At 37.5% G+C, this 52244-nt stretch overlaps 3 protein-coding genes across 10 annotated transcripts in view; 1 reads left to right on the top strand and 2 right to left on the bottom strand.

Annotated features, from left to right (window-relative positions):
• LOC144974672 (GRAM domain-containing protein 4-like) overlaps positions 1-152 on the bottom strand; it is a 39225-nt gene extending 39073 nt beyond the window's left edge. For 2 of the 8 annotated variants that reach the window (XM_078917771.1, XM_078917768.1), the window contains exon 1: positions 1-121. This exon is cut by the window's left edge and continues 201 nt beyond it. The gene's annotated coding sequence lies outside the window, so the exon portion shown is untranslated. The other 6 variants (XM_078917773.1, XM_078917774.1, XM_078917767.1 and 3 more) reach the window with 6 other exon arrangements.
• Positions 153-23119: 22967 nt separating this feature from the next.
• Positions 23120-36955, bottom strand: LOC144974671 (uncharacterized). The gene is made up of 2 exons (XM_078917765.1): positions 36785-36955; positions 23120-28955 (listed from the first exon to the last, which is right to left on the bottom strand). Exon 2 carries the CDS (start codon positions 28912-28914, stop codon positions 23272-23274), a length of 5643 nt encoding a protein of 1880 aa, XP_078773891.1. The 5' UTR covers positions 28915-28955; positions 36785-36955; the 3' UTR covers positions 23120-23271.
• Positions 36956-43260: 6305 nt separating this feature from the next.
• On the top strand, positions 43261-51932 carry LOC144974670 (uncharacterized). Its single transcript, XM_078917764.1, has 2 exons — positions 43261-43368; positions 47039-51932. Exon 2 carries the CDS (start codon positions 47607-47609, stop codon positions 51615-51617), a length of 4011 nt encoding a protein of 1336 aa, XP_078773890.1. The 5' UTR covers positions 43261-43368; positions 47039-47606; the 3' UTR covers positions 51618-51932.
• The last annotated feature ends 312 nt before the right edge of the window (positions 51933-52244 follow it).

Raw genomic sequence — 52244 nt, 5'->3', positions numbered from 1 at the left:
ATAGAGAAGATTTTACAAAACAAATACCAATGTTACTCAACCTATTTAATTCGAATAGCAGTATGTACTCGGTATATGACGAACCATTTCGCCTTTACGAGAATCACGACGTCAATATCTTGTTTACAAAATTATTGTTTTTTTTAAAGGTCAAAGTTTCATTTCCGGGTCGTAAAGAGAGAGAGAGAGAGAGAGAGAGAGAGAGAGAGAGAGAGAGAGAGAGAGAGATTTCGTACAACCTGTCAAACACACGCTTGTAAGTAAATAATTTTGTTCAAGAAGTCCTCGAGGGATTACTGCATTATCAGTAGACCCCATGTTTTTACAAGTAGGGTCAACAGTCCGGAGAGAGTGAGAGAGTGAGGAGGGGGGGGGGGGGGGGGGGGGGGGGGAGGAAAAAAATGTCCTTCAGAATTATAATAAATGACTGCATTTACCCAATAATTGCTGTCACTCTGTTAGAGCTTACAAAGGAGCATAATATTTCCTGCCAACCACTGTTTTGTTTATTCATCTTAAATACGCCACGACCACATTATCTCATTCATCTGTAGTGTTTCATTCATCCTGTTTTGTTTATAAAGGGTTAACCCGAAACGTTCATTTGATCTGTTTTTGTAATTAAATTGAAGCTTACATTCAATTTCGCATTATTATTATTATTTATCTCTGGTAGAGCGCAAGATTGTCGCAAAGTACTTTCCGTCAAATCTAACAAAACTTTCTACCCAATCACTGTCGGGTCAAGTAAAATAGCTACAAATTAGGCAGTCTTGATACCAACCTTTTGATATTCCTCGATCTAAAGTTGATAATCATCTTTACTCATTTTTTTTCTAATAAAAATAAAATACTGTAATTTAAATTTCCTTTATTTATCCCTGAGGAGAAAATTGTCTTTAGGGTCTATTCCAAGGGAAGACTGGAATAACCCAGCCGTAAGTGCACAGTGCTAGGGTGAGATGACTTGATCAAGGCCGTACTACAGCGCGGCGGCTGGTTATCGAACTCGGGGCTTTTCTGATACGAAGCAATGACCATACCGCTGGGCCACGCTGCGGAACAACTTACAAACTGATGGGCAATATTGAGATCTAATTGATGCACTACAGATTACCAGGAAATTAGCATTTTGTTTGTTTGTTTGCTTGTTCTGTTTCTTTAATTCGATATGCATGTCGACTGTAATGCTAAATGAGTCAGTGGGTTATTTGAAGAGGAAGAAGAAGGGGGGGGGGGGGGAGGAGGAGGAGGAGGAAGTTCAAGTTCAACGTCGTTGCCTATCTGCAAAACTGTAAATGGTAAATAACCCATTACTGCAGATATCTCTCTCTCTCTCTCTCACACACACACACAACACACTCTCTCTCTCTTTCTCTCTCTCTCACACACACACACAATACACACTCACTCACACACAAACACACACACCGGGTGAGTGGGGGGGGGGGGGGGGGGAGGCAGGAGAAAGAAAAATTCGCTCAAACGACATTTTATAACGTTATATAAAAAATCGGTGTGTATGTGTGTGTATGTGTGTGTGTGTGTGTGTGTGTGTATGTGAGTGTGTGTATTGTGTGTGAATAATTTAACGATGCCAATCTATTAATAAACCAAAGATTTCTGTTATACGTGACATCTACTTATGTGCACGCCATTGTTATACTTATAGGCTCATTGTTGTACACTCAAACCAACGCAAAAATGTCTCCATAATAACAATGTTTGTTTTTTTTAAAAGCCCATAATTGCATTCGGTTATCAGACCTGCAGATATGAATATGACATGACGGTTATATGGCATCGATGAAGTCGTTCATGTGTGTCTCGGTGATAACAATGGAAATTTGTGAATAAGAAGGAGAATCTATCGGTCCAACTCCAACCAAAATTAAACAATATCATAGTTATGTAATACATTATAATACTATACATTGTATTTGTTGAGCACAACATATCACGAGGAAGTACTGAGGGCGTTTAACAGGTGCATCAACTCAGTAATATAATATACTTCTATTGTAAATAATTAACGAATTGTTCTTTCTCAAAAATAATTTTAAAGGCTCACTATATTAATCTTAAAGCTCTCTACAAAAGGCTAGAAAGTATTTGTTTTACTTTACAAATCACACTACAATTACAATACGTTGTCATTGCAACCTTGTGGTTTTGCAGTTTTTAATAAATTGCAAGACATAGAAGTGGATTCAATAGTCTGATGTAATGTCGCCCAGCAACGGCGGCCATCTAGGTTCTAAACAAAGAAAATCTGTACTTTTTATTCTTCATGCTGGCTAGAATTTTTCATTTGTCTTGTGATCAGAATAAGTAAAAGTCAAAAATATGATCAGATTTATAATGTTTTGTTTTTTTTCCTCTGGATACGCTTTTATGCTCGTAGAAATATTTCATAAGGGCGTCCGCCATTGTCCCGATAGTTTAGAGCCAGTTACTAATTTACCATGCGTCATTTCGAGGGAAGTGACGTTAATTATTGAAGAGTAATACTTTCTGATCAACATTGCTTATTGTAATATTATCTTTCTACGACCAGATGACTTCTGTAAACATTACATGAAGATAGATAGGTGGTTGAGAGAGAAATATTGGTAAGGGAAAGAGAGGCTGAGATAGAGAGAGAGAGAGGAGGAGGAGGAGGAGGAGGAGGAGGAGGAGGTTGAGTAGTAGCAGTAGTAGTAGTAGTACAGTGCACTCTGGATACGGCGACGTTGCCTAAGTCGATTTTTACCCAAGTCGATTTTTTTTCTTGGACCCTCCCCCTTCTTCCTATATAACATTAGCAAAAAAAAAAAAAACTCCATATAAGTCGATGTCGCTTAAGTCGATGTTCTTATCACTCATGACTACAATAAAATCACAAATAAACAAATATTTCTATTGGTTAAAAAAGCTACCAGTAAGAATTTTCAGTGGTTGAGAATATCCGCGAACGATTTGCGCACATCGATGTGATGTAGGTACTTTGCCTGACGTCCATGTTCAATGTACATGAGCAGTATTGAATAACTTTAATTTCTCCATCTCAAATTTTACATTGTCGCAACTTCAAGTTCAAGATTTTTTTTTGGTTCTAATCCCAGGCCATCCTATGTAATGGTCCTCTTAATTAGTATCAATTTTATCAAGAATTCAAGTCAAGTCTACAACTACAATGGCAAACCTATCGCGGAAAAGGAAGATTCGATGCATTTGGAAAGTCTGGCATGCGACAAAAACATCGCATAGGAAATTGGCATACCAGCTATTTCTGTCTCGACAATTTACAAGAAGCTTGACCTTGACATAGAGGCTCCTACCCTTCCGCTTTTCGCAGAATAATTTAACTTACGGAATATCTTTTGTGAAAAAAAAGTGAGCTATGGCTTATTTCGTCAGCATCTCCTATGGTCAATCAACACACATTTTGTGTGTCTGATTAGTCCCTTCAAAGTGTGTGCTGCTGATGTTGGATAATATTATATGTTTGGGAGGGGGGTTGACGGAAGTATTATTATTATTATGGTGACTTCAATTTGTGAGGTCAATGAACTTGATAATATTATATTATGTTGGCTTCAATTTCAATCGGTAATAATATTATTGAGTACGGTCAGCTTCTTTCCCTATTTAATTTTAGCCCTGTGTACGTGTGCGTGCGTGCGCGCGTGTGTGTGTGTGTGTGTCTATTACATTTTCTGTTGCAAAACATGTCATAGTCAATAACAGTAAGTTGATTCCGCTTTTTTATCTCAAATTCCGATTTTTTATGTATTCTGATTCCTCTTTGGAGCTATTGGGTGTAGGAGCCTCTGATGACCACTACAGAGACCGCGCGATATGAAGGGACATACTTATTCTAGATTAGTTTGCTTTGTTCACGTGCGTTTTTGCTCATTTGGTTACACTCCGGTTAAGTTGATTTTCGGATAAGTCGATTTTTTTCTCGGTTCCCCTGGGCATCGTCTTATATGGAGTCCACTGTAGTAGTAGTAGTAGTAGTAGTAGTAGTAGTAGTAGTAGTAGTAGTAGTAGAGAGAGAGAGAGAGAGAAGAGAGAGAGAGAGAGAGAGAAAGAGAGAGAGAGAGAGAGAGAGAGAGAGAGAGAGAGAGAGAGAGAGATTGCAAGAGTGAGTTATGAATTGATTTTTTCCCCGATCCCCTACCCAACCTCCACTCATCCATGTCACCACACCTATTGTGTCACTTTTGACACTTGGTGACAGCCTGTCTATGTTAACGTCATAAAAACGCAAGTGTCACCAAAATCCATGCAACTGAGCACAGGTGCTAAAAATAAACACACGACATGATGGTGATTTTTCCATGGGTCTTCAGTCTTCCGCGTAGCACATCGCTGGCACATGGATTAGCCACCCGAACGCTATTTTCATACAAAAATATTTGGCACTGCAAAAATAGCGGAAAATCCCAAAGAAAATCCCAGAATCCCGCTGATCCGCGGGAGATTACCATCACTGGTGTCTATAACATGGCGTAACTATAGTCACTATAGTTACGCCATGGTGTGTAATGAGAATATAAACGGACAGGCAAGGTCGTTTAATAAATGAATTTAATTAAAAGAGTTGTCACGCATGACATAATTTAAATGCGTTGTTATGTGTAATGTATGCAGCGCATTTGTTATACTGTACTTTTAAGCAAAACCGTAGTACGGTAATGATTTTATTAAACAATTCAAATATGGGTTTTCGTAGCTGAATGGCCTGGATTCGATTTATCGCGTTCCATTATTAGACAGCAACATTTACAACAAAGGAGTGAATTATGTGGCACATTGCTGGCTGAGCCAAGAAAAGATATGGCACTGTTCCAATCTTATATTCATTACATTTTTCAAAGCAATATTATTTATTTTTAGGGAAGAAGAAACCCTATAATGGACGGCACTGTGTAATAATTGACAACAACTTATCAATAATGTGAATCCTTTGACTGGAAACATGTCGGAGCAATTTCATGGATCAACGACATTATGTGGAAGGACGACGAGTTCCTTTTCTCATAATCTTTACTATCAATTGCCGGGGGGAAGGGGGGGGGGTGGTCGAATGATCAAGGCATTGTGTTGTGACCCGGAAGATGCCGGGTTCGAGTCCTGCTTGAGGCACTTTCGTGAGTTGTTTTGTTTTTTTTTTTCATTGGGCAAGATTGTTAACCCCTAATTTAAGATTTTAAAAAATTAATTAAAAAGAGTTTTACGACGCTTGCATTGCAACACATTTAGATCATTCCAGCGCCAGAAAAATTGAAGAAAATGGGAAAATACAATTTAAAAAAGTAATAGATTTACAATTGAAAGCACGCCTGAAAACGTAAGACAAAGGGGGAATGGTTAAAATAGAGAAAATATGGAAATTCCAAGAGCACGCCGTCAGTGTACATGAGTGCTTCCTGTTGACATCAGACATCTTGTTTGATGGATTATCTATAATATTCCACTATGGAATGCCTAGGTGACGGCATCTCATGATGCTGCGCGGAAGGGCGTGATAAAATTTTTAAAATTAAAATTAGAAAATTAAGAATACTCACACACGGTCAATGACGCTTGTCTTTACAAAATTTGCCAGATTTACTGAATGGCTCAAGGGAAACAACTCAGTAAAATAAAATACATCTGTAGTACATGGATGAGTAGCATCCCCTGATACTCATCCGAGTTTTATCTAATATAATATATTCATTTATTATTTTTTTAATACCTAGCAACAAGCCCGCTTCATCTTCGATGTAAATCTATTCACTGAAATGTATAACATCTCGGCAATACACCTCTTGAACCTATATAAACGCTTTAAAGAAACATACAAAATGGTCTAAGGAAATCAATAAGCCTTGCAAAAAACAAATGAACAGAAACATTTGTGCACAATATATTGTAAACAGAGAAAATGGGAAAATGTATACAATGGTGTTGTTTCGAGGTCATTAAAATGAAGAGGTTTCGCTGGTCTTTCAATCTTGAACACCCAACATAAAACTGACCTTGGCTGAAGCGATGTGTCGGCAGGTAGGGCTAGAGTCCAGCAACTTTGAGTGCATGTCCTTAAGCGTTGTTAATATTCATTCACGGTAGAGCCACGCTCTCACCTGCCAGGCGGAGTTGTCGTACCAATAAGGTCGCAGGTTCAAACCCCACCACCGCCGCGAAAAAAATTTTATTCTCTATTGTCTTCTGGCACTTTTCTACTCACTTCATCTCTTGTTGTTACCAACATAAGTGCCTGCTCCACTCACTTTTCTGAATTAAAAATTCACCCCATATACCGGAGCATACTCAATGTCTCAATCGTTTCTATGTTATATGTTTGTGTTGAGAATATTGGCTATTAAGCTTAACTGCTGGTCAAGTAACTTCGCGATGGTTGGTTGGCGAGCGAGCCCGCGATCTCCAGAAGTGGGTGAGAGAGAGTTCTAGAAATGACCTGAGTTTGATACGAATATTTTTGTGTTCGTGGATAGCTCACACGGTAGAGCCACGCTCTCACCTGCCAGGCGGAGTTGTCGTACCAATAAGGTCGCAGGTTCAAACCCCACCACCGCCGCGAAAAAAATGTTATTCTCTATTGTCTTCTGGCACTTTTCTACTCACTTCATCTCTTGTTGTTAATATTCATTGCAACTTGCAAAGCAGGTCTTCACGTGGAATTGTAGGTATTTAAACTGATGGAAAATGTTGCTGGGAATGATTGGGATTATGGGGAATGAAGATGTCACTCACAGTCACTGCAGCAATTCTATTAAAGATTGACAACCTCCAATAGATACGGGAATATTCTTTTCACAATCATTCTCGTCCCGCTATAGAGGTTGCGTTGACTCACTCACTCACTCACTCACTCAATCCCATGACCGGATGGTCGTCCGGGGGGTGGAGGGCTTGCGTGAAGCAGAAGTTACAGTCTTCCTCCATGCTGCCTGTTGCTAGCCCTATGTAGCAGCTCCGGAACCGACATCTCTGTCCATTCTTTTATAATGTCCAGCCACATTTTCCTTTGGCACCCTCTTCTGCGCTGTTCTTCGACTGTGCCCTGTAGGACTGTCCTGCTCAAGTTATCGTGTCGAGTATGGTGTCCAAACCAAGACAGTTTTCTGCGCTTCACGGTCACCAAAACTAGAAGAGGTTCTTGTGGGCTTGCCCGAGCTTCTATTTCTTCCAGGACGTCTTGATTGACTCGGGTTGCGTAAAAGCATTATTGGGGTGCCAATAACTTCAAGCTTCAAACAATGGGATGGTAATCTAGGAGGGTTGAAAGAAGTCTGACTGGATGGTTAATGACATCGGTTGACCCCACAACTGTATCCACGGATTTATACCGTTTATTAGTAGCAGCAGAAAAATAAAGCTGGAGTAACTTTGTACTGGTGAAGTTGTCATCATTTTGTGGTGCCAACAGGATTCAATAGTCTGATGTCACGTCGCCCAGCAACGAGCAGCTTGGTTCTACACAAAGAAAATCGGTACTTTTTATTCTCCATGCTGGCGAGAACTTTTTCACGTGTCATGCGATCAGAATGTATAAAAGTCAAAACATGATCAGATTTATAATGTTTTTCTCCTCTGGACACACATTAAATGCTCGTTGGAGAAGTATTTCATAAGGTCGTCCACCGTTGTTCCGATAGTTAAGAACCAGTTGCTACGTTATGACTGTTGAAGACTATTGCCCTCTCATCATGTCCAGCTGGCATCGTTAAATCGGGTACTCAAATCAGGGAACACCACTTCTGTTAAAGTTAAATCCTTTGTCTGTCATCTGCATTTTTTGCCAAATTGGGACCTAAAATTTGCCAAAATTTGCCCAAAAAAACCCCAAAATTTGCCAAGAAAATTGCCAAAAAGACCAAAATTTGCCGAGGAGAACTAAGCGTTTCAGTAAAAATTAACACGCGATACAGTACAGAAAAAAAAAATATATATATATATAAGACAATTTATTACATTTAAGGAGGCTACATTGATTAATTTACACAATGGAAGTGTGTTTTCAGTCCACCAGTAGACTGAATACACAGCTGTGTTTTCAGTCCACCGGAAGAGATTTTACGGCACGGGCTGTTTGACCTAGCGCGAGAAATCGAGGTGGCCGGCTGCTTAGCACAGCGTAACTGTAACCCAGATGGGGTGAGTTAGGGATTCGAGCTCTTTTCTAGGCATATTTTCTTTCTTCCTTCCTTAATTTTTTTTGTTTTTTTGTTTGTTTTTTTTGTGCTTCCTTAACAAAAAAATTCTTAATTTTCAACTTCAACACGTTGACACCATTCCTGGTGACTCGAGAAGTTTGATTGACTTTTAACATTTTTTATTTATTTACTTTTCTCACTTTTAAGTTTGTTATTCTAATTTAGGACACAGTGAGACATCAACATTTATTGCCTTGTGCATTTCTTGTACGTGGCAATATGAGTCCGGAGAAAAACGAAACAAAAACAACAACAACAACAACAAAAAAGGAAAGAGAACAAAATTTTATAGCCATAGGGTCTTGAATATGTTTAAGGGAGCGGAGCATCAGAAAGAGAGAGAGGGAGAGAGAGAGAGAGAGAGAGAGAGAGAGAGAGAGAGAGAGATAGATAGATAGAGAGAGAGAGAGAGAGAGAGAGAGAGAGAGAGAGAGAGAGAGAGAGAGAGAGAGAGAGAGTAAGGACTGCTTTGTAGCTACTTGCACCCGCACGATTTTTAAAAAAAAAAAAATTTTTGGCTCCTATTTTTATTTATAAGTTAAGGTTACGGGCTTGGGACACTTTTGGTTTATGCAATATCGGCGTGAGCCGCAGGGAAACATTCTTTCAAGGACTTTGTTTTTGAAGGTTTGATGGCACTTATAATAGTTATAAAACATTGAGGTGATTTTAGGGATAGTAGAAAGGAAGTTATATTAGCACACGAGAAAAAATTAATAAGACAAACGGAAATGGTTCAAAAAGGGAACAGATGTAGATTCCAATAGCGGACCATCGGTGTACTTAGTTTGAGATCACCCAAAAGTCTCACCAGACACAAGCACATGATACAACTGAAACAGATAGACTCGATTACAAATCATTATACACACAACAACAACAAAAAATACAACACTACATAAATTACAAAACAAAGAGGTGACTTCCAAGGAGAGAAACCCCATAATCTCCAAAAACTAACTACACAAATAACTGCTTTCCTCTCAGCCAAGGTCTCCGATCAGGGCCAGAACAAAACCAAGTAATTTTATTCCAAGACAGGAGCAAATGCGTATAGGCGGGGGGGGGGGGGGGGAATGGGAAAAATGGCAAGTGATCTCCCTGTTCATGATTTGGGGGGGGGGGGGGTGTCAATTACCACTTGGGGACAAATTCGCCATTTAAAAGGCCTACGTAGATAGCATATCATACACTCAAATGGGTGCAAATGCAAATTATTATAAAAGCTAACATATGTACCGTTTCGTTCAAGATCCCAGGCCCGGGCTAAACAAAATGGTCCCGAAGAACTGTACACATAGAGGTGACAGTAAATGACATGGAATCCAAATGGTCTAGTATAGACGGAAAAAGTGATAGTTTAGTCAGGATGTTGACCGACGAAGAGTCCACTGAGAGGGGGTGTGATTATGACGTTTTGCGGTCGTTTTAATGAAAGAGAAAAATGTACACAAAACATAGAAAATGCCTGCAATCTTGGGTCCCAGGCACCTAAGAATAAAGCCTAAATATGTCACAGCAGCAGTCTACCCAATGTATGACCACCAAGTATCAACACACACAGACATTGAGACGGGGTTTCTCGCCAAAAGGAGATAAATACTAGATGGTTATTCATACTCATATTCTATCAAGACTCAGAGTCAAAGAGATAATTTACAAAAATAAAAAAATAAAAGTATCACCTCACAGACATGTCAAATGCTGGGCAAAGTCATTTAACTATCTCTCTCCTACTATATGATTCCATGCAGGGGGAGCCACATGGTCTCAATTCTGTTCCAGAACAAGAACATGGAAAGAATAAATGATAAAAGGGCGATGGGGAAGACAGCAAAGTAAAGGGCCAATCAACAACCACCCAAGACAGTCAGCTTTCCCCTACCCTAAGGGGAATTCCACCCACAGTACTCCAGGACGAGGACAAAATCTCACAGCAATGTCTATTGGAATTAATTATCCCCCTATATTCAAGTGGCTGTTCATGAATTCGAGAACAGAATACAAAGATGCAACGAGTGACATAAAATCAAAGTAACAATGAGGGAAAAGATTAAACAAATAGGTTGTATGTAGTTTGATTTCAGTCCAATATTTATTAAACGACCTTATTTCAAAAGGCAAGACATAATGTAGTGAAAAGTGCATGGTAATAAAAAAATACAACTATAATAATAATAATAATAATAATAATAATAATAATAATAATAATAATAATAATAATAATAATAATAATAATAATAATAATAATAATAATAATAATAATAATAATAATAATAATAATGTTCAAACAGTCCATTCCAATTGCACTCAGATATCAAGCCTGCAATTACCTGCTAACGCACCAAATGAAAATTTAAAGCAAAGGGAAACTAATTTGACAGAGAAAAGAAGTAGGTATAACATAGATCCAAGAGCAAAGCAATGTCCTAGCAGCTAGACTGAAAGCTCCCTATTGGCAAATCAACTTTGCTATTCCGTTAAATAAACTGTTCTAACAAAAAAAAAAAACCATGTAGTACATGAACAAAACAATATAAATAATAGTAAAGCTGCAGGAACTATCTTTCCTTGGCGATTGACGAACTGGTTCCACTGTGCAAACATTTGTAGTTGCCTATTTTGATCCTATGACCCTCCGGATAATGCCGCTCATCATTCTTTATGAATTTATTTGCGTAGGATACAGTGCTGCCACCCGTTGCTTTTACCCACGTTTCACTTTCACCTCTTCCTTTCCGTAGCTCGAGAACTTTCAGGAATTCATCTAATGTTTTAAACTTTCTTCCAACATACAAATCAAGCGAAGAACTCGAGGGTTCATGCGTCTGATAGACAATGAACAATAGACTAGCTCTACAAGACAAAGGACACGGAATGGTTTTGAAAGAAAGAATGTTGAAAGATGACAAAGTCAAGACTGGGGCGGGTGGGAGGGGGGAGGGGGGAGGTGATGAAGGCCTTAGGCCTTAGGCCTCAAGGTACGGGCGTGCTCAAGGCCAGTGATCAATGTGAAAAGTGACCAAATAGAACCTTAGATGGGCAAAAAATGCTAAAACTGATCTCTTTGGAAAACTCATCGGTTTTCATAATCACAAAAATTCTAACCGCCTAGGTAAAATTAAAAATAGATATATAAATCGTAATTTAAATTAATTGTAGAAACAATATTCTCTGTGTGGCCAATTTTGTTCAAATTGGCCAGGCCCATGGTCATCTGGCAGCAAGCTAAGAATCTCGTCAATAATTGATATATCGGTATCGAGAATTGAGATCTATTTCAGGAGCCGGATTTCGAACAACTCTCAATCAAGACTTCCCGAGAGTAAATAAAACGCTGTAACTGTAAATGATATTATTAAACCGTTGAATTGCCATAAATTATATGCCTGTCCATTTCTGATGATGCCTATAATAGGGTCAATATCAATGTCTTCATTATCGATTAAGGTATCAATTATATACGATATTTGGTCCTTTTTAAGATTTTTATTTCCGGTGGACTGAATACACGGCTGTGTTTTCAGTCCACTGGTGGACTGAAAACACAGTTCCTTACACAATAGCGTTGTTACAAAGATTTTAAAGGATCATCATCCGTAGAGAGTAGCTTCCCTTGGTTTGGGCCCCGGCAAAGCTGCAACAAGTTTCGCACTTTTTTTTTTTTCGTTATTTTGTTTTGGCTTTTTGTTTTCCCCAAAATTTTCAACGCGATTTGCCAATTTTCCCAAAATTTGCCACGATTTGCCAATTTTGGGAAATTTGCCAAAATTTGCGAATCGCCCTGATATTTTTGCGGCCGTAAAAAATGCAGATGACAGCTTTGTCTGAACTGGTCACGAAGGGCAAACACAAAAGGTTCATTCAAGGAGAGAACAGGTCGTATTGATATTATGCGTTTAGGTAAAATACTCACAACATCTACCTGCCATATGTAACGTATCAACACACAAAGCTATGTGTAACCTTAAACGTTTATAGTTTGATATGTTTTATTCAGAACTCATCACTCAATTGTCAGTTTAAGTTTAAAATCAATAACAAAGAGCCGAGTGACATCAAATTCGTTCTTTCTATACACCGTGTCTTCATATCACGGGGGAGTGGACAGACAGAAAGACACATTTTTGTAATCAGTGTTAGCCGGCTTTCGAGTTTCCTGCTTAAAATGGCAGTTATGCATTTTGGTAAAACACTCACATCTGCCCCTCTCTCCCCCCGATGAAAGGGACCAACACACAAAACAATGTGAAACCTTACACTGTTATAGTCTGATAAAGTTTATTCAGAACTAATCACTCCGCTGGCGGTCTGAAATAAAGAACAAAGCACTGAGTGGCATCGACTTCGTTTCTTCTATAGATAGTATGCGCTTGACTAAGAAGCTCACAACATTGCCACCCGGAAGTATAACGGATCAACACACAAAACTATGTGTAACCATGAACTATTATAGTCTGGTTAATACAGTTTAGTGAGAAGTACTCATAAACGCGGATGGCAAAAACTAATAATAAAGACCTGAGTGACGTCATCTTCGTTCTATCTATGTACAATGTATTGATAGGTGGTGGAGAACGTTGGCAGAGTGCTTGTTTGTTTGTTTTTAAGGAGTTTCACGGCTCTTTTGACATATTTAGGTATTTTAGCGCCAGTAAAAAGGAGGAAAATATGATAGTCAAAAAAAATATATTTTTACAGTCGAAAGCACATGAGAACAAATAAATAAGATAAAGGAGAATGGTTCAAATAGGAACAGAAGTGAAGTTGATTCCAAGAGCAAACCATCAATGGACCTAGTTTGAGATCATCTAAACGTCCCATCCGGACATAAGCACCGGATTCCACTAAGAGGAATCCGAATAAATACGTAAATTGTTTACAAACCATTACATCGATTGCGATTTTTAAAAATGGAAAAGTTTAGAAGCCCGTAGCTAACAGTCTAATAATGCCGCAATTCTGAAATTTTATGACTACCACCAACCTTTTTAAATTTATGTAAGTACTCAGACACAGAGTTTCAAGAAAATATGTTGAAAATTCGAATTCCACGATTATTAAATAAACACATCGCACTTTTGCCATACCGATGATTTGGAGCGTAATTCTCAAATTTCGATCGTTTGTTTGTTTTTAAGGGTTTTAATAATAATAATAATAATAATAATAATAATAATAATAATACTTTATTGCATCCCAAAAAGGAAATTTTTTGTACAGACGTGTTATAATTTACACATAAGATAAAAATACAATGGAAATAGGATGTATATATATAAAAAAGGAGCAGCTCTATAACCAGAGCTGCGCTTTATAATATGAATAATTTCAACACTGTAAAATAGTTAAAACTGTCACTATAAATTGAAAATTGAAAAGATTGCAAAACAAATAAATTAATAAATTAATATTTATATTTTTAAAAAGTAAAAATGAGAAATAATTATATAAAATGATTATTGCTTGTTGTTATAAAGCCTAATACTGGACGGCAGAAAAGATTTTCGGTGTCTCTCTGTTTTCGTTGAAATAGAGAAAGGGCGGCCACTTCTTTCTGACATAATAATTGATGGTCTTAGTGGATGATACTGGTCATTTAATATTTTAGTTATTTTATTTATACAAAATTTCTCGTATAAAAGATCTACATCGTCAACATCATTTATATAGCGTTTAATGGATTTTTTAATATTTGAATTTATTTTGTTCCTTTCCACTGCTAAGCAATTGCCTCCCCAAGCTGTTATACAAAATGACAAAACACTTTCGATTACTGCTCTATAAAATAATGTGCAGAGGGTTTTATCTATTCTAAACTGAGAGAGTTTCGATAAAAAAATATGTACGTCTGCACATCTTATGCCTAATTATTTTCAAGTGTTCATCCCACTTGAGCCTGTCATCAATCGTTACACCAAGGTATTTGTAGTGAGGAACTCGCTGGACGAATTGGTCCTTTAATTTTAACGGTTCTATCGGTTCCTTCACTCTCCTAAAGTCAATCACTAGCTCCTTTGTCTTGCTTATGTTAAGCTCTAGGTGGTGGGCATCACACCAAGACACAAATCTATCAATTTCTTGCCTATAAGCCACTTCGTTGCCATTTGTTATGAGGCCTTGAAGAGCGGTGTCATCTGCAAACTTTATTAAAGGTACACTCAGGTTTTGACTTCTACAGTCATTCGTGTATATTGTGAATAATACAGGGGACAATACACAACCTTGAGGAGCGCCAGTATTTGTAGTTATACAGGAAGATTTGTTTTGCCCTAATTGAACATATTGTGCTCTCTCTGTAAGAAATTCGAGCACCCAAGCAATTATATACTTGTTTAAATTCAGACTAGTCAAGTTTTGAACAACCAACTGAGGTTGCATTGTATTGAACGCTGAAGAAAAATCTGCAAAAAGCAATCTGCAATAGCTCCTAGCGTGATCTAGATGCCTGTAGATGTTGTTTGTAAACAGCAAAATGGCATCCTCTACGCCACGTCCTGGTTTGTAAGCAAATTGATGACTATCACTCAATGGCATAAACTGATTCCTAATTTTAACAAGAACAAGTTTTTCTAAAGATTTCATGACTATTGAAGTCAGTGCAACAGGTCTGAGATCGTTCATAGTTACGGCGCTTGAAACACATTAAGGTCATATCAGCGCCAGTAAAAAGGAAGAAAATGGGATAGTAAAAAGTTCTAGAATTGCAATTAAAGCATCCAAGAATAAGGCAGACAAAGGGGAATTGATTCAAATAGGTAACAAATGTAGATTCCAAGAGCACACTATCAGTGTACTTAGTTTGAGATCACCTAAATTCTCATCCAGCCACAAGCACATGTCCCCACTAGGAGGAATACACTCAAATGTTTACAAATCATATATAATACATAAACAAAAAATATTACAGTGCATAACAGAGATTTACAAGGAAAAAAATATCATCTCCCAAAACTATCTATACATTTGACTGTTTCCCTCTCAGTCTCAGCAAGTGCATCCGGCCAGGGCCAGGACAAAACAAAGTAATCTCATTTAAAGACAAAGACAGAAAGCAAGTTGGAAAACAGATATAGGGTGATAGAAAATACATAAGTACCTCCCTACCTACGATGGGAGGTCAGGAACCCCACCCAGTCCAATTTTGATGTGGATCGTCAATCCCCAATATTGCTCTATTACTTGTGCGTAACCTTTTTTTTTTTCCACGATCCAACAGATTTTCTACCTAATGTTATGAATACAGAATGTGTTCATTCAATCACATGCATTTTAAATTAACTCTTTTAACTATTTTTCCGTGTAAACCGTTGTGCGACCATTATAATTATAAACCATGTTGAACATCATTAACAAAATGCTGTTGTCCATTGGCTTTAACCTTAAGTCAGGACGCATTAGAGGCCATTCATCTTTATAAATAATAGGAATGTCGTTTTCTCATAAAAGAAAGAATTGTAGTGTTACTTGTGAGCGAAGTTGCCATATTTATCTTGTTGAAAAAGAAATGACCATCGGGATAAAGTGAAGCAAAATCTGGCTTAAGATTTTCTTCTAATATCACCTCCCAAAACTATAACAGGGTGGCCAACTTTTCAGAAACTGAATTAGGGAAAATTTTTGGTTACCGCACAATAATGTTAAGAGTGAAGTAATACACAGAGTAATACTAATACTAATTTAATACTTTACAAAGAATGAAAATGAAAACAGACATTAAGTTGACATACCTGTAAACCTTGGAAGTGAAAGGGGTAACTTTTGACATATGTATCCTCTATCCAAGCTTAGGAGGTGCATTCTGCCCTCTATTGAATTTGGTGCAGAAGTCACAGCCTCTATTCTATTAATAAATATGACTTGACAATTTAAAACTAAAAAACTACACACACATTGAGACCACAGCATCACTACAATACTTTTTACACTATGTACATGATAACAGGCTTTGTTTACTGCTATTGCTATTATTTGCCTTCTGAATGCAAGCTATCCATGGTGGATCTCTTGCATTTTTGCAAGAACTTGTCAGTCAATTGGACAGGTGGCATGCTTGATGAGTAGACCCTAACTTTATTAACTAAAAGACTGTTTAGAGTGGCATTGCTCAACTGAGATCTGCTTTCAGTTCTATTCTTCCTAACCAAACTAAATATCCTCTCTGATGCTGCATCAGCGTCTTTTTTTACGATGGTTTTTTTTTCGGGAAAAAAAACGCAGTTTCGGGACATCAGGAACGGTGGATCCATTTAGGGAATTTCCCGAAATAATCGGGAAGGTTGGCCACTCTGCTATAACTAGTTAAACTAGACGTCTATATCTACATTTAACTGTTTCCCTCCCCACCAAGGTCTCCGAGCCGGGCCAAAACAAAACCACGAACAAAACTAAGTTATCGCATTCTACGACAAAGACTTATCCGAACCAGCGACCACCTGAAGGAGGAGACAAAGGAAGTTGGAAAACAAGGGGATAGAAGACACAGAAAGTGCCTCCCTGTCCATATTATGGGAGGTTAGTAGACCTGACTCAGCAGAGTGAGTAGAGTTCACATCTTTGATGAGTTGATAGGAGAGAGTAGACAGAGTGAGTTACGTTCTTGTATGTATTAATAAAAAGAGAGAGAGAGAGAGAGAGAGAGAGAGAGAGAGAGAGAGAGAGAGAGAGAGAGAGAGAGAGTGGAATATGAAGATGTAGACCTCTACCAAGGCCGTCTATATAGCACTATATAGAAGGCCTTGCCTCTACACAATACAAACGGAAAGTGAAAAGGATGAAGATTCCAATGCCTCCTACAATATTCTTGAGTTAGTTGCACCAAAGAAAAAAAAAAGTAAAACACGCGGGAATAATATTTGAATTACAAACATCCGACAGAATGATTTATACAGCAAAGATCAAAAGTAACGTTGAATTGTTGGTTTCTGTCACTCTCTTCACATACACTATAAATCCAAACGTGTTATATAAATATCAATGGTCAACTGGAAGAGGAATAGTAGAGGATCCATAAAATCACAGATTTATCGAGGGGATTTGGAAGATGCCATTGCTGTGCAATGGAAAACTTTTGAAAACTGAAAATCGCAACTTGACATAAATGATTTTGTAATTAATATCTGGTGTAGTCCTCTTCAGAATCTAGCACGCACATTACTCGATGCTTCATGGACAGTTTCTGCAGTTATCTCGGTCCAAACTTAGCTACAACTACAATAAAAAAAATAGTTCGGAGTATCTATTCGCAATGGCGGTTGATGCTATTCGACCTTAAGGACGAATAGGGCTACCCAAAATAGTTCATCGTTGTCCCTTGGAATTGGACGTCACCGTTGTCCCTTGGAATTGGACGTCACCGTTGTCCCTTGGAATTGGACGTCACCGTTGTCCCTTGGAATTGGACGTCACCGTTGTCCCTTGGAGTTGGACGTCACCGTTGTCCCTTGGAATTGGACGTCACCGTTGTCCCTTGGAATTGGACGTCATCGATGTCCCTTGGAATTGGACGTCACCGTTGTCCCTTGGAATTGGACGTCACCGTTGTCCCTTGGAATTGGACGTCATCGTTGTCCCTTGGAATTGGGCGTCACCGTTGTCCCTTGGAATTGGACGTCACCGTTGTCCCTTGGAATTGGGCGGTATTTAAGTGTCCTTTTCATCAGAGACCGCATGTGTTCCACTGGATTCATATCTGGCGACAGGGCTAGTCACAATAACATTGTAATATTGTTGTATTTACGTTATGCTTGTCGATGAAACGAGGTGTGCCTTAATTTTTAGGCGTTATTATTTCTAACTTGGCATTCATAGCTTAAGCTCATCCATGGGGCAGAAGTGGTACCTTTGTTTTTGTTTTTAGAGGTTTTACGGCGTTTGCAACACATTAAGGTTATTTCAGCGCCAGTAAAAAGGAAGAAAGTGGGATAGTAAAAAGTTCTAGAATTACAATTAAAGCACCCAAGAAAAGGTAAGACAAAGGGGAATTGGTTCAAATAGGTAACAGATGACGATTCCAAGAGCACACTATCAAAGTACTTAGTAGTGCGGGGCGGTCCTTGGCAAGCTTAAGGACCACGGTCCTACGGTCCTTGGGGAAATGAAGACCGCAAGGACCGGTCTCTAGACCGGTCCGTTCATTCTTGAACCGTTAAAGACCGCTACACGATGAAAACCGTGGCCTACAGGAGTAAAACACACGGAGTAGTCACACTCATTTCAAATTGTAACCTAATTAGAGAAGAGGGGTGATGCCTTCTTTATTTGCTCACCGTACTTCATTGTTACTTCGATAATTTAATAAAATTTGAAATTTATCCCCATTAACGGAGATAATGGCATCGCCCAAGGCGTTGATCGAGTTGTTCGTGGCGTTGATACACACACGCAACTCCTACCCCCCCCCCCCCCCCCCACACACACACACACACATTAGAGGGCAGCGAGCATTGAAGAGTAAGAGAGAGACGTGAAGTTATAATAAGAGGGGGTGGATGAGGTGATAAGAGGGGTCGATGGTGACTTTTCGCCAGATCTAACAAACTCAGCTACCCATTCATTGCTGAGTAGACAGGGATTCAGAAAAAAAATCGACTGCACCCGGGATCGATCTCTGGCCCTTTGCGTATAAAGAGAGTGCTCTATCAACTGAGCTATCGGGGTCCCCAAATATTCTATTGGACCTTTTAAAAATACAGACGTTATAACTGGTTTTTTTGGACGGAAGAAACTAATGAAACTCATATTACTTGATTAGTTAAAACACCAAACGAAATTTTAATATTATTGTATTATTTTAAATGACAACAATGCGATAGAAAGGAGTGGCGACAAGAGATGGACAAAAGAAAACAAAAAATCAGACTTGCAACTTGCTAGGTTCGACACACACACACACACACCACACACACACACACACACACACACACACATCTTTAGTAGTCACATACATTTCAAACAATAACCCATTAGAGAAGAGGGTCATGCCTTCATCATAGATCATTGTCATTGCGATCATTATGGTGTAGTAAATTTTGAAATTTACCCCGTATAATGGAATCGTCCAAGGCGTGCGCCTCCTGTTCCCCCCATCTCACACACGAAAGGGCGGTTTGCGGAGTGGAGGGAGGTGGTCGTCTGCCTCTATGGTCGTCTGTGTCGTTTAGTGTATGGCAAAGGGGGGTGGGTGCGATTAATTAAGTGGGATGGGTGGTGATTGGTGGAAGATAGGCAAAGGACCGAGGCAACGAATCGCTGGGGAAGTAGTATGGCGCGAGACCGTTGAAAGGTGATAAGAAGTGAGGACCGCCGGCGGTCTTCCTCTTTGGGACTGGACCACGGTTCACAGCTAAAAGACCGTGGGACCGGTCCTCGGTCCGGTCCTCAGCGCGGCACTAGTAAGTACCTCCCTGCCCACGATGGGAGGTCGGGAACCCCACCCAGCATTCCTTTTCAACAATGATGAATAGAGAAAAGTGGTAAAGGCGAATGAGTGAGAATGCTATTGACACCCAGTCAATACTCACTGCAGTGAACCTCTGTTGTACATACTTATCCGAACCAGCGACCACCTGAGCTCTAGCCCTTCGGTCTTGTGCCATGACGTAGAAGTTAGACGTCTTTTGTAGTTGTTCCAGGTGACTATAAAGTGTGTTACTGATGCTTGGACTTGGTGAACCTCTGTTGTAAATAGAGCCCATTCCAAGCTTCCGAGTTTGTTTTTATTTAAATAAAGCGTATTTGTATTGGTATAAAGTTTGTTTATTTCAATTGAAGAGTTTATTTATATGTTTGTGTGTTCACATGTTTTAAATGGTCTATCCAGTGGTATGATCTGGTTTATGTCAGAATTTGGGAAAGGTTATTTTCACATATTTCCTCACCCCACTCAGGTGCCACCCCATTCAGTCTTAGTCTTATGAGTATTGACCCGTAGGCAGTGGAAGATTTTGTCAGTAATCTGGATTGATGTGCTTTTTGGTTGCACAGCTGTATGCTCCCCTTGGGAGTTGAGATGGATAATGAATGCAAGAGGCATGACGGAGATACCACTGTAGAGTGCTTTGAGCGCTGTAAAACAATATATTTTTGAAAAAATAAAAACATTAAAATTGTGACTCATAGCGGTGTACAGTTATTGTGACTTGACTCTGGACTGTGCACAATTTATTGGGACTTGACTATGTACAATTATTGCCACTCGACTCTGGATAGCTGCGTACAGTTTTGCGACTTTCTGAATAACCACAGCTATTATTATTATTATTATTATTATTTATTGAGTGGAATCCGCATCAAGTCAAAACCATGTTTGTTTGTTTGTTTTTAGGGGTTTTACGGCGCTTGCAACACAATCAGTGCCAGTAAAAAGAAAGAAATGGGATAGTAAAAAGTTCTAGAATTACAATTAAAGCACCCAAGAAAAAGTAAGACATAGGGGAACTGGGAACAAATAGGGATCAGATGTAGATTTCAAGAGCATACCACCAATGTGCTTAGTTTGAGATCACCTATAAGTCTCATCCGGACACAAGCACAAAATCCAACAAAGAAGAATACACTCAAATGCTTACATTATTATACATTGAAAATAACAAATATAATAATACATAACAGAGAGATGATTTACAAGGAAAAAAATATCTCCCAAAACAATAACTATGCATTTGACTGTTTCCCTCCCAGCCAGGACTCTGACGAGGGCCAGGCAAAAACCAAGTAATCTCATTCCAAGACAAAGACAGAAAGCATGTTGGAAAACGGATATAGGGGTATAGAAGACACAGAACGTACCTCCCTGCCCACTATGGGAGGTCAGAAACCCGCCCAGCAAGAAAAGTAAGACACAGGGGAATTGTACAAACAGGGAACAGATGTAGATTCCAAGGAAACGGGTGTAGATTCCAAGAGCATAATATTATCATTGTGCATGGTTGAGATCACCTGTAAGTCTCATCCAGTCACAAGCACAGATAGGATAGAAGTAGAAGACATAGTATGTGTCTCCCTGCCCATTATGGGAGATCAGGAACCCCACCCAGAATGTGGAAAGGGATTACATGTATTTCATTATGTTTAAGGGGCAGAAGATACAGCAGGAGTAACCCTCCCCCCCCCCCCCCCCCCCTCTCATCAATCCACAACAGGAGGTCAAAAGACCCCATTCAAACCATAACTTGTGTCAACAGCTTAGATACAGGTACAAGAGAGAACGCAGGTAGATGAAATGTTTCTCTGTAATAAATCTGAGATAAAAACCACAAAATCGTACAGATCTTTACCGCCAATAAAGATATATTTCTATAGCAACAATACATACATATAATATATAAATTACCACAAAGGCATGTCATTCTTCTCGATGCCATGATTGTGAGAAAAAAAATCTGGTTGTCCACCAACGCGTTGTATTCTCAAATTGTATATTTCGATTATTCTATTTTCATAATAAGATATTTCACAATATTTCTTATTCAAGAAAGCTATTTTATGACAAATTGAATGCATATCTTTGATGGGAAATTTAAAAAAACAAACATATTTTTAATTATCAAGAGATAAATACTCATATTACATGAATTAATAAATGCAATTTTTTTTAAACAAAATAAAAATCAAGAATTCTACAGAAAGAAGATGAACTTGGATATCAAAGATTGCAGAAACTCTTACAGTACAGGCTACTCAAACTAAATTAACAAAACATTTTTTTACAAATAAAATAATATTTCTGTTGGCCTAGTGAGCTGATCAGGCACCAAAAGAATAAAATAACATCATATTTCCACATCCCTCCATTAAAATGAAAGTGACAAAAAAAATGTTTTAATGCCCGACAGATCTCATTGCTAAGGGCATCCAATTCCTAAAGGAACATAGATAATCCATCAAACAAACGTTGAAGTCAACATGAATCACCAATGTTATCCAAGTGAGCAAATTGGGGGTTAATCATCTGACCAAAGGATAAAATTTAAAAAAAAAGAAAAAAAAAGAAAGCGAAAGTGCCCGAAACATGGCTTCAACCTGGGACTTTCTGGACCACAATGCAAAGCCTATTAATCACTCACCCCCTGAAAGTGAAAAGGGATGCCTTCCCCCCCCCCCCCCCCCCCCCCGCCCCTCCTTTTATTTTTTCAAAAAAATAAAATAAAAAAGGAATTAAGAGCCATTGTTCTTTACCTACAAAACTATTGATACCTGCACCTAATACTTCTTTCCCTCACCGAGAAGGGATTTAAAAAAAAAAAGTAAATAAATAAAAGGCAATATTTTAAGGTAAATTAAAATATACCTGTTAATCTTTGTTTTGGTTTATTTTTAAATACAGGCGCTGGGAAATGTTTAAAATCTTTGAAAAATATTCAGCAATACTGTACATAATGAAGCATTATAGAACATGGTAAAAGTCATAATGAAGTTACAGTTAATCATTTTAAACCAATAATGGTAAACAAAAATAAAAACAAATACAAAGCAAAAGCCTTATGAAAGGAAAGGGAAAATAAAAATCATCATGATATATTATCATGAAGAGACTCCGTTCATTAGTGTCTTCATTTCAGTTCTAACTGAACACTATCTTGCAAGGGCTACCAATAGCCTCACAAGCGAGGGACCAGTATCAATGCCTTGTGCAGGCAACCCCCCCCCCCCTGTCCACCCAGAAGTAATTGAGTAGCTGGGTTTGTCGGATCAGTAAAAGAGTACTTTGCAATCCTGCGTTAAGGGTAGCAAACAACGATAGTCCATTTACGCTACATTACCAGGCTAGGAAATTTAGTGTGTTCAAATTAATTATGCTTGCCCGCACTATAAGTATATATATATATATTTTTAAAAGCAAACAAGTAAAAAAAAAGCCCCCCAAAAAAACACTCTCTCACACACACACAAAACAAAAAAAAACAACCATAAGAAGCTGAACTTAAAACATATGTTCATATTCCAGCCTCTATTGTATTCCAACCTTTAAATTCAAAATGATGATGGCCACCAATAATTATCATTGTTAATCCTTTCTTTAGTCACTGTTCCGTGCATAAAGGTACATTTTGTATTTTGTTTAAAAAACCAGTGATGAATACCATGCCTTATTCTTCCTGTCCCTTTTGATAACTGTCAAATCGGCATGCATTCTTCTCATATGTTTGTATTGATTTCCAGCTGTATTGCATACCAATCCACACCTGGAACACTTGTACTGCATGCGTCCTCTTTCAAGGGGAATGTCAATTATGCGAACTGTACCATCATCAATTTCACTTTTAGTATTAGGGTCGGCAACGTTATAGTTTATATCTGAATTTCCTTCCCTCACACCTCTTCCATTATTTAAATCTCTTTTTCTGCCAGAACTGTCAAAGTCAGAAATAGAAGCATTTATCCTAGGCATATTAGGCACAGCAGGTCTTTTCTGAAGAACCAACGTAGCTGTATCATTAGCTGAAGTGTCATTGGTGGTGATAATTTCAACAGTTATAATTTCATTATTACTATTGTTGAGTTCTTCCATGTCAATATCCATCTCTGATACTGCTGTTACTAATTCATTCCTTCCGTCATTAGTCTGTGAAACATCTACAACTTTATCTATTGTGACTAAAGAAGTTATTTCGTCAGGTGTAACAGGTTTCAACGTGGTGACTCCATCACTTTGCACTTTACATGTAGCATTACTCTCATTCTCATTAGTTGTAGTAGTAGGCATCAAATAGTCCCAAAAGTTTTTCCCACGAATTTTTACACTGTTTTCCTCTTTCTTTAGTGCATCATCATCATCATCATCATAAGTTCTAGACACATAATGACCATGTCTTCTGCTTGATTTCCTTCCACGCTTCTTGGGAATAATTCTCATTTCTGGATGTTGTCTCCTCATATGTTTATACATATTACTAGAGTCTCGACAAATCACGGGACACCTGGAGCACTTGTATCTGTGTCCTCCTGTCGTTGCAGCAATGTCTACTATCCGTACTGTATTTGGCATGTCATCATCAATATCATCATTATTGATTAAATCACCCACCAGTATAGATTTACGACTCGGTTCCCTTTGAATAACTTTCATCCCAGGATGCATCCTCTTCATATGTTTATACATATTGCTTGCATTATTGCATTCCAGTTCACATTCAGAACACTTGTACTTACGACAACGCTCTCCGGGTAAAGAAATTTCAATTGCATGAACTAGATTACCATCATTCTCACCGTCTCCCTGAATATCATCCTCTTCATTAAAAAGTGGATTTGATGCACTGTCTATCTCACCAGTTTCGTCACTTACAAATGTCTCTTTCTTTATTCCTCTTTCAATGCCTATGCCAATGATGGGAGCAGGCTCTGTAGAATTTGTGAATCCCCTTTGGTGAATGTTTTCATTTTCCTCATGGAAAACATGATTTGCATCTTCAACACTTTTACTCACATCATTGGAAAACATTTCAATGGGTGTTGAGGTCATCTTTACAGTATAGACTCCTTCGCCTTCTACAAAAGCTTCGTCATCATTTGTATTGCATTCCCCAATGTCACCAACATTATCAAAATTACCGACAGAATAGTCCCATAAGCTTTTCATTTGCCGATTTTTGCCCTTGAGGTTGCCCGTGTTTTCATAGCCATCAACTTTCATTCGGGTTTCAGTGTCATTTTCTGTAAAAGTGTCTCTGGTCTCTTCCGAGCTTCTGAGAGAAACACTTTTCCTTCCACGCTTCCTATAAAGAATTCTCATTCCTTGATGCATTCGTCTGATATGTTTATTCAAATTACTTGTATTGTCGCTAGTGGCATCACACTTTGAACATTTAAATACGTGTCCCTTTTTGGTTGGAGAAATATCCAAGACCTCCACTGTGTCTTCTTCATCAACATAATCGGATTGCTCTGGGAGAGGATTACTTTTCCTTCCACGCTTCCTGGGAATTTTCCTCATACCATTATGCATTTCTCTTATATGTTTATTCAATTTGCCCATAACATTGCTAGTAGCATCACATTTTGAACATTTGTATGTATGTCCCTTCTCTGTTGGAGCAATATCCACAACCTCAACTGTGTCCGAGTTCTCATCGATATGCTTTGATTTCTCTTTAATAATTGTCAAACCAGGATGTTCCCTTCTAATGTGCCGATACACTGCACTAGTACATTTACCTTTCAATTCACATTCAGAGCATTTGTATTGACGCCTCCCTCCAGGCTCTGAAATATCTATTACATACACTTCATTATCAATACTCCCACTATCAGCTTGATGAATATCATCTTCATGCACTAAAGAATTTGGTCCAGTGTCTGTACCAATAGTTGCATCATTTACAGCAACCATTGATTGTTCATTGTCACTGCATGAAGTCAAAGAAGGTTCCATAAACCTTGCCAACTTTTCACGTGGACTATTTTTGCCTTTTGTATTCTTACTAATGTCACAGAAAGATCTTTTTCTGGGTGTTGGCAATATCTTAAATGTAGTGATACCTTTACGTTGTATTGTCTTCGCTTTAACCCTTGGTAATGTCTCTTCTCTATCATTGCTCTCACGTTCTCCCATATCATCATTATCATCACATATGATAGAATATTCAAATGACCTTTTCCGAGTCTTTTCTTGATGTCTTCTTTTATCCTCATCATCTACATCACTCAAAGAGGTTTCAAAATCATTCTCATCTGAAGCGTCTTCTCTTGACATTTCTAAGCACTCCCTTCCACCCTTCATTTTCAATACTTTCATGTCTTTATGCCTTATTCTCATGTGCTTATTGAGGCTGCTTATATCACGACAACTGATATCGCACTTGCTACATTTGAACCTTTTCTTTCCTTTTGTGGGAGAATTGTCTAATGCACAAACTATTTCTGAGCTCTTAACAACATCCCTGCCAACACGTTTCTTTTTCAAATCATTTTTGTGATTTTGTGTTCTTAAAATGACTGTCATATTGCTATGCATCACCTTCATATGTTTATTTAAATTGCATGTGTTGTTAAATACCATACCACAAGCAGAACATTTGTACACGCGGCCCCCTTCAGGAAGTGAGACATCAATTCTATAGACTGTGTTAGAACTATCTACACTTTCACAATTTTTATCATTCCTTGGCTGAGAGTGGTTTTCATTTTCATCATTAACATCTGAGCTCTCACTGACATCCAAATTGCTTAAAGGTTCGTCTGCTTCATGATCAGATTTAATTGAAGCAGATCTACGCGATGATTTCCTTTGAGTTATTGTTTGACCATTCGGCATTTGTACTGCATGTGTGAATTTCATACCTTTATGAACACTCTTCATATGTTCGTTGATAGCCCCCAATTTGGAATATGATATACAACATTTTGAACATTTATATTTGTGACTTCCTGTTCCACTGGGTACATCAATCACAGACAGTCCCTTGTCCCCCTTTTCACCACCACACCTACCATTCTTATCACCTTCATTATTTCTAAGTTTCCTCCCAGATTGATTTTTTAATTTAGCAGTTTGGGACTGATGTAGTTTAATTGTAGGTCTTCTTTGCTTACGTATTCTTTGAGCGATTGTCATTCCTTGGTGCATCTTCTTCATATGTTTTTTCATATTACTGAGATCTTTACTTTTATAATGACACTCTGAACATTTATGAGTACAAGATCCGTTACCAGTAGGTATATCTATAACATGTACTGTACCACCTGCATTTTCATTCATTTCATCACTCAAATCCACTCCAAGTTTTTCACTGTCTTCACCAGCATTATCATTCCACAGAATTGAGAAACCCTTGTGCAGCCTACGCATGTGTGCGTAAAGATTCTTAATATTGCCACTTGTAACATCACAGGCAGAACATTTGAACCTATGAAAACCGGCATTAGGAAGTTCTATCACTTTTACTGTTTTATCGTTGTCGTGCTCATTATCTTTATAAGATTCATTCATTGCACTCGTTTTGTCTCGCTTTAACAGAATCCTGAATCCCTTGTGCACTCTACGCATGTGGTCATAAAGGTTACCAGAGGTACTACTGGTTCTAAAACATGCTGAACATTTATATCGATGGGATCCTATCTTAGGAATGTCTATTACTCTGACAACTTTTTCTCTCTTGCTCTTTAACTCTTCAGATTGTATTCTATTTTCCTGAGAATTTGCTTTCCCGTTTTCACTCACATGATCCTTATTACCTGTATCCAAACTTAAATCACAACTGTCTTCAAGATCCTGACAATCTTCGTCTCTAACTTTTGACATGTGATAATTGCTTGGAAAACTTTCATTATCATTATTTCCATCATTATTATCAATGCCACGTGCACTTTTCCTTTTCAAGATTGGAGTCGTAGTAGTTGTGATTTCAGTTGTCTTTTCTCCATCGCAAAGTACTGCGGTATTGCTGTTAAGCTTTGGATTAACCAAAACTGTAATCCCATTATGTTTCTCCCTGTGTGCAGGATTACAGGTTGGTATTGTATCCAATCCGTCTTTATTTAAACTAACACCTGGACTACCTTGGACTGCATCATCATCATCACAATCATTATCACTACTATAAACTGCATCACTGTAAATAGATTTGCCATCTTTCCCAGACTTCCTGTTTGGATGATGGGAGTCTCTCTCATTAAAACTGATGTTTTTCAAAGACTTTTCTTTGACAGTGGTGCATGTTTCACTTACCAAAAATTGGTTTTCAGTCTCTTGAATACTACTACTAACAACAATATGACTAATGATACCTTGGCTTGTATTCTTAACAGCTTGATCAGGTATGGCATAATCCCACATATTTTTTCCTTTGTGACTTTTCAAATGGTTATCAAGGTCAATCTTATCATGGAATGATTTATAACACATGGAACATTGATGCAAGGGAGGGGAATTCTGTTCCAAATTAACAATATCCATATCTGACTCAGTCCTCTCCACATTTTTCATGTTTTTTCCAGAGGTCCTCTCCCGGACAAAGTTTGAGGTGGCTTCTTGACGAGACCTTCGACCTCGTTTTTGAGGTGACTGTTCACTCTTTTCTTTGCTTGCCATTGCTCTTCTTTTGATAATACTGAGATCTGGGTGTAAACTCTTCATGTGATAATAAAGGTTACCTGTGTTGTCATTCGAATAAGTACAAGCACTACACTTGTACAATTTCTGTCCTTTTTGAATATCTTCCACAGAAGAAAGAACAACAGTTACAATCCCATCATCATTCTTATCCAAATCAGCAGCATTATTTGAAGGGGTTTGTTGTTTTCTATTTGTTTGATGTGTTGAACTCAAAACTTCTGCCTTTTTCTGAACCTTTAATTTTTCATTATGATTATTATTTCTTTGATGACTGGAATGTTGAATCTTTATGTGCGCTTCAAGATCGTTGATATTGTCAAAAGTATAACTACAAAACTGACAAGAGAATTGTTGAATTGAGACAATTATTCTTGAACTTGTCTCCACTTCAAATTTTTCACAATCCTTCGCATGAATCTCCAGATTTTCATAATCCAAAAATGGTTGTCCACAATTGGTGCATAGGTATGACCTTTTACCAGGTGCTGGCTGCATTCTGGGATACTTGACAACATCCTGACCTTTTTCCTCTACCTCATACGAACTCTCCTGAATAAAATTTGTTGCACTTTTTCTGTGGGCCAGAAAGTCAATGACATTGCGTTCAACCACTGATCCCGATGCTTGATTACTCCCTTCGAAGTCCATGATGGTGTGAGATTTGTCTTTACAGCAAAAAGCTTGTACACCTGAAGGTGGAAAGATTTTTTAAAGTTAAAAGTTGATTATGTCAAAATCTTCATGAGCGAAGGTGGACATTAAAGTAAGATTCAGATTATCTACTAAGCTTACATGATCTTAAGAAAATACTTTTGCTTGAATATATAATAAAGACAAAAGAAAATGCTAAAGTCTTGTCAACCTATTACAAATCATTAAATTTCTTTTACTTACATCATGATAAAAATAATTTTCTTGTGAACGAGTCCTAAGTCTGTGGTTGTCCATTAATTTAGATAATAAGTCTGTGGGTAAAGATTTGGACTGAATCTGTAATTCAGAATGCTGTGATTTTTGATTCACTGTCCTCTTATCTATCTTCTTCTTAAGCTTTCTCCTACTTCCAATTTTGGATTAAATAGGTAGACAGCTGTATTTAGGAATAGAGTAGAATTGCCAAGTTTTTACGGTTAGTTCCCGCCGTTACTTATACAAAACAATTTTTTTTAAATTACAAGAGGGCAATAATGCACTTTATATAGTAACAAATACAAGATAGATCATCATGAAAAATTACCATATATCTACACATACATTTTGACTGTATCTCACCAGTTACTGTGGTGCGATTTTTGTAACCAAGTGTAAAAGTGGCTAATGGAACAATCTGACAACTCTTACTTCAGACAACCACAATCATAAAAGGAACAATACCTTTATCGGTATCACATAATCAACCTCAAACTTTGATGTAAACTAAGACAGATGCAATTTGTGGGTGGATTTAGGCTTATTAAAAGGAACTAATAAATAAAATTTTGGTGGTGTATATATTTGCATCAAAAATTCATTACAAAATATATACGAAACAAGGGAAAAATTTGTATCAAACAACCTTGTTTATTTGTTCACCAGCCAAAAAAGAGTTACTTCCTATATGACACAGTTATCAGCTGATCCGCTAACGAAATTTTGGGCTTTGTTGTCTATCTAGTGATAACCCACCTCTCTCAATCCTAACTAAAGATACTATAACCTTATGAACAATAATGTTTGCCATCACTAGCAGTATCGAAACTGATTGGAAACACAGTTAGCGATAATGGCCGTTTATGGCCAGAGTCATAAACGACAACTGATTCAACAAATTGGTTTTTAAGTGAGAAAATCGCACGATAAAAATGAAACTTATCTTAAATAGTAATATTTATTGGAAATTGCAGTAATTTAAAAAAATTAAGTAATATAATAAAAGTTAATCAAGATCAATAAATCAAGATAGAAACAAAATAAAAAAATTCAGCGATTATTTTGTAATCAGTGCCGCTAGCTTTTTAAAATAAGATATTGGTAGATATATTGGTAGTTATCAAAGGACAATATAAAATCTGGTTTACTGTGATACAGTATATCATCCCATTGATAAAAGCGTTAGAATTTCGTCTTTAGATTATATAGAAGCAGTTATTTGATTTTTTATACTTTAAAAACATCCCAAAAATTACTATAGAAATCAGCCTGCAACTGGGCTCCAATTGACTGACAAAACGAACCACTGTGACATCACTCGGCTAGGAGCCAATGAACGACACTGACCAGAGCAGTCCCAAGCTGAAATGGTGTTACTTTGGTAGATTTTGAAATGAGTGTGATTTTATGGAAAGCTCAAAGAGTATCCTGGAATCAGTTTTGGTATCATTGGAAAGGATAATGGTTGAATTTTATGGGGGGGGGGGGGGGGGGGATTTTGTATGTTTCAAGAACGTTTTTTATGAATTTAAAAAAAAACGGCTTTATTTTCTTTCCCACTTAAATTAAGCTATCTTTCCATTACAATCTAAACGAATTTATAGATGAAAACAGGAGTTGTACCAAATGATAGAGCGTTCTCAATGTCCTTTATTTTGGTGTTTAATTTTTTCAAACTCTGTAAATAAAGACCAGTGATATCTCTATTTAACCAAGCCATGGCTTTAGCCTGCAGCTCAACGATAACTAGCGGTTACATTTAGAATTGTTGTTAAACTGCCTCATTCTTGCCACACAATTGCACACAAACAAGACCAAGATTTGATTAATCAGAATGAAGACGAAGATCCCTGTTCATTTTGACTGTGCAGGGTGGCCAGGGAAATCTCTCATCAAAATTTCCTACCTTGGTCTGAAATTTCCTACCATCATAAACCTATCTAAATAACGTACTCTGAAACTTACCTTTATCCCGTCTTGCGTTTGATCGATACAAGTTTAATGATGTTTTGCCCTGCTGCAGAATCCACTCAATATTGTTTTTGTTTTTCATGTTCATTAAAATCAGACATCTCGACACACACTATATATCAGTAAAATCTTGAAATTAATCAATTAATTAGGCCTATTTACACAGTTTTTTTTCATTGTCAGTCAAACCCCTCACCATCCTCACAACCTATCTACATATGTACAAATGTCACCCACCATCTACAATAACTTCAGTTCCTCCTCTTTCTCAACAATAAGAGAGGATAGTTCTTTCATATTGTCTTTTTTTTGTCCTTGCTTCCCTTCTCAATGCATTGCTCTGAACGATCATGTCATGGGCAACTTTGGCACCAGCTCCCTCTGCTCTCTCATTAAGGGTATCTGCTTTCTCAACCAGCATCTCCATGTCAAGTTCCATCTTCCTTCTCTTACTGACCAGGTCCTTAATCTCATCATTCTTCCTCTTCCTCTTCAACTTCTCCTCTGACATTTCAGCCTCCTTCTTCTTCAATTCAATTGCCTTACTGTACCTCTGCCACGCTCTACTACAAGACAACAACATCTTGCTAATCACAATCTCAGCTATGTTCTTATTGTGAACAAACTGGCACAGTAGCCGTCTTGCAATGAGAGTCTCCTCTAACAGATTTTCAACTGTTACCTCTTTATTAATAGAGAAGCCTCGTTCCACCTCCGCATTGCCATGACTTAATACCAACACCATCTTCAGTATCTTCCCTAGAGCTGGTACACTTTCCAGACATCCATGCAGAGTAAAATAACTGTCCAGGCGGTCACTTGCAGAGAATGGATGCCTGGAAACTGCCTCCTTAAAGGTTGAAAATTGAAGAAGTGATTGATCAACTTCTTCAGGTGTAATCCAACCACAGAGCTGAAGGTGATTGGCAGTTGCCTTCAGAAGATCCTTGGCCTTTGTACTGTTGCCGACAATGAGAGCTGGGTCAAAGCAAGCAACATTCTTGGTGAAACGGAAGTTTAGAGGACTCTTTTCAACAATTTTTTTAATGCAGGCCTTAATTAATTTTTGGAATGACAGCCTGAAGTCCATAATATTTAATTCCGATAATTTCCTTTTCTCAGCTGTCAAAATCTTCTCAGCATGACAGCCTACTTCGATTTTTCCATATGGCTTGAACAACTGAGTGTCCACATTTGCAGGAGCCACAATTTCGTCCATTCCATCTACATCTTTTAAAATCAAGCTGTACAGCTGTTTAACAACAGCACTGATTTCCTTTGCAAGGAAGGGAACAAGGGGTTCGTCACGCTGGAACTTCAAAAGGAAGGGCCTTAAAATTTTACATATAAAAACAAAGCTGTGTAGCTTGGCAAGGATCAATTTATCCCCTTGGATATCCAACAAAACTTTGAAAGTCTTGCACATGGGCTCAGTGACCTCACCTTTTTTTGCTTTGGTCACATAATCCATGACGAAAGGTCAGATTACAATGGCTCTCTCTGCAGCAGGAATATTTTCCAGCCATCGATGGCCACAAAACTTCAGTGGTAGCATCTTACTGCCAGTGTGTACCAAGAAATCCTCACGTCTTGCAGGAGAGTCTTGAAATAAATAATACAAAGATCTTAATAAAGTGTCAATCTCCCATCCAGATTCTTTGAGTCCAGCTTTGATGCTGTTGTGAAGTACATGGAGTGGACAAGATCCAATGTTCAACAGAGACTTTCCTCCTTCCTCAGTCATTGAAGATGAAACATCTTTAAAAACCTTCCAGTTGACATTGGGACCGTCCAGTGAGAGCTGCAGCAAGTTATCATTATTAATGCTGGAGATTGTTTCTTTCAGTTTTGAAACAATATGGGCTGCTGTGGCGTGTCCAAGGAAATAAGAATACTTTGTTTTCACAGTTCCATCGACATCTATGAAACGGACATGAACATCTAATTGTTTTTTCTGCATGTCAGGGTTCATGCTTTCATCAAACATAATGACGTAGTTGTCGACACTTTTAATCGTAGATAATATCTGACTTCTGATAGCAGGGGCAATTCCAAAAGTTGACAGATAACCAAGCTTGGTGCGCGAACACTTAAATTTCTCAGCAACAGGGTGGCCAGCAAACATAACTTTAAATAAAGGGCCCATGTCTACAGAACTGCGAGCACTACTGTGACTAGAAATTACATGAAGGGTCCACAGAATCCCAGCTTTAAGTACATCATTGTCTGAGACTTTCAAAGTTGATTGAATAGCTGACGAGGAAGTTGTAACAGTAGCATTAATGTTAGCTTGTGAGGTAGATTGTTGAGTATTTGATTTGGATGATGTAGTGAAGTTTAAAATTGACCTGGAGTTAGAAACAGAATCACGTGATTTATAATGTTTTTGAGAGGACATATGACTGTTCAATGCCTTAATTCCTGATGTTCCGATTAAAAAACTGTGTTTACAAAATTTGCAGGAAAATTTATTCTTGTCATTGGGAACAGCAACAAGCCATTGTGAAAATCTGCTGTCACTTAGCCAATCTGGATTAAATTGACACTTCCCCATTGTCTTAGTTCTTTGACTTATCTATCAATCTGGATGAAGTTCACTTATTTCCGACTGAAGACGAACGTGAATGATACTGATACAATCCACCAAATAGTTACATTAAATTCTATCCCATAATAATAATAGAGGATCAACAATAAAAATAAGGGTAAAATATTGTAATTCAGTCAATTTCCAAACGAAATCCAAATAGAATTAACACGAAAAGTAGTCAGAGAGAGCAAGAAAAAATGAAATGGTAATGGTAGTTTTATGACTTATCTATCAATCTGGATGAGGTTCACTTATTTCCGACTGAAGATGAATACGAATGATACAGTCCACCAAATTAATTGTTATCCCATAATAGTGAAGCAACAATAAAAAATAAGGGCAGAATATTCTAATTCAATCAATTTTCAAACGAAATCCAAATACAATTCACACTGATGCTCAGTCACACAAAAAAAACAGACTGGATTTGAAATCGACGTGCATAAATGTACAGAATGAAATGAAATGGAATTTGATTTAGGCACTCTGGTGAGGATAGGCTATCAAGGTAGGGCTAGTAATCGATAACGAAAAAAGAATACGATACCTACCTACGCGATGCAGATTTTCTGTAAACGGTTCCGTGTAAATTCTTAGTAAGGAAGTACACAAGTATCGAGTACACAGTTACGGTGATTAAAACCGATACTATCGCACTAGATCGCGCAATAAAGCAGTGTACACTTCCGCTTCGTACGCAATGAAAGTAAATTTTCGCATTTTTAATTTTTTAATTTTTTTTTTTTTTTAATTTTTGATTTTTTAAAATTTTTTTTTTAAAGAAAACTTCAGACCATCCAGTACCGCTTCCGACCAATTTCCGACATATCCGACTCAATTTCAAATTTCCGACCAATTTCCGACTTCCCTGGCCACCCTGCTGTGACCGCAACCTAGACTTGGATCTTATCCATACATTTACTGACCAACGAATAAACGAATAATCATCAAAATTATCAGGGGATAAATGGATAATCATCTATATAGTAATATAGTTACGGGTGGAAGCATAGAGACTGCTCACTGGGATAGGATAATAATACGAGTGAGAGCTGGGGTTAAGGGGTTGAGGCGTTTTTGTGGCTTTTAGAAAACAAAAGACATTCCTTTCCTTTTTGGAAGACCTGAAAGCTTCTCGGTCTAGCATCTCTTTCAATTAGTATTTTCAACCTGGATCTTTTGTCAGGCATTTATTTGGGAGCGTTCCAAAATCTCCTTGTGCTAAGGGAAACAACCCAAATATTCAATCAACTAATCCTGCGAAAAAGAAAACCTAGTACCTTTAACAAACCCTAATATGAAAAACAAACACCCTGTGACCACCTTTACTAAGACCTAGAATTAACCCTAATAGTAAATAGAAAAAAATAGAAAAATAGAAAAAATCATCCAACCTCGAAACTAACCCTAATATAAAAAATAAAAAAAGGACTAGGACTACTCGGACTGCTTTGTACTACCTTTCAATACTCCAAAAAACAAGAAGATGGTGGATAACCAAAACAATGGTCATTTTAGGAAATTTCAAACTTTAACTAATCTATCACGGTTTTTTCTAGAAGGAATATATTTAAAATGCTACTACTACAATTGAGAATGGATATATCGACATCATCGGGTCAGCTGTAAAATGTCCATATAACGTGATGTCGATATATCAGTCATTCCAAAAAATTAAAGGGAAACAAATGAGAAAATGCAGAAAATAACATGGGAAGTCAATATCGATGGTTTGGTAGACTTTAAATTTAAAGGGACCGATTAAAAAATTTATCATTGTTTACTTCATATGACTTTAATAATCCAGTATTTTGGTCTGTCTCTGAAGGCCAAGAAAAATTTTATGAACCCTTTCCTCGGCACTGGCAAGGACCTCAAATAATTAATAAGGGTGAAGAGGGCTGTCTCAATTGGATTCATAAACAAAGTAAATCGGTACTTTTTATTCTTCATGCTGGCTAGAACTTTTCATATGTAATGTGATCAGAATGTATAAAAGTCAAAACATGATCATATTTACAATGTTTTTCTCCTCTGGATACACTTTTATGCCCGTAGGAGAAATATTTCATAAGGGCGTCTGCCATTGTTCCGATAGTTTAGAGCCAGTTGCTAAGTTACTATGCGTCATTACGAGGGAAGTGATGTAATGACTGTTGAAGCGTATTACTAATTACCGACACTCAGTCTCGGTTGCAATCTCGGGATTGGCCGGGCAGCTTGCGAAGACAGATAGACAGTGGGTGATGTGGGGAGCATTTCTTGTTACCTTATTTGTTGAAAGCCAAGAATATTGATATCAGGAATTCCCATTACGGGAATCAGTATCGAGATATGATTGTATGGCCCATGAGTAAGCTTGACGGTTAACATTAACATCACGATTCTGGTCTATGACGATTCACAGGATGCTACTGCATTGGACAATCTTGGTTTTTCTTTGACTGTTATTTTACATCACAGCAACATCTCTCTGCATTTTCATTGACTGCTATGTTTTACTCTGTACTGTACATAAGTACATATATTAATATTAATATTGCCAAATTGAATATAAACACCTGACAAAAAAAAAAAAAAAAAAAAAGACCCACGATGAAAATACGTCTAATTACCCTCTAAAGAGATGCTAGACCATGGAGTTTTCGGAAGGCCTCCCGCATAGGTACTTCTTAGACGTCTAGATAGGTTTTATTTCTTACTTAGGTAGGCCTTGGTTTGGGTTAATTGAGGGAAAATTTTGGGTTGTTTCCCTTAGCATAGGCATAGCCATAGCAGCTAGCAAGATGAGCTTTCAGAAGTAGAAGGCCTCCCTGACCTTTTCACTGCTGTAAACATGAATTTTCAAAGCTCTCAATCACCATTGAATTGATTGTCATCCCGTGTCAGAAAGAAAAGAGAAAGTATCAGCAGTGAGCAGTGTCAGTGAGCAATCAGTCAGAGTCAAGAGACAGTGTCAAAATCAAAAAGTCAAAAGTCAAAGCTCAAAAGCAATCCGTTTTCAAATTGTACCAACGTCGGTCTTCAGACAATGAATTACACACTTACCTAATTCAATGAATAAGAATCTATAAAGTTGCGAAGCCTGTCTTGTTGAGAGTAAACATTATTTTCTTTTACTTTTATAATTTCAATTAAGATACCTATTTAATTTCAATTTTCATAGGAAGGCAGAGCTAAGGACTAAGGAGACTGAGCCAAAACATATTGATGGGCAGTAAATGGTATCGGTATGAAGAATCGTTAATAGGTAATACTCGACTCTTTAATTAAAAGAGTAAAACGATTTAAAAATAAATTCTCTAGTTTCCTGATCGTTAGTCTCCCAGTATGGATCCTGGATTTTATAAAACAACAACAACAACTTTTAATTCAATTGTTTTAAATAATCCAGATGGCCCTTTTGATTGTAACAATTTTAAGTTTTATTTAAGTTCAACCTATCAAATTTTGTGGGGGACAACAGAATGACTTTCGTTGATTCATGCTAGCGCAAGGTTCTTTTATATTTTGTCCTTTCCTCTGTTTTCAATTATTTATTTTTTTACTTTGTCTTCTTCTTCTTCTTCTTCTTCTTCTTCTTCTTCTTCTTCTTCTTCTTCTTCTTCTTCTTTTGTTTTGTTTTTTTTTTGTTGTTGTTGTTGTTGTTGTTTTGTTTGTGTTTTTTTGTTTTTGTTTTTGCTTAACGTGCCCCAGCTGTTTTCGTGATTTAAAAAAAAAAAGTAATAGGCCTACTCATTCAATATTTTTTTATAAATTCGCTCAATTTCGAGCGAGAACGCTTTGTAAAATTTTGTCCAGAAAATCAATCTCTATAATAAAGAGCAACGATCTGATGATTATAAGAAAAATTTATTCTCGGTCTCGGTCGATGTGCACATATTATATGCAGGTCAGGTAACCTAACAAAACTATGAGCTTGATTTAATACTGTTGTGACGACTCACTGATAGATGGCCATGTTTAAGTTTTAAAAATGGAAAACAAATTGATTTTGACGGAGCACAAATTAGATATTGTATTATGAAAGAACACATAGGCCTATCTTGATTTGACCATATAAACTGAATAACAGAGAGGAGGAAGAGTGTGTGTGTGTGTGTGTGTGTGTGTGAGAGAGAGAGAGAGAGAGAGAGGGGGGGATAGAATGTGTGAGAGAAGGGAGAGAGAGACATATAGAGAGAGATGTATCAATAATTAGTCGAGCAACCGCCTCAAAAGCAACAGGACCGAGATATTAATCCCGTGTACAGACACGTTTTTAAATTAATTTATCTATACATTTTATTATTATTATTATTATTATTATTATTATTATTATTATTATTATTATTATTATTATTAATATATATTATTATTATTATTATTATTATTATTATTATTATTATTATTATTATTATTATTATTATTATTATTATTATTATTATTATCATTGTCGCAATAATAATAATAATAATAATAATAATAATAATAATAATAATAATAATAATAAATAATAATAATTACTGTTATAATTGTGTGTGTGTGTGTGTGTGTGTGTGTGGATGTGTGTCCGCGCGTATGAGTATGAAAGAGAGAGAGAGAGAGAGAGAGAGAGAGAGAGAGAGAGAGAGAGAGACCCCAATATTATCTGGGTGTGAACCCTCAGTCCTCAATTTTATATGAGTTGTGATTTTTTTTTTAAAGGTTATTTTTAAATTAGTCATTAGACTCTACTCCTTAATTAACACGGTTTTTATCCCAAAAATAAAACGATTTTTTATACATATATATAGCGAGGAGAGAGCGCATATGAACTTTTTGTCCCTTTCGCGGGCGAATGCCTCTAACCAATGAGTATAATATCCTTGCTCTAACTCAATTAGAGATAACTAAAATAAGGCTGTCCGCCATCTTTTGTAGCACGTCTCTGGCGTCGAGACTCAGAGATAGACCTCGCGATTATTATTGTTACTCGAAAGGATTAAATCGTGTAAAAAATATAGAATCTTGCCCACCTCTGAGTTCCATCTTGAATTTGTGTATTCTGTACACCAGTGTAGCGAATACACACCTGTGTTTTCCCTGTACCAGTGTACTGAATACACACATGTGTATTCCATACACCGGTATAGATTATAAGAGCTAAACTGTTTGACCGAGCGCGAGAAGGCGAGGTGACCGGTTGTTTTAGTACAGCGTAACTGTAACCGAGCTGGGTTAAGTTAGGGATTCGAGCTCCTTTCTATGCATATTTACTTACTTTCTTTCTTTTTTTCTTTTGCAAAAAAGTCTTCATTTTCAACTTCAACACTTTGACACCAATCCTGGTGAAGCAAAACTCGAGAAGTTAATCGACTTTGAACATTTTTTAATTTATTTACTTTTACTCACTTTTACGTTTATTATTTTTATTTAGGACATAGTGAAGACTTTGGATATGAGAGACTTTTCCTGAAAAACAAACAAACCTGGAGTTTAATTCGTTCGCCTGTAATTAGGGTAAATAGACATGACTTTTAAGCTGACTGTTGTGTTTCTCTTATAATGCTAGGTTTGTTGGGACAATGTCGACCTTGTACTTGCTGAAATGGCTCATATTCAATCTGACATAATTTAAAGATGAGAAAAGATATAAATATTAATTTTAAATTAATTGTAGAAATATTATTCTCTGTGTGACCAATGTTGGCCAAAGTGGCCAGGCCAATGGCTATCTGGAAGCCACGGTAAGAATCTCGTGAATAATTGATATATCGGTATCGAGAATTGAGATCTATTTCGGCGCCCGATTTCGAACAACTTTCAATCAAGACTTTCCGAGAGTAAATAAAACGCTGTAAATGATACTATTAAGCCGTTGAATTGCCATAAATTTTATCCCTGTCCATTTCTGATGATGCCTACAATAGGTTCAGTATCAATGTCGTCAGTGTTGATGAAGGTAAGTATAGATAGAATGCGCTTGGCCAAGGAGTTCACAACATTGCCATCCGGAAGTATAACGGACCAACACACAAACTCTGTGTAACCATGAACTTTTATAGTCTGGTTAATACAGTTTAGTGAGAACAACTCACAGACGCGGATGGCAAAAACAATAACAAAGGCCTGAGTGACGTCATCTGCATACTATCTATAGACGATGTTTTTATTTCCGGTGGACTGAATATACAGCTGTGTTTTCAGTCCATTGGTGAACTGAAAACACAGTTCCTTCTTTCAAAACAAATCGGAAGTTTGGCCTGCCAGTTTGCCATTTAATGGCTTTTTTTTATTCAATGTAGTTTCGTTATTAATTGTAAGCAAAAATAACAAACATTGCAGCCATTCATGCACTTAGACATGACCTTAAAAATCATATTCCTTTTTAAAAGAACAGATTAATCGTCTTTTATATTCACAAATGCATGTGAGAATATTCAGCGAAAATCCTAATAAAAGCCCTCGACAGTGGCGGGGCTCTATTGGATTGTTTGGTGCCATGACCGACTCTATTTTGATATTAAAAATTTTAAAAACAAAAACAAATTAAGATACTGCCTTTTGTCAAAGCACGGTCATATGCTGCCTTTTAAATAAAACGCGTACATCAGGCGACTAACGCAATGCCTGAAGTCATATCATATATTATCGTTGCGAGTGTGTATTGTTGTGCTGACGAAGGATTTTACCCGAAACGTCCATTGTCTGTTTTGTTCCCATACGAAGCCTCTCCATTTTCACTCTTTCGTTAGTACGTTGCGAGTGTAGTAGTGCCGCGCGTGTTCTGATGATGTGACTGATAACTTTCGTCACTTTTTAGTCCCAATATAACACGGGTACCAAGCTACACTATATTATAATCGGCAGTAAAATGACAGCTGATTGACCATAAAAAAAAAAAGAGCTCAACTTTGCAAAGAAAAAAAAGAAGCTTGCCTGGAGCCCACAGATTTGCGCCTCATCTATTAATAGCACTGTATGTTGTGGATCAAATTAGGCTATATTTATGTCAGTAGGTTACCTCCAGCGGTCCTATTAATAACACATATGGTCAGAAATTAGGACATACGATACTCGTTTGATAATTGTATGTGCTTTTGGATCAATAGCAACAGATTATTTAATTGTTAGTAGGTTTATCCTATATATATTATATATATATATATATATATATATATATATATATATATGTGTGTGTGTGTGTGTGTGTGTGTGTGTGTGCGTGTGTGTGTGTGCGTGTGTGTGTGCGTGCGTGCGTGCGTGTGTGTGAGAGAGAGAGAGAGAGAGAGAGAGAGAGAGAGAGAAAACGTTCTTCCTTTTTTTAAAAGGTACATTCTCTTATTAATGCTATGCGCTTAAGTAGAATATTCACATTTACACGCCAGATGAGACATACCAACATACAAAACTATGTGTAACCTTAAACGTAGGTATATAGTTTGATTATTTATTTTAGGGAGAACTATCACCCATTTGGCGGTCTGATAATAAAAACAAAGCGGAATGACGTCATCTTCATTCATTCTGTAGCTAGTGTAAGTTTATTTTTTATTTTCAAATCTCTGATCTTGGCACCATCATATACTGTGATGACGTCACGACGCTGATCCTCGATATACCCGGATGTTGAATGCGAGTTGTGACAACCGGGTTATATTGTGATACTGGAGTCAAATACAAAAATGATTGTATTTTCTTTTTTTTTTAATTCTTTTATGGGGGCAATATATTTTTTCTCACCCATTTTACGAAGAATTGTTTCACGATAATAAGAGCATAATTTGGTAAAGCAAAACGAAAGTGATTTGAAGTTTTGAACATTCTGAAAATTGGTATCTCCGTATCAATTTCACTGACTGGTCCAAATTTTGAATCTAGAGTAACCATAATTTGTCACACAAAAAAAAAAAAAAAAAAACAGTATTGTTCACCTAGTCTTTCAGAGTGATAAGGCATTTGAACTCGAGTTTAGCATGATTTCGTGACTTTCATGATGGGTAACAATTGCTTTCCGTCGTATCTAACAAACATAGCCACTGGAAAGTGGAAAGACACAAGAAACTATCTGCAAAATGCTTTTCCCAGGCATATACTACCATCCAGGTGATTAGTGATTTATCGCTGATTGGTGCCCCCCGAGCTTCAAATTGTGGTCGTCTAGTGTTACCAACGTCGGTGTTACACTACACAACAGAAAACTTTGCTATAATGCATCCAACTCATTTTTAAAAAATCAACCAAATTAATTTCTTCCCACATGGAATGTTCCACATAGACAAAGCATCGGGAAATTATGCCAGACTTCTCTATGTAGATTTCTCATCAGCCTTTAATGCTATGAACTCACAATTGTTAATTAACAATTTTTAAAAATTACAAGATATTGGAATTAATCATTTTATTTTGAAGTGAATTCAAAACTTTCTTGATAAAAGACCGCAAAGAGTCCTCCTTGGGTCAAAGCTTTCAAATGAGAGAACATTATCAAACGGATGTCCTCACGGTTGTGTGATGTCACCTATTCTATACATTCTATACACCAATGACTGTCGATCACTCCATTCAAACTGCCAGATAATTAAATACACCTACGACACAGCGATTGTAGGTCTTCTCAACCATTATGGTGAAAGCATAAATAAATGTTTTGATCAAGTTGATTTATTCACTAAATGGTGTTCTTTTAATATGCTTCACTTAAATATCACAAAGATTAAATAACAGATTGTTGACTTTGCACTTAAAGAACAAAATAAACATGTGAAACTATAAAAAACGAGGAGGTAGAAGTAGTAGATGAATTTAAATACCCCGGAGTGTATATTGACAACTCACTCACTTAAAAAAAAACAACAACCAAAAAACAAAACAAAAACAAAACAAACAAACAAACAAACAAAAAATAAACAAACAAACAAAAAACAAAACAGATTTTATTAACAAAAAAAGTGGGACAGTGTGAGGAAATTTAGAAGTATAATTTCCGTTGGTAACTGGGTTGAAAGAGAAGAATAAAATCCAACATATAATAAATATTGGTGGGAAAATCGTTGGTTGCAATTTTTTAAGAGCATCTGAAATCCACTAGAAAAGTATCCCCAGAATAGCACATTCCATATTTACCCAACCATCCCATCCCCTACATCATTTATTTAAGTTATTATTATCTGGTAGACGTTTTGAAGGCATTAAAACTTAGAACTAACAGATACAAAACCTCTATTTTACACACAGCAGTAAGAGTACTAAATGAAAAGAAGTATATATAAATGTTTGCCATCACGATGATATGCCTTTTAGATAGGTTAAACGAAGCATATTTAAGTGTGAGTCTGTGAGTTTGTACGTGCTCAGATGTCCCGGTTTCCTTGGGTGGTTTTATTTGAATCACAAGTAGGTACCCAACGATTTCTATGCGAGTACCACAGACTCTAAACCTGTGACGGGTACTTGGCTTTGGGAAATTTTGCAATCTCTTCTATTTGGCATTTTTTGGTCAAAACTATCTGGCAAATGACAAGCATTCCTTACTGCTAATACTAATACTACCTATTTACTGCTTTTGTTCCTCATCATTCATCATCCTAACAAGGGAAACAATGAAAAGACAGGGAAGGAAACTAACCAACCACGTCTATTTTGGCTTTTGCAACAATAATTTATCAGCTGTGAGTTTCTAGTGATAGAATGTCCGCGCGCTTTTAGATAGATATATACATATAACGTCAACATATCCGCACCCGTAAAAGTCTTGCTGTGGTAAACTTTTAACATTTATGTTGGGTAGTCTAGAAAGAATGAGAGAGAGAGAGAGAGAGAGAGAGAGAGAGAGAGAGAGAGAGAGAGAGAGAGAGAGAGAGTATAAACAAGTAGTAGGCTAGTCAGCAGTATTAATATTAGTATAGTCAGATGAAGATGGTTCTAGTTCTAAGATAGATGATAAAGAGTAAGAGTTGTTATTGTTATTATTATCTTATTTATTATCCTAATATTAATATTTATTATTGTTATTGCTGTTGTAGCAGCAGTATTGTCTATAATAAATAATACTACTACAACAACTACTACTACTACTACTACTACTACTACTACTACTATTACTACTACTACTACTACTACTACTACTACTACTACTACTACTACTACTACTACTAGTAGTGCCGCGCTGAAGACCGGTCTGGACCGCGGTCCGACGGTCTTTTAGCTGTGAACCGAAGACCGGTCCCATAGGGGAAGACCGGCGGCGGTCCTCACTTCTTATCACCTTTCAACTAGTGCGGGGCGGTCCTTGCAAGGACCACGGTCCTACGGTCTCGCGCCATAGCCTACTACTTCCCCAGTGATTCGTTGCTTTGGTTGCCTATCTTCCACCAATCACCACCCATCCCACTTAATTAATCGCACCCACCCCCCTTTGCCATACACTAAACGACACAGACGACCATACAGGCAGACGACCACCAACCTCCACTCCGCAAACCGCCCTTTCGTGTGTGAGATGGGGGGAACAGTAGGCGCACGCCTTGGACGATTCCATTATACGGGGTAAATTTCAAAATTTACTACACCATAATGATCGCAATGACAATGATCTATGGTGAAGGCATGACCCCTCTTCTCTAATGGGTTATTGTTTGAAATGTATGTGACTACAAAAGATGTGTGTGTTTGTGTGTGTGTGTGTGTGTGTGTGTGTGTGTGTGTGTGTGTGTGTGTCGAACCTAGCAAGTAGCAAATCCGATTTTTTGTTTTCTTTTGTCCATCTCTTGTCACCACTCCTTTCTATCGCAGTGTTGTCATTTAAAATAATACAATAATATTAAAATTTCGTTTGGTGTTTTTACTAATCAAATAATATGATTTTCATTAGTTTCTTCCTTCCAAAAAACCCAGTTATAACGTCTGAATTTAAAAAAAGTCCAATAGAATATTTGGGGACCCCGATAGCTCAGTTGATAGAGCACTCTCTTTATACGCAAAGGGCCAGAGATCGATCCCGGGTGCAGTCGATTTTTTTCTGAATCCCTGTCTACTCAGCAATGAATGGGTAGCTGAGTTTGTTAGATCTGGCGAAAAGTCACCATCGACCCCTCTTATCATCTCATCCACCCCCTCTTATTATAACTTCACGTCTCTCTCTTACTCTTCAATGCTCGCTGCCCTCTAATGTGTGTGTGTGGGGGGGGGGGGGAGGAGTTGCGTGTGTGTATCAACGCCACGAACAACTCGATCAACGCCTTGGGCGATGCCATTATCTCCGTTAATGGGGATAAATTTCAAATTTTATTAAATTATCGAAGTAACAATGAAGTACGGTGAGCAAATAAAGAAGGCATCACCCCTCTTCTCTAATTAGGTTACAATTTGAAATGAGTGTGACTACTCCGTGTGTTTTACTCCTGTAGACCACGGTTTTCATCGTGTAGCGGTCTTTAACGGTTCAAGAATGAACGATCCCACGGTCTCAAAGGTCAAACCGGTTCGAATTTCCAACAGTCTCTCAGGAATGTTCAATGTCGAAAAGGCCTTGCGGTCTTCATTTCCCAAGGACCGTAGGACCGTGGTCCTTAAGCTTGCCAAGGACCGCCCCGCACTAACTACTAGTACTACTACTACTACTGCTGCTGCTTCTACTGCTACAATAACAGTACAGCTACAACTACTCTAGAGTATCAAATAGAAGGGGGGGGGGGCAGGGCACTTTGTCCAAATCTCAACAGAAGGGGAGCTCAGAATACAATGGAAGGTGGATGCACAATACTTTGATTTGTGTTGCTCGTGTTGTCTAAGCTATGAATTACTGAGGGGGAGGGGGGGGGTGGTTCCTGACCTCCCATAGTGGGCAGGGAGGTCATTTACTGTTTCCTCTATACCCCATATCCTGGCATGGCAGTATTTTGAAAAATAAAATCGAAAATTTTGTAACAGCTGTGGTGTCCATGTCACATGGTCCTGCATTCAATCCCTAGTGGTGCCAAATTCTCATAGCTCGGTGTTTATTCCCTACTTCCACCTACCATAGTCCCGGGTTCACTTCCCACTGGAGTCCATATACTTTGATACCCTATTCAATTCCTGCTGGTGTCCACCTCCCATAGTTTGAGGTTCACTCCCCAGTGGTGTCCACCTCCCATAGCGTCAGGTCTACTCCCCACTGGAGTCCATATCCCGTGGGTCCATGATCACTTCTCAGTGGTTCCACCTCCTATAGTCCCAGGTTCATTTCCTGCTAGTGTCCACCACCCATAGTTCCAGGTTCACTCCCCACCAGATTCCGTATCCTGTGATTCCAGGATCACTCCCTGATGATGTCCACCTCCTCTAGTCCCGGATTCACTCTCTACTGGTGTCCTTATCCCAAAGTTGCAAGTTTACTCTTCTCAGGTATCCATATCTCATAGTCCTGGCTTTACTCTCCACTAGTTTCAACCTCCCATGGTCCCAGGCTTACTCCACACTGGTGTATATATCCCATATTTACTTCCTACTACTTTCCACCTTACATAGTTCGGGTTCACTCCCTGCTGCTATCCATCTCATATTGTTCTGGGTGCCTATCTCAAAAAGTGGGTACAGTTCTCTCTTGTTCACTCCCCACTTGTGTCTACATATTACAGCCCCCAGTTCACACCTCACCGTGTCACCAGTCCATAGTCCCAGGTTTCGTCCCCACTGGTGATATTGTCCCATAGTCCAGGGTGCATCCAGGTTCACTTCCCACTTGTGTTTACATTCCGTCTTGCCCTCGAATTCATTCCCCACAACTGTGTCTCCTCTCATTTGATATTGACCACCCATTATCCTGGATTTATCTCCATGGATTTTCATCATATATATATTGATGGCCCATTGATCAAACCTCTGAAGTAGCCTCTTTGCGATACTATACTTCAGAGGTTTGATCAACGGGCCATCGATATATATATATGATAATGATAATAAAGATAATTACCCAATATAAGTACTGCTTCCGACAACCTTTTTACATACATTATAACTGCATATTGTTTTACATAGAAATAGATGCTTGGCTTGGACTACTTGTCATTTTTAAAAGAAATCTGCTGTTGACTTAATTTTAGGTATTGATCACAGCTAGTACAAATCAGTTGAATAGATATCACATGTGTGTTTTCTCTCTTCACATCATTTACGAAGCTGATAAAATTGATTATTGTGAAAAAAAAATGTTTCATTAAAATAATAATCTTCACGATCATTTACACCACCCTGTATATTTTATACAGTATTAGGTCATTCAACTTCTATCAGTCTAATGTTTTGATTTTTTTTATTATTGCCAGGAGGGTGTAACCTTTTAAAATTATTTTTCCCCAGTGCCTCAAAGTCTTGAGTTGGATTGGAAAGCAAGCATACAAGTCTTCAGTCAGTTTTGGTTGCAATATATTGTGACTGGTGTAGATTTCAAAGAGTTGAAAGGCTTTAGTTGTTGAAGTTTATTCTTTTTTGGCGCTCTCCAGACCTTGTTTAATGTGTTTTTAGAGAATTGTGTAGAATATTTAGAGAAGCTGTCAGCATTTGATGTGTAGCAGTCTCGTTGTGCTGTCACATTCTGCAAATTGTAATGTTAGTCATCCTTTTTGTAAACTAATTTTACAGAAATAATGTAGTTATCTATGTCATGTGAGATGAATTTCACCTGTGTGATGGTTTTGCTGATATTGAATCAGCTCTTGGAAATAAACCCAAATAAATGACATTTCACCATAATAGGGACTTGAATGTAATTGAGGATAAAGGAGACGAAGAAGTCGAGCGATTTCATAGAGAAGAAATTGAAGGACACACAAATGAGAAATCGAATTCAAACTTAGTAAATTTCATCCATCAGTACAAACAATGCTGAGAGTCTAATAACCCTGATGATGGTAAAGATAATTCGAAAATGACTAAGAGTCTTCAAAAGCATGGTATGGATAGTAAATCTGGTGGTGATGATGGAGAAGATAATTGGAGTGTCATAGGGGGTCTTTGTATGTATGTAAATGATGAAGAGTCTGGCTGCAGCGATGAGAAATATAATGAAAGTGCAACAGATGTGGGAAATAATGGAAGTGCAACAGATGTGGGAAATAATGGAAGTGCAACAGATGTGGGAAATAATGGAAGTGCAACAGATGTGGGAAATAATGGAAGTGCAACAGATGTGGGAAATAATGGAGGTGCAACAGATGTGGGAAATAATGGAAGTGCAACAGATAAGGGAAATATTTGGAGAATAATAAAGGAGAATTATAAGATTATGAGAAATAATGGATTTAACATAAATAATGGAATTGATGGGAGAACAGCAAATGAGGGAATGTCTGATAGTGATGGAGAATCTGTTGTTTGCAATGAAGAGCTGAAAACGTCACATGAAATGGAAGTCTTGGATATGTATTATTCAAGTGACGGAGAAGAGGCAGGCAAATTATTCATGCAAGACAAGCGTGGTAAGAAAGCAAACATAGTTACAGTAGTGGATATTCCACCATTAGGAAAATATAGGTACAAATGTTCAGAATGTGGTTTGATCGCCAAATCTACCGGTAGTCTTTATAGGCATATGAAAAATGTGCATAAACGATTAAAAATTGTGAAAAAGAGCTCTGGAACAGGCAAATTACTGATGCAAGAAATGCAGAGTACTGATCTACACCTGAAAACGCAAAACAAAAGCTTAAATACTGATAAACCGCATGAAGATTATGTTGAAGGCAGCAATCAAAACCTTCTACTGGACTCCTTGCCTAACAAATCTTGTATGAATATTGCCCCTAAATGCAACAGGAGTACTGACAATCTTTTGATAGATTCCCTGCCTAGTGCCTCTGGAATAAAGATTGCCCCTAGATGCTGTTGGGACGTTGTGGGGAAACAAGCACTTAATTCAAATCAGGAAAATAATGATGAAAAATGTCCAAGAGTCGTTCATATTGTGGATATTCCAGAAGTAAATGGATACAGATACAAATGCTCTGAATGTAATAAGACAAGCAAAGGTACGAGTAATCTTTATAAGCACATGAGAATGCATCACAATGGCTTCAAGCTTGTGAAAAAGTTGGAACATATGCAAGTTCAGTCATCAATGCAAAGGAAAGCTGAAGCCACTTTAAATATGGCCCCTAAATGCACTTTAAATACAGACAATACGCCAATAAGTTCTAATACACTCAAAGTAAAGAGTGTCCCTAAATGTTTTCGGAATGCTAAGAAGAAAAAAGCAGTCAATACAGATCAAGAAAATCTGAGGAAAAAATGTCAAAAAGTCGTTCATATTGTGGATATTCCAGAAGTAAATGGGTACAGGTACAAATGCTCTGAATGTAATGAGACAAGCAGAGGTACGAGTATTCTTTATAAGCACATGAAAATGCATCACAATGGCTTCAAGGTTGTGAAAAAGTTGGAACAAGCTGAAGCCATTGTTAAAAGCAACAATCAGAATGTGACATCAAATGCCATGCTAAAAGATTCAAATTTAGAGATTGGCCCAAAGTGTAATTGGACTTCGAAAGAGTCAGATTCACTTAGATCTGATCAGGAGAATGAGAAAAAAAATCGTACACAGGAAAGTTTGAGGGATATGCATATTAAGAATGTTCCAAGAGTGGGAGAAAAGAAGTACAAATGTTCTGAATGCAATATGACCAGTGTATCTCAGGGTAATGTATATAGACATATGATAATATGGCACAAGGGCTCTAGAGTTGTGAAAAAGGTGGACCACAGACAGGCTCGAATCCCAGACCACAAGGAGGACTCTGTTGATGTTGAAGTCAACAATCAAAAATCTTCACTGATACATTCCAATTCCATGTCGAGCACGTCCAGTAAAGAGATTGATCCCAATTCTACTACAAATACTGACAATGAAATGTCAAATTCCATGCCAAACACATCCAGTAAAGAGATTGATCCCAATTCTACTACAAATACTGACAATGAAATGTCAAATTCCATGCCAAACACATCCAGTAAAGAGATTGATCCCAATTCTACTACAAATACTGACAATGAAATGTCAAATTCCATGCCAAACACATCCAGTAAAGAGATTGATCCCAATTCTAATACAAATACTGACAATGAAATGTCAAATTCCATGCCAAACACATCCAGTAAAGAGATTGATCCCAATTCTACTACAAATACAGACGATGAAATGTCAAATTCCATGCCAAACACATCCAGTAAAGAGATTGATCCCAATTCTACTACAAATACAGACGATGAAATGTCAAATTCCATACCAAACACATCCAGTACAAAGATTTTACCTATCTGCAGTATGGATATTGACAATCAAGGGATAAATACATCAAATTTAAATATAGCCCCTAAATGCATTTTAGACATTGACAACATGCCGACAAGTTCCAATCCTAATACATCCAAAATAAAGGTTGTCCCTAAATGTTTTCGGAATGCTGTGAAGAAAAAAGCAGTCAATACAAATCAAGAAAATGAGAGGAAAAAATGTCATAAAGTCGTTCATATTGTGGATATTCCAGAAGTAGGGGGTTACAAGTACAAATGCTCTGAATGTGATTTGAGAAGCCAGGGGACGAGTAATCTCTATAAGCACATGAAAAGACATCACAGTGGCTTCAGGGTTGTGAAAAAGACGGAACATATGCAAGTTGGGTCATTAATGCCAAGGAAAGCTGAAGCTATTGTTAAACGCAACAATCAGAATGTAACATTATCAAATGCCATGCTAAAAGATTCAAATTTAGAGATTGGCCCAAAGTGTAATCGGACTTCTAAAGAGTCAGATTCACTTAGTTCTGATCAGGAGAATGAGAAAAAAAATCATACACGAGAAAGTTTGTGGGATATTCATATTAAGAATGTTCCAAGAGTGGGAGAAAAGATGTACAAATGTTCTGAATGCGACATGACCAGTGTATCTCAGGGTAATGTATATAGACATATGATAATGTGGCACAAGGGCTCTAGAGTTGTGAAAAAGGTGGACCACAGACAGGCTCGAATCCCAGACCACAAGGAGGACTCTGTTGATGTTGAAGTCAACAATCAAAAATCTTTTCTGATAAATTCAATGTCAAGCGCGTCAAGTGAAGAGATGGATCCCAATTCTGCTACAAATACTGACGATGAAATGTCAAATTCCATGCCAAACACATCCAGTACAAAGATGTTGCCTAACTGCAGAAAGACTATTGGCAATCAAGGAATAAGCACATTAACTTTAAATATGGCCCCTAAATGCACTTTAAATACAGACAATATGCCAATAAGTTCTAACACACTCGAAGTAAAGAGTGTCCCTAAATGTTTTCGGAATGCTAAGAAGAAAAAAACAGTCAATACAGATCAAGAATATTTAAGGAAAAAATGTCATAAAGTCGTTCATATTGTGGATATTCCAGAAGTAGGGGGTTACAAGTACAAATGCTCTAAATGTGATTTGAGAAGTCAGGGGACGAGTAATCTCTATAGGCACATGAAAAGACATCACAGTGGCTTCAGGATTGTGAAAAAGATGGATCATATGCAAGTTGAGTCATTAATGCCAAGGAAAGCTGAAGCTATTGTTCAAAGCAACAATCAGAATGTAACATCAAATGCCATGCTAAAAGATTCAAATTTAGAGATTGGCCCAAAGTATATTTGGATTTCGAGAGAGCCAGATTCACTTAGTTCTGATCAGGAGAATGAGAAAAAAAATCATAAACGAGAAAGTTTGTGGGATATGCATATTAAGAGTGGGAGTGTTCCAAGAGTGGGAGAAAAGAAGTACAAATGTTCTGAATGCGATATGACCAGTGTATCTCAGGGTAATCTTTATAGACACATGATAATGTGGCACAAGGGCTCTAGAGTTGTGAAAAAGGTGGGCCACAAACAAGCTCAAACCCCAGACCACAAGGGGGGACTCTGTTGATATTGAAGTCAACAATAAAAAATCTTTTCTGATACATTCCAATTCAATGTCAAGCACGTCAAGTAAAGAGACTGATCCCAATTCTACTACAAATACTGACAATGAAATGTCAAATTCCATGCCAAACACATCCAGTACAAAGATGTTGCCTAACTGCAATCAAGGGATAGGCACATTAACTTTAAATATGGCCCCTAAATGCACTTTAAATACAGAGAATACACCAATAATTTCTAATACATTCGAAGTAAAGGTTGTCCCTAAATGTTTTCGGAATGCTCTGAAGAAAAAAGCAGTCAATACAAATCAAGAAAATGAGAGGAAAAAATGTCAAAAAGTCGTTCATATTGTGGATATTCCAGAAGTAGGGGGTTACAAGTACAAATGCTCTGAATGCGATTTGCGAAGCCACGGGACGAGTAATCTTTATAAGCATATGAAAAGACATCACAGTGGCTTCAGGGTTGTGAAAAAGACGGAACATATGCAAGGTCAGAATAGCCCAAAATACAATTTAAAAACTGAAAATTCTTTCTCAATTGATTCAGATCATGGAAGTACAGAGACAGATACTAATTATAATGAGACTACTGAACGGTTGCATTCATTATGCCCAGATCAGTACAA

The sequence above is a fragment of the Berghia stephanieae genome, chromosome 6, assembly GCF_034508935.2.
Source record: "Berghia stephanieae isolate SIO BIC M18660-M18661 chromosome 6, UCSD_Bste_1.3, whole genome shotgun sequence".
In the NCBI taxonomy this organism is placed as follows: Eukaryota; Metazoa; Mollusca; class Gastropoda; order Nudibranchia; family Aeolidiidae; genus Berghia; species Berghia stephanieae.
This window is presented reverse-complemented; position numbering and strand designations above follow the sequence as displayed.

What these genes read in the sequence shown, in the direction of transcription:
- LOC144974671 (XM_078917765.1), bottom strand. Translation starts at nt 28,914, where the DNA reads ATGGACTTCGAAGGGAGTAATCAAGCATCGGGATCAGTGGTTGAACGC.
- LOC144974670 (XM_078917764.1), top strand. Translation starts at nt 47,607, where the DNA reads ATGACTAAGAGTCTTCAAAAGCATGGTATGGATAGTAAATCTGGTGGT.